The 67,485-nt window shown below is 35.6% G+C and overlaps 10 protein-coding genes and 1 non-coding gene across 19 annotated transcripts; 6 read left to right on the top strand and 5 right to left on the bottom strand.

The window, feature by feature from the left end:
- Nucleotides 1-9,354: 9,354 nt before the first annotated feature.
- Nucleotides 9,355-14,115, top strand: LOC110629487 (serine/threonine-protein kinase BLUS1). 2 transcript variants are annotated; one of them, XM_043949277.1, is made up of 16 exons: nucleotides 9,355-9,789; nucleotides 9,983-10,237; nucleotides 10,499-10,623; nucleotides 10,774-10,818; nucleotides 11,074-11,155; nucleotides 11,300-11,368; nucleotides 11,446-11,616; nucleotides 11,723-11,788; nucleotides 12,066-12,134; nucleotides 12,265-12,411; nucleotides 12,517-12,605; nucleotides 12,777-13,128; nucleotides 13,218-13,298; nucleotides 13,473-13,534; nucleotides 13,618-13,669; nucleotides 13,852-14,115. In XM_043949277.1, the coding sequence occupies exons 1-16, from the start codon at nucleotides 9,622-9,624 to the stop codon at nucleotides 13,888-13,890; spliced, it is 1,872 nt and encodes a 623-aa protein (XP_043805212.1). In that variant the 5' UTR covers nucleotides 9,355-9,621; the 3' UTR covers nucleotides 13,891-14,115. The 2 variants fall into 2 exon arrangements, with proteins under 2 accessions (XP_043805212.1, XP_021632166.1); XM_021776474.2 differs by having other exon boundaries at nucleotides 12,774-13,128.
- Nucleotides 14,116-14,254: 139 nt separating this feature from the next.
- On the bottom strand, nucleotides 14,255-16,900 carry LOC110629488 (probable inactive poly [ADP-ribose] polymerase SRO2). 2 transcript variants are annotated; one of them, XM_043949278.1, is made up of 6 exons: nucleotides 16,782-16,900; nucleotides 15,964-16,460; nucleotides 15,398-15,636; nucleotides 15,174-15,310; nucleotides 14,992-15,087; nucleotides 14,255-14,539 (listed from the first exon to the last, which is right to left on the bottom strand). In XM_043949278.1, the coding sequence occupies exons 2-6, from the start codon at nucleotides 16,305-16,307 to the stop codon at nucleotides 14,501-14,503; spliced, it is 855 nt and encodes a 284-aa protein (XP_043805213.1). In that variant the 5' UTR covers nucleotides 16,308-16,460; nucleotides 16,782-16,900; the 3' UTR covers nucleotides 14,255-14,500. The 2 variants fall into 2 exon arrangements, with proteins under 2 accessions (XP_043805213.1, XP_021632167.1); XM_021776475.2 differs by having other exon boundaries at nucleotides 16,659-16,885.
- Nucleotides 16,901-22,230: 5,330 nt separating this feature from the next.
- LOC122721633 lies at nucleotides 22,231-22,337 on the top strand. The gene has a single exon (XR_006348337.1). It is a non-coding gene; the product is annotated as a small nucleolar RNA R71 (small nucleolar RNA).
- Nucleotides 22,338-30,051: 7,714 nt separating this feature from the next.
- On the top strand, nucleotides 30,052-33,989 carry LOC110630215 (proline-rich receptor-like protein kinase PERK13). Its single transcript, XM_021777585.2, has 8 exons — nucleotides 30,052-31,512; nucleotides 31,685-32,113; nucleotides 32,214-32,297; nucleotides 32,377-32,447; nucleotides 32,562-32,638; nucleotides 32,861-33,008; nucleotides 33,103-33,264; nucleotides 33,356-33,989. The coding sequence occupies exons 1-8, from the start codon at nucleotides 30,633-30,635 to the stop codon at nucleotides 33,614-33,616; spliced, it is 2,112 nt and encodes a 703-aa protein (XP_021633277.1). The 5' UTR covers nucleotides 30,052-30,632; the 3' UTR covers nucleotides 33,617-33,989.
- An 80-nt stretch (nucleotides 33,990-34,069) lies between these two features.
- Nucleotides 34,070-34,789, bottom strand: LOC110630217. The gene has a single exon (XM_021777587.2). The coding sequence runs from the start codon at nucleotides 34,668-34,670 to the stop codon at nucleotides 34,230-34,232; it is 441 nt and encodes a 146-aa protein (XP_021633279.1). The 5' UTR covers nucleotides 34,671-34,789; the 3' UTR covers nucleotides 34,070-34,229.
- A 132-nt stretch (nucleotides 34,790-34,921) lies between these two features.
- LOC110630216 lies at nucleotides 34,922-36,447 on the top strand. 2 transcript variants are annotated; one of them, XM_043949259.1, is made up of 3 exons: nucleotides 34,922-35,356; nucleotides 35,561-35,727; nucleotides 35,838-36,281. In XM_043949259.1, exons 1-3 carry the CDS (start codon nucleotides 35,322-35,324, stop codon nucleotides 36,119-36,121), a joined length of 486 nt encoding a protein of 161 aa, XP_043805194.1. In that variant the 5' UTR covers nucleotides 34,922-35,321; the 3' UTR covers nucleotides 36,122-36,281. The 2 variants fall into 2 exon arrangements, with proteins under 2 accessions (XP_043805194.1, XP_043805195.1); XM_043949260.1 differs by lacking the exon at nucleotides 34,922-35,356 and adding an exon at nucleotides 36,288-36,447 and having other exon boundaries at nucleotides 35,366-35,727; nucleotides 35,838-35,938.
- On the top strand, nucleotides 36,432-37,179 carry LOC122721277 (glucan endo-1,3-beta-glucosidase, acidic-like). The gene is made up of 2 exons (XM_043949776.1): nucleotides 36,432-36,506; nucleotides 36,604-37,179. The coding sequence occupies exons 1-2, from the start codon at nucleotides 36,432-36,434 to the stop codon at nucleotides 37,177-37,179; spliced, it is 651 nt and encodes a 216-aa protein (XP_043805711.1).
- An 819-nt stretch (nucleotides 37,180-37,998) lies between these two features.
- LOC110629827 (pantothenate kinase 1) lies at nucleotides 37,999-44,418 on the bottom strand. 5 transcript variants are annotated; one of them, XM_021776979.2, is made up of 10 exons: nucleotides 44,147-44,418; nucleotides 43,621-43,944; nucleotides 42,706-42,752; nucleotides 42,143-42,259; nucleotides 40,855-40,974; nucleotides 40,652-40,746; nucleotides 40,470-40,563; nucleotides 40,203-40,334; nucleotides 39,014-39,126; nucleotides 37,999-38,556 (listed from the first exon to the last, which is right to left on the bottom strand). In XM_021776979.2, the coding sequence occupies exons 2-10, from the start codon at nucleotides 43,883-43,885 to the stop codon at nucleotides 38,334-38,336; spliced, it is 1,206 nt and encodes a 401-aa protein (XP_021632671.1). In that variant the 5' UTR covers nucleotides 43,886-43,944; nucleotides 44,147-44,418; the 3' UTR covers nucleotides 37,999-38,333. The 5 variants fall into 5 exon arrangements, with proteins under 5 accessions (XP_021632671.1, XP_043805191.1, XP_021632670.1 ...); XM_043949256.1 differs by having other exon boundaries at nucleotides 43,621-43,941; XM_021776978.2 differs by having other exon boundaries at nucleotides 43,621-43,830; nucleotides 44,147-44,417.
- A 4,944-nt stretch (nucleotides 44,419-49,362) lies between these two features.
- LOC110630529 (type 2 DNA topoisomerase 6 subunit B-like) lies at nucleotides 49,363-54,926 on the top strand. 2 transcript variants are annotated; one of them, XM_043949659.1, is made up of 12 exons: nucleotides 49,363-49,489; nucleotides 49,652-49,760; nucleotides 49,861-49,944; nucleotides 50,102-50,128; nucleotides 50,333-50,441; nucleotides 50,522-50,597; nucleotides 50,716-50,736; nucleotides 51,558-51,754; nucleotides 52,227-52,374; nucleotides 53,553-53,743; nucleotides 53,849-53,978; nucleotides 54,518-54,926. In XM_043949659.1, exons 1-12 carry the CDS (start codon nucleotides 49,454-49,456, stop codon nucleotides 54,827-54,829), a joined length of 1,440 nt encoding a protein of 479 aa, XP_043805594.1. In that variant the 5' UTR covers nucleotides 49,363-49,453; the 3' UTR covers nucleotides 54,830-54,926. The 2 variants fall into 2 exon arrangements, with proteins under 2 accessions (XP_043805594.1, XP_043805595.1); XM_043949660.1 differs by having other exon boundaries at nucleotides 49,364-49,489; nucleotides 53,855-53,978.
- Nucleotides 54,927-55,690: 764 nt separating this feature from the next.
- LOC110630179 (galactinol synthase 1) lies at nucleotides 55,691-57,790 on the bottom strand. Its single transcript, XM_021777534.2, has 4 exons — nucleotides 57,311-57,790; nucleotides 56,901-57,221; nucleotides 56,671-56,805; nucleotides 55,691-56,165 (listed from the first exon to the last, which is right to left on the bottom strand). Exons 1-4 carry the CDS (start codon nucleotides 57,644-57,646, stop codon nucleotides 55,941-55,943), a joined length of 1,017 nt encoding a protein of 338 aa, XP_021633226.1. The 5' UTR covers nucleotides 57,647-57,790; the 3' UTR covers nucleotides 55,691-55,940.
- A 5,516-nt stretch (nucleotides 57,791-63,306) lies between these two features.
- Nucleotides 63,307-67,010, bottom strand: LOC110630180 (ADP-ribosylation factor 2). Its single transcript, XM_021777535.2, has 7 exons — nucleotides 66,855-67,010; nucleotides 66,170-66,340; nucleotides 64,955-65,025; nucleotides 64,606-64,725; nucleotides 64,097-64,215; nucleotides 63,876-63,957; nucleotides 63,307-63,557 (listed from the first exon to the last, which is right to left on the bottom strand). Exons 2-7 carry the CDS (start codon nucleotides 66,315-66,317, stop codon nucleotides 63,552-63,554), a joined length of 546 nt encoding a protein of 181 aa, XP_021633227.1. The 5' UTR covers nucleotides 66,318-66,340; nucleotides 66,855-67,010; the 3' UTR covers nucleotides 63,307-63,551.
- Between the last annotated feature and the right edge of the window lie 475 nt (nucleotides 67,011-67,485).

Below are 67,485 nucleotides of genomic sequence, written 5' to 3'. Positions count from 1 at the left end.
TCTGTTTCGTGCCATTAGATTTTCCTCGGATTGCCCCTTTACTTCCTCAATATTTATTACATGAATAGTGAGGGAGTGGATCCCTGTATTTTATTTGTACTTGCATGGCCTCCTCTTAGGTGATTTTACTTTGCTTTTTTAGTTGTGAGTCCGGCTATCTGGTCCTCTTCGAAGTGACCTTTCGTCGGGTGGTGCCACTCAATCTGCGTGCTCCACTGGGACTGGGAGGTCGGCTTTTATCGTTTTCCTTCTGCTTGGGTTGTTCTTGCTAAATGTTTGTTCATGACTGACTGGCTCGAGCTAGGAACACGATCCTTTGCCCATATTTATCCTCCTGAATGTTGCATGTTGCGAGTCTATCCGAGATGGGAGATCGGTTCTTTGCTTTTTGCTTAGGCTTTTATACCTACAATCTGCAACGCTTCTTGTACCCCTGAGTATTGTCCGGACTCTTTACTGTTCGGACCTCTTTCTAGGCTAGCTAGTTCAGCGCCAGAGGTCAATTTGCGAGGTTGATGCTGTACCGAGCTCGCTTTTGGAGATTGGCCTGGGGCTGTGACGCTCTTGGCTATTGTGCCCCGAGCTCCTTCGGGAGGTCGGAATTTGATTTTTCATCGGTAACTTAGGATTTGTCTCCTTTGTTCTCCCGGGAGTTCTATGGGATCCCGGTCTTCTTTGTTTTCCCTGGAGTTCTAGGAGATCCCGGTCTTCATGCTCCGGGAGGTCTTTTAAGATCCTCACCGGCCGTTTTTATTTTGTTTTCCCGGGAGTTCTTTAGGGATCCCGGTCTTCTTTGTTTTCTCGGAAGTTCTAGGGGATCCCGGTCTTCATGCTCCGAGAGGTCTTTTAAGATCCTCACCGGCCGTTTTTGTTTTGTTTTCCCAGGAGTTCTTAGGGATCCCGGTCTTCTTTGTTTTTTCGGGAGTTCTAGGGGATCCCGGTCTTCATGCTCCAGGAGGTCTTTTAAGATCCTCACCGGCTGTTTTTGTTTTGTTTTCCCGGGAGTTCTTAGGGATCCCGGTCTTCTTTGTTTTTCCGGGAGTTCTAGGGGATCCCGGTTTTCATGCTCCGGGAGGTCTTTTAAGATCCTCATCGGCCGTTTTTATTTTGTTTTTCCGGGAGTTCTTAGGGATCCCGGTCTTCTTTGTTTTTCCGGGAGTTCTAGGGGATCCCGGTCTTCATGCTCCAGGAGGTCTTTTAAGATCCTCACCGGCCGTTTTTGTTTTGTTTTTCCGGGAGTTCTTAGGGATCTCGGTCTTCTACCTCTGAGGTTTCTCTGCTATAGGGTCTTCATATTCTGTTTTTCCTTTTGAAAAGTGACATTCATAATAGAAATAACATTATCATATAAAGAATGGTGTCATTTTATTCAGTTGTGTTTTTCAGAGTATAATATTTTTCTTTACAAATATTTTAAGGGAAATACCTCTTCAAGTGCTGGATATTCCAAGCATGGGGCTCAGGGTTTCCCTGCATATCCTCAATTCGGTATACTCCCGGCCTGACCACTTTTGTTATTCTGAATGGGCCCTCCCAGGTCGGTGCCAACTTATCCATTGCGGCTCTTTTTCCCGTGGCTTCCAAGTTTCTGAGGGCTAGGTCCCCTACCGTTAGACTTCTTTCCCTGATCTTTTGGTTGTAGTAACGGGCTGCCCGTTGTTGATAGGCGGCAGCTCGGACTTGAGCTTCCTCCCTAATTTCTTCGAGAGCGTCCAAGTTGCTTCTTAGTTTGTCGTCGTTACTGTTCTCGCTGACAAATTGGACTCGATGGGTGGGGATTTGCAGCTCGACTGGGACTACGGCTTCTGTGCCGTAAGCAAGTGCAAAGGGCGTTTCTTTTGTGGATGTTCTAGGGGTAGTTCGGAGTGCCCATAGGATACTGTTGAGCTCTTCTGCCCAGTTCACCTTTGCCCCATCCAGCCGTTTCTTTAATCCCTGGAGGATAGCTCTGTTGGTAACCTCTGTTTGACCATTAGTTTGAGGATGAGCTACGGAGGAGAATTTATGCCATATGCCCATGTTTGCCATAAATGCTCGGAAGGTGCTACAGTCAAACTGTCTGCTATTGTCTGAAATAAGTACTCTTGGTATGCCAAATCTGCAGATAATATTTCCCCATACAAAGTCTATCATCTTGCGAGCTGTGATCGTGGCTATTGCTTCCGCCTCCATCCATTTTGAGAAGTATTCTACAGCCACCACCACGAATTTCCTCTGCCCCGTGGTTTTGGAGAAGGGTCCTAGGATGTCTATTCCCCATTGTGAGAATGGCCATGGGAAGGATATGCTGGCTTGAGGAGTGGCTGGGACTCTGATGGCATTAGCAAATCTTTGGCATACGTCACACCTTCGGACGAACTCTTCTGCTTCCCTTTTAACAGTGGGCCAGTAGTACCCTTGCCTGAATATTTTGTTGGCTAATGTCCCTGCCCCTTCGTGAGCTCCACATATTCCCCTGTGTATCTCTTCCATCACCTTTGTAGCCTCCTCCGGGCTCACACACCGGAGCCACTGGCTGGACTTCCCTTTTCTGTACAAGGTCCCCCTTATTGCTTGATAGTTGGCGGTACGAGTTGCTATCTTTCTGGCCTCGTCGTTATCCTCGGGAAGCTTTTCCTTCTCCAGGTATTCTAGGTATGGGGTCATCCAAGTCGGGCTTTGTTCCACCTGCAGCACCGTGTTTGTTTTGCTAAAAGCAGGGGTATGGACATGTTGTATGTACACTTTATCGGGGAGCTGTTCTAGTTCTTCTTTGGACAACCGACTAAGCAGGTCTGCTTCCTCATTTTCTTCTCGTGGTATTCTTTGAAATTTGATGGTAACTCCCTGATCTATGAACTCAGCCTCTATTGCTTTTACTTTTGCCAGATAACTCTGCATGGTTGGATCCCTGGCCTAATATGCCCCAGTTATCTGATTGACCACCAGTTGTGAGTCGCTATTTACTTCGAGGTCGGTTGCCCCTACCTCCATTGCCACCATCATTCCGTTTATTAGGGCTTCATACTCCGCCACATTATTGGAGGCCTTGAATCCTAAGCGCAGAGCGTAGCAAACCTTAAATTCTCCAGGCCCCTTAAGCATTATTCCTGCACCGCTGCCTTCGGCGCCTGAAGCCCCGTCCACATATAACTTCCGGCTGAACTTTTGGAAGAGTTCTTCCTTTCTTTCCTTCCCCGATACTTCTGAAGATGATTCTCCTTGTTCCTTACTGAATGTGCACTCTGCTATGAAGTCGGCAAGGGCCTGAGATTTTATAGCTGTTCGAGGTCGGTACTCTAGGCAGTAAGGACTGATCTCAAGGGACCATGCTAGCATCCGACCTGAGGTCTCTGGTCTATGCAGAATCTTCTTCAATGGTTGATCTGTCATCACTACTCCTTGGTGGCTTTCTAGGTAAACCCTGAACTTCTGGACTGCCAGTAGTAGAGCATACGCTATCTTCTCAATATTCAAATATCTGACCTCGGCATCTTTAAGCACCTTGCTGACATAGAAAACAGGCTTCTGCTCTCCTTCCTCCACCCTTACCAATACGGCGCTAACTGCTTGTTTAGAGGCTGCCAGGTATATCAGAAGTTCCTCACCTTCTATGGGACTACTAAGCACGTGAGGCGAGCTGAGATAACTTTTGAGTTCTTTGAAGGCTTCTCGACAGTCTTCTGTCCATTCGAAGTTTGGCACTTTCCTTAACTTCCTGAAGAATGGTAAACACTTTTCTGCCGACTTTGACATGAATCGATTAAGTGCCACTACTCTCCCGGTCAGTTTCTGGACATCCCTTATGCAGGTCGGTTCTGGTATATTTAGTATGGCTTCTACCTTCTCCGGGTTGGGCTCGATGCCTTTCCCACTCACCATGTATCCCAGGAATTTTCCTCCTCTGATGAAGAAGGCGCACTTTACTGGATTCAGCTTCATTCTGTACTGATCTAACACTCTGAACACCTCCCTCAAATCTGTCACGTACTGTTGGAAAGTTAGACTCTTGACCACCATATCGTCCACATAAACTTCTACGTTTTTGCCGATCTATTCTTTGAAGATTTTTTTCATCAGTCTTTGGTAAGTTGCCCCAGCGTTTCTCAATCCGAAAGGCATGGCTCTATAGCAATAAGTCCCATCTTTTGTTATGAACGAGGTCTTTTCTTCATCCGACCTATCCATTGGGATTTGATGATAACCAGACATTGCGTCCAAAGACGACATATAATCAAAACCGGCCGTAGAATCGACCATTTTATTAATATCAGGGAGGGGATAACAATCTTTAGGGCAAGCCTGATTCAAGTCAGTGAAATCTATGCACATCCTATATTTGCCATTGGCTTTTTTGACTAGTACAGGATTAGCTAACCACTGCGGGTACATGACTTCCCTAATGAAGCCTGCCTCTTCTAACTTCTGTACTTCCTCCCTGGTAGCCTGTTGCTTTTCCTTTCCTACCACCCTCTTCTTCTGCTTCACTGGTTTGGCTTCGGGGAGGACATTCAGCTTATGTGTCATCACTTCGGGATCAATTCCGGGCATGTCAGAAGGCTTCCAGGCGAAGCTTGGTGCGTGACTTCGGATCAGAGTCATGACCTCGGTTTTCTGCTCTTTTGTGAGGCCGGTGTTGAGACTGAAGACTTTGTCTGTTTCCCCCTCTGATAATGGAAAAGTCTCCAGTTCTCCTACTGGCTCTGTCCTTGCCTCTGTTTTCTCGTCCCTGACCTCTAAGACTTCTGAATCCAGCCCTTTCTCTGTTATACTCGGCTCTGCCACTGTAGCCAGGTATACTGCCCTTGCTTCCTCTTGGCTTCCCTGAACTATCCCCGTCCCTGCTTCTGTTGGGAACTTCATCGCCAGATATCTGATACTGGTGACGGCCTCAAAGTCGAACAGCACAGGTCGCCCCAGGATCGCGTTGTAGCTCAGGGGGAGTTTAGCCACCAGGAACACCGCATAATGGGTGCGAGCCCTCGGAGGCTCTCCCAAAGTAAGGGCTAGCTTTATTTTCCCTTCCACCGTCACTGGTGTTCCTCCAATCCCTTTAATCGGGGCTTGATCCCGAACCAGTTGCTCTTCAGGAATTCCCATCTGCTGGAAGACTCGATAAGGCAACAGGTTCACCTTGCTTCTGTCATCCACCAAGATCTTCTTTACCCAGTAGTTGTGAATGACAGCTTCAATGACAAGGGCGTCGTCATGAGGCATCTGAACACCCTGAGCGTCCTCCGAGGAGAAAGTGATGGTTGCTGAAGAGTGTTCGATGATCTGCATGACCTCAACACTGCTGTTTTCTCCCTCTCGGTTTCTCTTTTTCCCCCTTCGGTTCATCCGACCTCCTGTGCCTCCTACGATCATATTGATGGTTCCACTGGACCCGTCATTCACAGCGTTAGCTCCTGCTCTTCTCGGCGTTGGGACTGCCGGATTGGGTTGAGGTCTCTGTCCTTCTGGTTTCTTTACAAAGTTCTTCAGGTGCCCTCTCTTTATCAACCTCTCGATTTCTGCAATCAACTGGAAACAGTTATTGGTGTTGTGACCATGAGTACGATGGAACTGACAGTATTTGTCAGGATTTCGCTGGTCGGCTTCCAATTTCAGGGGTTTGGGCCATTGTAAGAATTCTTTGTCTTGGACGGCTACGAGCACTTCGGCTCTAGAGGCATTAAGTGGGGTCGGCTTCTCCGGAACCCATGAAGGGAGTAGCCTCTGCTCTGAGGCCCGAGGGGGAAGAGGTCTTTGGTCCCTTCGGTCCCAGGGCTGTCTGTAAGGCTCAGACCTTTTGCCATGTTTCTTTTCATGCTTCTCTGGCCTCCTTTCCTCCGGGGCTTTCTCCTTGCCTGCCACTCCCTTGGCGAACCGACTTGTCACCAGAGCATCATCCTCTCTTATATACTTCTCAGCCCTCTTCATCAGCTCGGCCAGTGAGGTCGGAGGCTTCCTGCTTAATGAGCCGAAAAACTCGGCAGAGGTCGTCCCCTTCTGCATGGCCTCCACCGCCCTTCCCTCATCAAGCTCGGGAATCTGCAGGGCTTCCGTGTTGAAACGAGCTACATACTCTCTAAGCGATTCCTCCCGTCTCTGCCTTACTGTTTCCAGATAGCTCGTCTTCCTATCTGCTGGCACCCCGGCGATGAACCGGCTGATGAAACGAGTGGCCAGATCTCCAAAACTTCCAATGCTTCCAGTCTCCAGGCTGTTGAACCACGCTCGCGCTGGCCCCGAGAGCGTCGTTGGGAATACCTTACACATCAAGGCATCCGATAAAGTTTGCAATTCCATGAAGGTCTTGTAGTTCATGACGTGTTCCCTCGGGTTACCAGCTCCGTCATAGGCTGCCATTGATGGCATCATAAACTTCTTAGGGACAGTCTCCTGCTGCACCCACTTCGAGAAAGGCGAAGAAGTGGGCAGGAAGGTTTGGCTTTGATCCTTCTTTCCTAGCTCGGCCAAGAGCTGCTCTCTCAACTTCTGCAGCTTCTAGTCCACATCCTCATCTTCCGGCCTGGGCTTCTTCTCCAGGCGATATTCTTCCTCCTCTGCTTCACTTCTGGTCCACCTGGTTGTTCCGACGGAACAGTTGTCAGCCTCATCATTTTCTATCATCTCCCTCACCCACCTTCCATGGATTCGGGCCTCCGGCTCTTCCTCTTCTCCGGCTCTTCTCTCCCTTTCCCCGGCACCGCGGCTACTGGTTTGAAGGCGGTCGGGGATAGGTTGGGGCTCATTGGTTTGGGGTTCTTCTACCACTGGGAGTGTATTCATCGGGGTGCTGAGGCCCCTTTGTTGCATTATCTGCCCTAACCAGTGGGCGGTGTTCTGTAGTTGGAGGGCCATGGTTTGAAGGTCTTGGTTGGATAAGGTAGCGGTGGGAGCATTCCCTGCCAAACTTGGCGAGGGATTGAGAGGAATTGGTGTTTGGTTGTTTAGTGTTGTAGGGCTAGAAAAGGAGAACTGCTGCCCCTCTTGAGCAGAGCTCAGGTCATTTGGGATGTTAAGGTTGCTTTCATTGTGATTAGCCATCGTGGATCTCAGTGGGTTTGGTTAAGAGTGGAACTCCGGTGATGAAAAGATCTCCTTCGTTCCCACAGACGGCGCCAATTGATGATCTGAGATCCAGAGAAATAGGGTTTTTACAATGGGCTCTGTAAAACTTAGAAAAAGCTTAAACCTAGAGGCAAGCATTTATCCTTTTATAGGTTTCCTTTTGTCTGCTAGTGACGTGCCAACAGAACGAGTATCATTAGACCACTTGTCCCTGCTACGCTGATACGGACGTACGAGGGAATCAGATCTCTGCCCCATGCGCAACGGTCTCTGATTCTCTCTGTGCGCGGGTAGGCGGGTCTGCAAGGCGGGTGGATGAATCCTCCTTCGGGTTCCGGGCTGGACCGGAGAATAGGAATAAAGCAGGGCCCAAATGGGATCGGCCCGAGGTGTGGTGAAGACGAGGCCGGCCTGGTGGAGAAAGCCAGATGAAGCCCGATCGTGAGGCTGAGCGGACTGGACCCAATTGGCGCGAGTGGCTTGAGGGTCTCTAAGTAATGGGTTATTTTCTTGGATCTGGCCCTAGACTGAAATGAGGTGAACTTAGAAGTCATCAGAAGTAAATTTAGCAGGTAAAACAATAATTAAACAAGTTTTTATTATAAATGCAATTACTATTGGAAGTAAAAAAAATTTACATAAATATGTGGTGTATTTAATTTAATTTAATTTATTTATAATTAAAAATTTGATTGCTGATGTTGACTCCTTGATGCTTAATAACGGATAGAGGTAGAGACATCATGGGTGATTCAAAAACGACATACATGATAATTGACATCAATATCATATCTTATATGAAATTTTTAATTTTTTATTTATCGAGAAAAAAGAAATCAAGTTCTCGTTGACGTCGGTCATTGGTCTGATTTGGCTGTTACATTTAAGTGCCACCCAACGGGCGGAAATAAAAAAACTCTAAAATCTTACTTTTTTATGATTATAGTTTTTTTTTTTTTAAATTTTAAACAACGTAGTCATTCTTTTAATTTTATTATAATTATAATTAAATATTTAAATTATATCCCTTTTATATCTTGGTGTACTTTTTTCTCATAATGTTTTAATTCCAATTATAAATTAATGACCTTTCACAATTATATTACATTTATAATTCTAGATAAATTATAAATAAAAAATAATTGACTTCAAAAAAAAATAAAAAATAATTTTTTTAAAATGAAAATTAAAAATAAAAAAAAAATAAAATTTCAGATCTCTTATATTTATTTAAATTTAAAATTATTTGAAATTTAATTATATAATATTTAAATTTATTTTAATAAAATTCGATTCAATTATAATACTAAAAATATTTGACCCGTAGCCGCCACTCAACAAAAGGTAGATAGATAACAAGTTGCAGTCTGCTGTCGTTGCATGAACATGAAGTCTTGGTTTTCAAAGTCTGAATAATCCCAGTATGTATCATAAATGAAACATACTATAATTTGAAATTTCTGCTCATATTTATATATCCATATGCAATTACCTTTCATTCATGTGCTGGCAGCGGTTGGTGGGTGGCAATAAATTTTAGAATAAATTATTATAAGTTATATCCCTTATGTTTTATAATTTTTAATTTTTTAAATTATATCCCTTATGTTTTATAATTTTTTTTAAAAAAAAAGTCTAGAAGGCCTTACCATGGCTGGAAAGGTAAAGAGAGCAACTCCAAATTAAATAGAAAAGACTGCCACTTGATTCGGTCATTTCTTCGAACAGTTGGTGGACATGGATCTTTCAATATCTTAGCATTATTTATAGATAATTATTTTAAATACAAAAGAAAATTTGCATATTTGGGAATTCACTGATAAAGAATACATGTTAGACTGGCATTTAGATTAGAATCAACGTGTCTTCAAATCTCATAAGCTCAAAAATAATATATTGAGTGTGTAATCCATTCATTAATTATAGTTGGTAGCTTTTTTTTTTTTTTTAAAAATATTTAATTAAATATTGAATATTGTCAAATGAAATAAATATTTGTATAAGTAGCAGTTTGATGGTATGGCAGTTTTTAAGTAAGGTCTTATTAATTAAATAATTTTTATTTTTTTTGAAATGAAATTTAATATTGGAGGAGTAGAATCTGAAATGTTTCAGATTTACTAAGATATAACTATCAGACTAAATCTGTGAGTGCATTAATCAAATAAATTTTAAAATTAAGTTTCAATTTGATTTATTAAATTACTTAGCTAATTTTGAGCTTATCAACACAACTTTTTTAAATAATTAGTAAAGCTATTACTGAGATATTATTGTTTAGATGGACTAAGACAGGCTTGGACAAGGCCCTTCGGCTCGGCCCGGCCCGTGTATTAAATCAGTGTAATATTGGTGAGCTCGAAATGTTAAATCAGGCCTTATTGACAAAGACAAGGCAGCCTTTCTAAGAGCATCTTTCAAGGGCCATCTGTAGCGGAGTGAACTAAGCTGCATGTATTGATTTCATCACCTCCACTTCTAACTAAAACTCTCTTCTGGACCAGCATGAATTCAAGAATCAGTCTTTATTTCTGTTGGAGATCAGCAGGGAATCTTGATGATGTTCCAAAGCTGTAGGAAAAGAAAATGGAGTATCTGCCAACAAAAAGTTTTCCACTCAGTTCAGAAGATTACAAGCTGTACGAGGAAGTTGGTGAAGGTGTCAGTGCCACAGTGTACAGGGCTCTCTGTATTCCACGTAACGAAATTGTTGCTATAAAGGTTTTGGACTTGGAGAGGTGCAATAATGACTTGGTAATTTTGGGTTGATTCTTCATCTATCGTCTCTTGCTCTAGTAACATTTGTTCATTCGTTCTTGCTTTCTTTCTGTTGGTTTGTGTAAGTGGGGTTGCTTCAATTTCGTTCTAATTCCCAGTTTGATGAGTCCCCTAACCAGTGCAGCTTTTGAATTCTTTGTAATCAGATGAATGTAATAACCATTTGCAGGACAATATTCGCCGAGAAGTGCACACCATGAGTTTGATAAATCATCCAAATTTGTTGAGGGCACATTGCTCTTTCATTTCTGGTAGCAGTCTCTGGATTGTGATGCCATTCATGGCGGGTGGATCCTGTTTTCACATAATGAAGTCTGTTCGTCCAAATGGGTTTGAGCAGCCCGTTATTGCTACTGTGTTATGTGAAATATTAAAGGCTCTTGCTTATCTTCATGCCCAAGGACACATTCATAGGGATGTTAAGGTATCCCATTAAGTTTTAGCGGCTTTGGTCCCTAAATTTTCTGTTTTCCTTGGCTGAGTTTAAGGTTAAGATCAGTTCTTTTGTCTGTACTTCTAATTCTTTACTTTACATGCCCATATTCACTAGAGATTGTTGGTTCATGCGCATATGTGATGTTTGCAGAAAGCTGAGAAATTCAGAAAGTTTGTTTTCTTGGTGATTTTTTTTTCCTCCTTCTGTTTGATTTATACTTAACTACACATTTTAAACTGCTATCTGCAGGCTGGAAATATATTAATCGACTCTAAGGGTGCAGTTAAGTTGGGAGATTTTGGAGTTTCAGCTAGTATGTTTGACAGTGGAGATAGACAACGTTCAAGAAATACATTTGTTGGAACTCCATGCTGGTAATTTTCTTAGACCCTACATAACGTTCTTGCCATTTAATTTTTCAAATTTATTCATTGGTCGTTGATCTGTTCATTTCTGATTTTAATCTCTTGGTTGCTATTGACTACTTGTTTCTTGTATTGATCAAATTTTCACTCCTTTCGCAGGATGGCTCCTGAAGTGATGCAGCAATTGCATGGATATGACTTCAAGTGAGTGGACCATTCATTCACAATAGCACTCATTTTTAATTGTATATTTGGACTACTAACAACGAATATCTTTTTTGATTGGTAAAATAAAAAATTTTTGGGTTTTCCTCAGCCACAAGTGTTTTAAATCTTCTTCTTATGAGAAAAATAAAGTGGAATGCTGAGTTCCTAAGAATTGAAAGTTCTGAAAATGTTCGTTTTAGAAACAGTTTGCTCTTCAAGAATTTAAGCTTATCCTTTCGATCATATAAACAGAGCAGACATTTGGTCATTTGGAATTACAGCTCTAGAACTTGCTCATGGTCATGCTCCATTTTCCAAGTATCCACCAATGAAGGTAAATCTTTGCCTTTAACTGGTATTTGATGCACCAAAAATAGCAATTTGTGACCGATAAACCAGCAACTGAAACTTTTGATCACCCTTCTTATGATCCCTTTTAATATGCTTAATTTCAAAAATTTACTTTTTTCTTTTTCAGGTGTTGATGATGACTTTACAAAATGCACCACCTGGTCTTGACCATGAAAGGGACAAGAAGTTTTCAAAGGTATGCACAATTCACCTGCAACATCAGGGAATACAACAAATTCCATATGAAGTTCTGAAAGTGAATTTCCTTTGTAGTCATTTAAAGAGATAGTGGCTGCTTGCTTGGTCAAGGATCCAAAGAAGCGTCCCTCCTCAGAGAAGCTTTTGAAGCATCGTTTCTTTAAACATTCACGGTCAAATGAATTTTTGGCTCGGACAATTCTTGATGGCCTTTCTCCACTCGGCGATCGTTTTAGGATGCTGAAGGTCTAATGATCTAGTGATCTACCTCCTCAGTTTGGCTCAGTCTCCATGTCATTTAGGTAGTTGGCATCCATTTATCTTCATCTTCTGATGTGATTTCTTTGCTCAGGAGAAAGAGGCTGAATTCCTAGCACAAAACAAAGCTATATATGGGGACAAAGAAGTATTATCACAGGTGATGCTCTTTAATTCAGTTATAAAATTCTTAAAAACTTGGTGCTCCAATATGTTCAGCACTGTTGCTTTCCTGAGCTGACATCTACAAATGTCTCCACTGTCAATCATTGTGCACATAAATGTTGTTAGTTTTTGTTGTCCATGCTGCAGTTATATATAACTTGTAGTCTTGTGCCATGCTGTTCTCAGTTCATATCAACTAACAAAAAATATGTATATGTCACATAAAGAATAATCAGAACTTTGACATAATTTAAGCTCTTTTGACTTTGCAGAAAGAGTATATACGAGGAATCAGTGAATGGAATTTTGATCTGGAGGGTTTAAAAAAACAGGCTACTCATGTAAGTAGGTTCATGCCCTTGAATTGCATGCACCCTTTCTCGTCTTTTTTCTTTTAATCTAAGTTTCACACGTTATGTAAATAAATCAGATTATGTTCTAACTTTTGCAAGAACACTGCTTCACATGTAGATTCAGGATTGTGATGGCATTTCAAATGGTCTTCAAGATTTGAGCAGCAAGGAGGAGGGATCAGATAATTTGGCCGTACTTGGAGATAGGTTGTCAATGCAAATTACAAATAGTTCTAACTGTGAAAAAAGTACCCTCTTGCCAGAGGTAATGCACCATATTAACATTGAACTTAACTTGCTCTATGGTTTCAGCCTTCCGAGGCATGAGCTCTTATCTAGATGGTAACTTTCTACCTTCCATTGGTTTCAGGATGGCTCAAAAGAGATGAATAATGTTCAAATTGTTGAGAGTTCATTAGCTTCTTATCCTGTTCGTCCTCCAGAACTACAACCGCTCAAGTATGTCTAATTTTCTTTTACGACGGATTCACATAGTTGGATTTTTGTGCTTCATGTTGGATTTTTCAATGCTTAAAAGAAATTCTTTCAGTATGACACATAAATGATGTCCATCTTAAACAAGTATAGTGTGCAAGTATTCTTTATATATCAATTCCCTTGTGACAGCAGCCACTTTGATAGTCACCTAGATAACGTCAATGGACATAGTTCCAATCAGGAAGGAGCTAACCACTCCATTAGCAAAGATTCCATGGAGGTGTTATCATCAATCAGTGACAAAGGAACTAGAAGCTTTGGAAGCGATGATCTGAAGTTTTTTAGCTCTCTACCACTAGATGGGAATTCTGGAAGTTCATCCTTCAGTTGGTCTGTTCAATCAAAGAATGATGTTCCTCTAAATTCCAGTCCAATAGGATCAAATAACTCAAGTGTTGGAGGATCTATAAATTCTATGACAAGCTCATCTGTTTCAATATTATCCTCATTGCAGCGTATATTGGTGCAGAACACCATGCAAAGGGTGTGTACTGAGTTTTTCTTTTTTCCTGTTGGCCATGTTTGATGAACATCATGCTTTGTCTTTTCATCATTCTCAAATCTTTCTGGCAGGAGCAAACTTTAAGAGTGATTAGATATGTAGATAATCTAACAGAATTTATGAAGGCTACAAGCCACAACGAGTACATGCAGGTGTGATATATACTTCCAAGATCTGAACCTAATCCAAATTTTCAGTCTGCATGATGAAATTGCTTTATAAACTTACAGTGGAAGGTTGTTTAGAGGATATAAATATATTGAACTTCCATCAGTAACTGATTTATGGTTGAACTTTCACAATTCGTTGAACTTTCACAATTGCAGATGCTTTCTGCTTCTGTGAGGGAGAGAGAACTGCAATCTCAGATTATCAATATGCAACTAAGGTACATGAGATATTTCTATCTCATTCCATTAAAAGAATGTTAATGTTTTTTCTCACCTTGTTTACTATGCTTTTCTGTACCAGGATTAGACAACTTGTTGATGACTTGCAGGAACAAAAAAATAAAAATTCTGAGGTATGTAAACATCTTTCTGAGGTATGCTTTAAACATGTATTTCCCTTTGCTACTTTTATTTTGAGATTTCAAACCCTTGGAAAGGACAAGCAAACGTATCCATCAACAAATGGCAATATATCCTCACAGTTTTTGAAAGCCTTGGATCTCATTATAACAGGTTTCATTCTGATGTTACACAGCTGGAAGGACAATTAAACACTTTGCTCAACAAAGTCTAGATGCAGAAGAACATTTGCACCTCCAATGACCCATAGTAAAAAGAAAAATATCTGGAGAGATACAGTAACGTATTGGACCTGAATATGCTGGTCATTAGTCTGAATTGGTGAAATACTGGAATCTATAAAAATTATTCAACAGGCTCCAGAAGGAATTCCGGGGAGCCTATGAAAAATCCCTGCATGTATATCACATTTGTGAAAAGCTACAAAAAAATGTGGACCCAATTTAAGTTCCCACCATAATTTTTCCGACTTCAAGTTTGTCAATTTAAGTTCCCAGGCTCTGCAGACCTGAACTGATCACTTTGTGTCAAATCCATTCATTTGTGTCAGGAAAAAAAAAAAAAGAAACAAAGGGAACTTGAACCAAAATCTGATCAAACAATCTTGTAAATTGGTATAATTGCTGGAGAAGTGGTGTACAACTTCTTTGACTTTCTGGTTTAAGGTTGAAACTATGGAAAAAAGCCTAACTGATACAACAACTGTAATATCCAAATTTCTAAAAGAATGCCATCACTGTCAGCAGCATAACATTTCTTCTTGTTTTAGTTGCTGGTGCTGCTTCTAGATGTTGTCACAAAAGTTGCTGCAGATTGTAAGAATGTCAAATTTTGATGCCCCTGCTTGATGCTCTGACCACAAGCTGCATTAGAATTAGATGTTCAATCTTTTAGTTGATGTGCAGAACCAACCATAATACAATAACTTAATAAGTTCCTTGTGTTGTAGGGATTTCCTGTTCCATACAACAACAAAGTCAAACTGTTCTTTATGTATTTATTTTAATTGCAAGAACTTCTGTGAATACAAATTGTTTAGGCAGGAAACTATTGGAATATTTTCTTACTCACAGTTCTCCAACTACCAATCTTAACAGAGGTCCAGAATGAGACCCGGTTAAATAAATGAGTCCCACTTGAATTTTATATGGTTGGATCCACTTATTTGTGTTTGGAGTTGACAATGCAATAGACCTAGGTAAGATTTTTCTGCTCAAGATTTCAGCTGTGCCTTTTACATTTTACCCTTTTCATATTGCTACTGAAAATTTGGATGAGACCACTAAAATTAGAGAATTGATTCAGAAACTCATACCTTTCCTTTACAAGATTTAATTATATCGACCAACAGCTTGTCTCCAGTTATCTTCCTCACCCTTCGGATTAGTTGCAGTCTTGTAATTTTATTTTTCTGCAAATTGAAAATATTTGCAGAGATAAGCATATCTATACCCCAGAATGAAAAGATGGATATGATTATGATAAAATAAAACTTACTTTAAAGTCATCATGAGATTTGAAAATCAAAGTCATTTGAGAAGGATCCAGGAACTTGGACAATATAGACAACAAAGCAGGAAAGCTCATCCATGGCGAGTTGGGCCTTAAGGGCCTTGCTTGATTTCTATTTAAACCTGAACAACAATTCACAAACAGAGCAAGGTCAATCTTTGGTTGGAAGTAGAAATCAATGAAAGATTTCAAGTAATTAATTTGCTTACCATTGAAGGAAGGAGTCTTGATACTGATGATGTAATTAGGGAAGATATGAGAATTCATAAAAGCACTCCACACAGTGAATCTTCTAGGCTCTGCAATATTGTCAACACCAGAGTCGAAATCTGTCGAACTTGGTTGAAATTGCTTGGAGCCTGCAGGAATCGTTTCCATCTTTCCCAGTACCACGCGGCATAACAGTATATGCCTTAGACCATTTTCATCAGCAACTGATGATGCCACACTGTGAAATACAAAGAAGTAAAATTATCACCAATCTAATTTTCTTAATCCAAAATTTTCTCTGTTTGGTTGCCGAGAAACCATAGGAAAGTACACAGGACTTGCAATGTTTTCAACATCTGCACCCCAATTTGCTCTCAAATTGGAAATAAATGATTTGGGTTATTTGGGTAGAGATTATTGTATTTGTATCTCTTATTTCTAGACCAGGAAAATATTTAACTAACTGAGTTTCAGTTTCTTCCATTTTCCTACTGTTTCTTGGCAATCAAACAGTGCATCACCAGAACATATTCAACTTTTAGCATAACAAGAAACAATAACTTACCCATCGATGGAAAATTTTGCAGGAGAAAGAGAAACGCCAACCCCATGAGACTGACCATTAGCAGTTTCACCGCACTGACTAAATCCATGGGAAATGACTTGACAAATCTTCTCTTTGGAAGCACCAAACCAAGCAAACCGCAGATTAGCATTCCCAGCGCGCCTCGCTGCCACTGCTTGTGCAAAAATCCTGAAAGTAAGCCACCGAGCTTTCCCTGCTAAACCAGACACTGTATTCTTGTGTATGGCCACTATCTTAGTATCTTTTGCATGTGTTCCAATACCCTCAAGCAAAGTCTTCTTGATCAAGTCATGCTCAGGGCTTCCTTCTCCAATCTTCACCATTCCATTGCGAGTGAAATCCTCGAAACTATCATTATTATTATAATAACCCGAATCAGCCTCATCGTTTTCAGCGCCAGCATCCAAAATTTTGTCTTCGTCATTGTCAATTATCACAGAGCCTCGATCTTCAATATCAACTTGCACTTGCTCCCTCTGTATTAAGTAGAAATCACAAACCACACAAATCAAAAACAGAAAAGAATATAACCCCATTAACCAATTCACAAAAAACTTCAAAGAAAACATCCCAGATCCCACAAAGCCAACATAACAGCAATAACAACAAAAAAAAGAGTTCTAGCTGGTGGAAAAAGAAACAGGAAAAATCAAAGAACAAAGAAGAGAAGCTACCTGCAGGATAAGAGAGGAAGGATGGAAATAAGGATTGGTTAACATGATTATTTGGTGAAAAAAGAATTGTTAGTCTATACAAAAACAGAGAAGAAGAAGAAGAAGGAGGAGGAAACTACGTACAAGACATTGCAAAGAATGAAAAACCGTTCAATGGTGTTGTATTTATAGTTGGTTATTCTTTGGCGGTTGAATACTTTTCGTAAAGCAGTTTCTAATCCAAGTCCAAATCGGATTTGAACTATGAAGCTTTGGTATCGTCTCGAGCCTTTCTTGACTTTGTAGAATTTTGGTGCTTCGAAGAAGCAGGCAAAGTTACATAAATAACCCCAACTAACCAAAAGGACGAATTGGAGAGTTCTCTAACATGGAGGGCGTTTTGGGAATTTCGTGTACAATATTTATGATGAATTAATTAGTGATTAAAGAATTAGTCAGAAGGACGTGTGAAGACTGTGTTTGGCTTACTTGTTATGCAAGCTTCTGGATTAGCTTCTGGGTTGTATCCAGCGGAGGGCCACGCATTCTGTTTGAGAACTGAGAAGGGAAAGTTTTCTTTTTTGTGGTTGATTTGTCGGTTGATGCCGTCAAATTATACATATTTATTTATATAATTTTAGAATTACATCGGTTTAATTTAATTGATTTTTATTAATTTTATTATATTTTTAATTTTAATCTGCCATTTGATGTTACAGTATTGTTTATGATTAAAACAGTTTAAAAATAAGAGATATTTTAGAGAGAAATCTTAGATAATTTAAAAGGAGTTTGAAGAAATAGATAAAAATATAAAATAGTTTTGTGTTTTTATTTTTTCTTTGTATTTTTATATTATGTCTTGCTTTTTTTTAGATAATAGACTTTAAAGCTGAATAATTTAATATTAATTACAGAGTATATTTATATTTTCATGGTTTATTTCGCTTTATATTCTTCTTAGAAATTTAAATTTTATATGTTCTCCACCTGGATTATGAATTTTTTTTAAAAATATAAATACATGGACAGATTAAAAGACTCTTTCCTATTTTTTAATACATATTCGGCATAAATCGCAACAAACTCATTGAAAAAAATTTAGAAGATCTAAATGGAGAAATTTCTCTAAAATGTTTCTTTATTCTCTCTTTTTTTTTTAATTTATTAATATGATTATTTTAGAATAACTTTTAGATAATTTTTCATTAGAGTTATATTGTTAATTTTTTACATATATGGTGGAAATCACAGTACGAATGTACTAAGATTTGGACGATCAAAGGGGAAATTTATTTTTTTATTCTCTTATTCTTTTGATTTATTATTTACATTTATTTTAAAATAATTTTAAATAATTTTTCTATTGATAGCGGTTGTCGAAACCGTAAAAAATAATCTTATTATCAATCAACAAAATAATTTATAGATAGTGGCAATAGGATCGAATCACAGAGATTTGATACTAAAAATCTTCTTAATTATGACTTGAACAAGTAAATAACAAAAATAAAATAAAAAGAGGGGGTTTGTTTTGATGATAATGTATTGAAACCAAAGAGAAAGCAATAATTTAAAATGAGTAAATCAATGGGAGAAGGACTCTAGTTGAAGTATGGATTTTATTTCAGCTATTTAGAATTAATCATTGATTTTTTGATACTCCTATTTATTTCAATAAATTAGTTTAGGTTGTGAAAGACGCTTCTCACAACCAAATTTCTCCTTAGTTTTAATTTGACTAGGAAACGCTCGCTAATTAAACACTAGTTAACAAGTTGTCAAGGAACGTCCTTGGGGTTTTTTACTTTTCAACTGTTAACTACATTAAGACTTAGAGAAACCTAATTCTAACCTTGCCAACCGCGTGGTCAAGTTTAGATTATGTAACCAAGTGTGCTTGTGTTCAAATAATCTAAACAATTACGGATCTAAATTATTTAAACTAACAATTTATCACTTATGCAATTAAAAGCAACAGGCCTTAATTGATTCTAATAACAAAGCAATAATAGCATGAAAATCAAGTTGCATAAATATTGAAAAATAGGAGCTCAACAATGGAGTTTTAGATCTCCCAATTAATCACAAAACTGAAATTTTCCAACTTCAACTAGAAAAGAAGGAGTTTAGCCACTCATGGTGGACAAAAATACACAAAAAGAAAGAAGAAAAATAGAAGAAAAAGTTGCTGTGCTACTACTAAATTTCTGCAGTATTTCTGATGATGCTTGTTGGTTTTGGTGCTCTCCCTTTTATAGGTGAAGAGTCCTAATTCATTTAGGACTTGGAATCCTTCTTTGAATTGACTTCATGATAGTCTTTTAATTCCTCTTGCTTTTGTATTTTATAATGAATAAAATTCCTTTGGTGAATGATTTTCTTTGGTGTGGCTTTTGGAATTGTCATAGGATTGATCTTGTAGTGTTTGAAGTAGGATAGGACTTCAATGCTTTTGAAATTTGAATTTTTCCTTTTTTTCCCGCGCTGCTGTCCTTCTCTGCGGCAGTTTGATTTGGGCAATGATTTGCCCAAATCACTTGCCCAGATCATTTCTGCAAGTCAGTCCCAGTTTCTTGCTTCATGCGAGTGATTTGGCCAAATCACTTCGACCCAATCAATTTTTCAACTTTTTCTGCACTTTTTCTCCAACTTTCTATTTTCTTTTTTTTTCTGCAAAAACATCACAGAAACATAAATTAAGCTGAAAAAATGTGTAATTCAACAGTAATAAAGATAGTAAAAATGTGGCTAAATTATGTTTGATCAAATACCCCCACACCTAACCTTTTGCTTATCCTCAAGCAACAAATAACTTAGTCAATCAAACCTCTTTTTCTTTTGAGCCTAAGTACCACTTAATTAGCCCCCCCTTGACTCTCAAATTGAAGCACTACAGTGTAGAGTACATGCACTAAGGTTGTCCTCTCTTTTCTTGTTTCTTCCCACCCACCATGGCCAAGAAAAAGTTTTCTATTTGATCATGCTTATTCTTTCATTTTAGGCTTAATGCAACCTCTAAGAGTGACTTGCCTCTTTTTATTTTCATTCAGCAGCACTTTTTCTTATTCTTGCCTGAAAAAGTCACCAACCTTTTTACGCGAAGGTGCATATTGATGATACCCACCCCCGGTTACTCAGTTGGTCACTTGTTCAAGTGGCTACTAACTCTGTTCATAGTCTTTGACCATCGAAACAGGTTATGTTTTGTGCTTTTTGATTTTGCTGAGTTATTTTTTTTTCCTTTTTTTCTTTTCTTTTTCTTTTTTTCACAACAGTTTGGGCAAATAAACTCATAGAGAGTTACACTAACTTTTTATTGCATGTATATTTATTTTTCCCTTGACCATAGTAAGTGCAAAGATCCAATTTAAGAGAAAAACTCTCTAAGTGAAGGTAACATACTGTAAATGATTCAATTTAGGCTTAAAGGGTTGGAAAATTTAATAGGGTCATGAGATAAGAGACTCTTTTAACTTTGTCATTTATGCTGAGTAGAGCAAAGGCTAAAACAAAATTTGTATGTGTGCATGTGTGCAGAAGTGAATATGAGTGCCAAAAAGAAATGTGTGTGAGAGAAAAAAATTTTTGGTATATGTAAAAGGGTAGAAAATGCAAAAAGAAGAAAAAAGAAAAAAAATGATGCAAACAGTGCAAAAATATTCCCCAGTAACCCCACACCTAGTCTAAACATTGTCCTCAATGTAAAATATATAAAAAAGAATTAAGAGAGAAAGGGACTCCCTGGGGTGGTGATTTGGCCAAATCAGTGGCCAAATCAGGTGTGGTGGTGGTCTATAGGTATGAAGTATTGAACCAGCAGCTGCAACATGCTTTCCATGTATATGATTCGGGCCTCCATTCTGTCAAGGCGAGATTCTGTAGATTGATCAGCTATTGGAGGTTCCGCTGATTTGGACAGTGATTTGGGCAAATCACTTGGCCAAATCACCTCTATTGTAGTTAAGTTCTGCTGATTTTCCCATCGATTTGCGCAAATCACCTTTGCTGGGTTGCCTCCCAGTAGTGCCCTAGTTTAAAGTCGCGGGCTGGACTTTTCTGACTTGATCAAGGCTTAAGTAATGGGGGGAGGGAAAAGGGTCCCAACATAATTAAGTAAGAAGTGCAGCACGCCTTTCGTTTTGGTTATAACCCATCCTATTTCTTTCATATACTCATGAAGTAACATGATTAGCTTCTCCTCTTTCAAGTGAGGTGTGCCTCTAGCCCTTATGTTTGAATTTTTGAGGTGATTGGGCAGCACTTTGAACTCCAATTCATATTTCTCCATAAAAGGTGGCTGTAATCTGGTACTAAATTTGGGCAAATCAAATTCTGCTTGCACTGATAATTTGGGCAAATCAAAATCTGTCTGCGCTGCTGATTTGGGCAAATTGAATTCTGCCTGTACAAGTGATTTGGGCAAATCGCCTCTGGACCAGTCTGTGCAGCATGCTGTCTCTTCCATTTCTATTTCTTTCAAATTTTTCTTGTTCTCCTCATCCTCCTGGCCGGTGTCCCTTGGTATTTGTTTGACAGCATCAAGCAAAGGTATATTGATCTCCACTTTGCGAAAGGTTTCAAGTATTTCTTTTTCTTCTTTTTCCTTTTGAGATTTTGCAAACCTTTTCGGAAAGGGAGGTGGTACCTTGAATATTTCTTCTGGTTGTTGTTCTGTCTTCTTCTGCTTTGACTTGGATTCTGCCTTAACTGTTGATTTGGGCAAATCGAAGTCTGCCTTCTTTGGAGGTTTGGGCAAATAGTTCTTGCTGGGCAGTTCTGTCTGTCTGTCAATTTGGCCAGTGATTTGGACAAATTGACTTCTTGGATCACTTTCCGGCAGCATCTCTTCAACAGCCTGTTTGTGCATTTGGGCAGTTCTATACTCAGTTCTGTCATTTTGAAACTCTCTCCCACTTCTCAAAGTGATGGCACTAACATTTTGCTTTGGATTAATCTCTATTTGGGAAGGTAATTTCTTTTGTGACTCCAGTCTACCCACTGATGTGGCTACTTAGCTTATCTGTGGTTCCAAATTTTGCACAGAATTAGCAAGAGAATTAATAATATCTTCAAGAGCCATACCTTGCTTTTGATGGACTGTTGGTGCAGAATTCTTTTGCTGATAATTTTGGAATTGGTTTGCCCTAACATAACAGAAATTCGAGTGCTCTCTCCAATCTGGGTTGTAGGTGTTAGAGTATGGATTAAATCCCCCAAATGTATCGACTTGGTGCTCTTCCTCTTGAAGAGAAGGACACATGTTAGTTGGATGTCCTACTATGGCACATATCCCACATGGCCTTGATTGCTGAAGTGGGCTTGTTGGACCTGTCCTACAACAAGGCTACGAACAACAGATGTTAGATCAAAAATTTGGGAAGCTAAGAAAGATGTACTTACCTCATTTACTCTCCTTGGCAGCTGTCTTTGGTCTTCATATTGCTTTGAGATTGCTGCCATTATAGAAATTAGGTCCCTTATGGCTTGAGGTATTTTGTTTTCAATTAATCCTCCACACGCTGCATCAATCAACCTCCTTTCTAAAGGTAACAAACCTCCATAAAAGTATTTAATTAGGGACTTATCAGAGATGTCATGTTGAGGTCAGCTTGTGCACAATCGATTGAATCTTTCCCAATATTCATATAGCTCTTCATAATCCTTTTGTTTGATGCAACTAATCTCTCTTCTGATGCCAATAGCTTTTGAGGTTGGGAAGTATTTGCTCAAGAATGCTCTCACCATCCCAGCCCATGAAGTGATGGATCCGGGTGGTAACTAGAACAACCATTCTGTGGCAAAATCATCAAGAGAAAAGGGAAGAGCTATTAATTTAACATGCTCTTCGGAAATACCTTTGTAACGATCCGAAAATCGGACCGCTACCGGCGCTAGGATCCAGATCGGCTTAAGGCCGCCGGGACCCGTAGCAAGCCAAATATTCATCCTGTAAACCTGCTTAATCCCATACATGATCAACACATACATAAAAAAAATTTTAAACTTTTCTTTCATTCATTCACCAAACTCAACATGTGCATGCACTATACATAATCATAATCATCAACCCACACTGGAGTCCTCAACAATGCTCCAATGGGGTAACATACATACATTAAGTTTGGTTTTCAATAATCATCATTAAACATTTGAGATCATGTATTAAAAAGGGATTAACAACATACTATGGTCAAGCACAACTCCAAACTTCCATAAGCATTATAACATTACATTTCTATACTATACTTTTACATTACATCATATTCATGCCCACAGCTAGCTATTACATAAAACAAAACTCTACTCCTGCTGACCTCTTGGTCTACCCTGTACCTGCAAACCTGGGGGTTAAGGGAGAGGGGTGAGCTATAAAGCCCAGTGAGCAGAATAATTAAACATTCAATTTAAATTTCATGCTCTCATGAAATGCAACATATCACAAACAATTCACATCAAGGATGAACTTGTCACCAATAGCCCACTACTCATTCCAATAGTGCCAGGGGCGTAGACTGGGCCTCACTGGTCTTTCTCTTACATTACATTCATAACATAACATTCCAATATGCCAGGGGCGTAGAATGAGCCTCACTGGTCTTTCTCTTACATAGTGCCAGGGGCGTAGAATGGGCCTCACTGGTCTTCCATACCGTATCACATCATATCATAACGTAGTGCGGCTAAAGGATCATCCAACATTCATCCACATCAACAACATATTATGCAATGCAACATATTCGTGAATTCTAATGCAAGCACCCTAGTATATCTCATGGCATTCATGATGCGTGTATCATGCTCAGAATTTATTTATTTACTTTGAAACGAAATAAGGTATTCCACTCACCTCTGGCTGAAGCTCTAACAGACACAGAAGCAGCTGAACTCACTGCTGGGGTCCTCGGTTCCTCGGGTCCGAACCTACACAGGCGGACTCAAATGAGGAACCTAACATACATAAACATGACTCTAAAATACTCCCCGAAAACCCCCTAAAACACCTTGAAACAATCACATAAATCATGAAAAAGAGGGCTGAACAGGGCACTTTCGGCGGCAGGTTCGGCGGCCGAAAGGCCCTCCAGAGCCGAAAGTCATGCACCTTCGGCGGCACTTTCGGCGGCCGAAGGTTCCTCCAGAGACGAAACTCATGCATGTTCGGCGGCACTTTTGGCGGCCGAAACTCCCTTCCAGAGCCAAAAGTCCACTTTCGGGGGCAGGGTTCGGCAGCCGATACATGCTACCAAAGGCAGGTTCGGCGGCCGAAAGAGCCTTCGGCTGCCGAACCTGAGTTCTTCCTAAAAGGGCAGAAACTCAGCTCAACATGCATAAACGCCTCTCAACTCATTCAATCATGCATTTTCCTATTCTACAACATGCATACTCAAGCATGCAAGCTCCTAGGGGCTTCAAACTATCCTAAACCCCATCTACAACACATCAAACATGCATATCCAACATACATTGTTCATAAACGCACAGTAAACCCATAAACTCCACATAAACCTACACATGCATTTCTACCCCAAGAAACTTCATAAAACTTACTTAAAACATGAAAGGAACTATGGATCTACTCTTACCTCTTATAGAACGAGAGGAGAGACGATCCAACTCGGAGATGGGGAGAAATCTGCTCTGGTCTCCAAGTTTCCAAAACTTGTTCTTTTGTTCAAATATCTTCAAATCAACATAAAGCTTGTTAAAACATGAAAGATCGAAGGAAAAACATCTAAAATGAACCATGGGAGAGCAAGAACTCACCGTGACCGAAAATGGGGAGAAAACTCGCCCGTTTCGGCTATGGAGCTCTTATATAGGGGCTGGCAGACCACCTTTCGGCAGCCTAAAGTGCCTCCAAAACTCATGCAAGTTCGGCGGCCGAACCTTTGAAACTTTCGGAAGCCTAACTTGCCCCCCTAAACCATCCCACGTTCGGCGGCTGAACTTGAGGTTCGGCGGCCGAACCTGGGAATGTCTCCTTGGTCTTTTTCATTTAAAACTCAATTTCCTTTTTGTTTAAAACCATAAGATACATTAAAACGTTTTATAAAAACATGATTTTACCCTTCTAGAGGCTTCCGACATCCGAGATTCCACCGGACGGTAGGAATTCCGATACCGGAGTCTAGCCGGGTATTACATTCTTCCCCCCTTAAGAACATTCGTCCCCGAATGTTCACCAAACAAAAACATGGCATAGCATAAAACATAAACATTCATACAAAGCACATAAAACTTACCTTAGAAGAGATGGGGATATTGCCGAAGCATGGACTCCCGTGTCTCCCAGGTACACTCTTCGATGTTGTGGTGATTCCAAAGGACTTTCACCATCGGAATTTCCTTGTTCCTTAACTTTCTGATCTGGGTGTCTAGGATCCGTACTGGCTGCTCAACATAAGTGAGATCCTCTTGGATCTCCATATCAGGCTCACTAAGAACCTTACCCGGATCTGACACAAACTTTCTTAACATAGAAACATGGAAAACCGGATGGATTCTCTCCATTGAAGCAGATAAATCTAGCTTATACGATACATTCCCAATCTTTTGCAAGATCTCAAAGGGCCCAATGTACCGTGGAGCTAGCTTACCTTTCTTCCCAAACCGAATCACCCCTGTAACGACCCGAAAATTCGGACCGCTATCGGCGCTAGGATCCAGGTCGGCATAAGACCGCCGGGACCCGTAGCAAGCCTAACATTCATCTTGTAAACCTGTTTAATCCCATACATGATCAACAGCATACATAAAAATTTGAACTTTTATTTCCATTCATTCACCAAACTCAACCTGTACATGCACTACACATAACCATAATCATTAACCCACACTGGAGTCCTCAACAATGCTCCAATGGGGTAACATACATACATTAAGTTTGGTTTTCAATAATCATCAATAAACATTAAAATCATGTATTAGAAAGGGATTAACATAATACTATGGTCAAGCACAACTCTAAACCTTCATAAGCATTATTACATAACATTTCTATATCATACTTTTACATGACTGTACTCAACATAACATAACAACATTTATCATGTCCACACTAGCTATTACATGACCAAGACTTCATTACTCTTGCTGACCTCCTGGTCTACCCTGTACCTGCAAACCTGGGGGTTAAGGGAGAGGGGTGAGCTACTAGAGCCCAGTGAGCAGAATAATAGAACATAGCATTTAAAACATATGATATCATGGAATGCATCACAGTACAAACATTTCACATCAAGGATGAACTTGTCACCACTTAGCCCTCTATATAGTCTAATTATGCCAGGGGCGTAGTGCAGGCACACCTGGACTTCCATAGCATAACATACATATCCAATCATGCCGGGGGCGTAGTGCAGGCTCACCCGGACTTCCATAGTCTGTCATGTCATACCATATAAGGGCTAATGGATCATTCAACATTCATCCACAACAACAACATAATGTGCAATGCGACATATTCGTGAATTCTAATGCAAGCACCCTAATATATCTCATGGCATTCATGATGCGTGAGTCATGCTAAAACGTTCATTATTTACTTTGAAAACATAGAGAGTTATTCCATTCACCTCTGACTAGCTCTGACAAGACTCGAAAGCAGCTATCTCACTGCTGGGGTCCACGGTTCCTCGGGTCCGAACCTACACAGGTGGACTCAAATGAGGGACCTAACAAATATGAATATGACTCTAAAATATTCTCCAAAAATCTCCCCTAAAACACCTCAAAACATCTATAGAAAACATGCAAAGGAAGGCTGAACAGGGCACTTTCGGCGGCAGATTCGGCGGCCGAAAGTCCCTCCAGAGGCGAAAGTCATGCAGGTTCGGTGGCACCTTCGGCCGCCGAAAGTGCCCTCCAGAGACGAAAGTCCATTTTCGGGGGCAGGATTTGGCAGTCGAAAGGCTTGCCTCACAGACAGGTTCGGCGGCCGAAAATCCTTTCGGCTGCCGAACCTGGTTTCTCCCAAAGGGCAGAAACTCAGCTCTTCATTGCACACTTTCCTCCCAAACCTTCCAATCAAGCATCCAACTCTCTCAAAGCATGCATACACACATACAGCAACACCTAGGAGTCTCAAACTATCCTAAACCCCAACTACAACACATCAAACATGCATATCCAACACACATTGTCCATATAATCACATAAAACCTAACAAAACTCAACTAACCTAAACATGCATTTCTACCCCATGAATCAACTTAAAACTTACTTAAAACATAAAATGAGTTCAAGATCGGCTCTTACCTCTTGAAGATCGAGAGAGAGACGACCTAAACTTGGAGAACCAAGGAAAAGAGCTCCTGAGTCTTCCAAGCCTTAAAACTTGCTTAAATGCTCACAAATCTTCAAAACAAAGTGAAATCTCATGGAAATCATAAAAGATTTGTAGGAAGAGACTCAAAATAGGTGAGGGACGGCGGAGAACTCACCTTGGCTGAAAATGGAGAGAAAAGCTCGCCCATTCGGACAAGGGGACCCTTTTATAGGTGGCTGGCCAGGCCACTTTCGGGGGCCTAACATGCCTCCGCATGCATGCCATGTTCGGCGGCCGTACATGAGGTTCGGCGGCCGAACCTGGACTGCCCTCACTTATGCCTTCAGGGGCCTAAAGCACTCCCGAAGTGCATGCATGTTCGGCGGCCGAACTTGAGGTTCGGCGGCCGAACCTGAGTCTTCCTCTCAAGACTATTTTCATTCAAAACTTAATTTCTTTCTTAATTAAAACCATAAAATACATTAAAACATTTTATGAAAACATGGTTTTACCCTTCTAGGGGTTTCCGACATCCGAGATTCTACCGGACGGTAGGAATTCCGATATCGGAGTCTAGCCGGGTATTACAACCCCTTTCATTGGAGACACTTTGAGTAATACCAAATCCCCCTCCTGAAACTCTACTAGCCTTCTGCGGATGTCTGCATAACTCTTCTGCCTACTTGCAGCAGTCTTGATCCTTTCTCTGATGATGGGTACCACTCTGCTGGTGATCTCTACTAGCTCAAGCCCTGCCAAGGCCTTTTCTCCAACTTCTTCCTAGCAGACAGGTGACTTGCACTTCCTCCCATATAAAGCTTCATAGGGAGCCATCCCTATGCTAGCATGATGGCTGTTATTGTAGGCAAACTCCACCAAAGGTAGATGCTGCCTCCAAGAACCGCTAAAATCCAGCACACACATTCTGAGCATATCCTCTATTGTCTGGATGGTCCTCTCTGACTGTCCATCCGTCTGTAGATGGAAAGCAGTGCTAAAATCCAACCTGGTACCCATAGCATTCTGCAGACTCCGCCAAAACCTGGAGGTGAACTGGGGCCCTCTATCAGACACTATCGAAACAGGAACTCCATGCAGCCTGACAACCTCATCAACATACACCTACGCCAACTTGTCCACAGAGTAGTTACTCCTGACAGGAATGAAGTGAGCAAATTTGGTTAGTCTGTCCACAATCACCCATATGGAGTCTAATCTGTTGGACACTGCCGGTAACCCCACCACGAAGTCCATAGCTATGTTCTCCCATTTCCACTCTGGAATAGGTAGTGGGTTAAGCATTCCAGCCGGTTTCTGATGTTCCAGCTTCACCCTCTGACATATTTCGCAGGCTGACACAAACTGTGCCACTTCTCTCTTCATAGCTAGCCACCAATACACTCTCTTCAGATCTTGATACATTTTGGTAGCTCCAGGGTGAACATTGTATATGGCATTATGAGCTTCCCTCATAATGTCTCCCTTCAGACCCACTTCATCTGGTACACACAATCTATTCCCATAGCGGAGGATCCCCTTACTGTCAAATCTGAACTCTTCGTTCTTGCCTGACTGAACAGTCCTGGCAATCTTCACTTCTGGGTCCTCGTGCTGTTTCTGAGCCACCTGCTCCAGAAACACGGGCGCTACTCTCATCTGGACAATCAAAGCACCTGTACCAGACAACTCCAACTGTAGACCTTCATTAATGAGCTCGAAGAACTCCCTCACTACTGGCCTTCTCTCTGCTGAAATATGGGATAAACTGCCAAGTGATTTCCGGCTTAAGGCATCTGCCACAACATTTGCCTTACCCGGATGGTACTGGATCTTGCAATCATAGTCACTGAGCAGTTCTACCCATCTTCTCTGCCTCAAATTCAGCTCTCTCTGACTCAGATTATTTCTGCAAGTCAGTCTCAGTTTCCTGCTTCAGCTTCCTGTGAGTGATTTGGCCAAATCACTTCGACCCAATCAATTTTTCAGCTTTTTCTGCACTTTTTCTCCAACTTTCTATTTTCTTTCTTTTCTGTAAAAACATCACAAAAATATAAATTAAGCTAAAAAAATATGTAATTCAACAGTAATAAAGATAATAAAAATGTGGCTAAATTATGTTTGATCAGTTATTGTTAATTTTTTTTTAACATAAACTAAATTCTTTTGTTAGGCGATTTAATGTAGTTTAGATTATTAATTTTCTTTATTAATATATTATTTAATTTTTGAAATTAATGCTACGACATATTTGAATAATTTTAAATAAAATAATTACAGTATTTATGAAATTAATTAGAAATTTATCATTACCAAAAATAGATAGATAATTTTTAATTAATTAATTTGATTTTATTCACATTACAATTATTTGTTATAAATTTGGCAATTAAAATTGAATCGTTAATCAAATGAATTAATTGATCACATCCTTGCAAAATCAAGGTGCTCTAATAGTTAATATTAAGCAAAAAAATTACTTTTTCCTCCTTGGAATATACCATAATTAATAAATTCATCCTTTTATTTTTTAGACCCAATATTTCAGTCCTTCAAATTTAATTTCATCAAATTTTAGTCAAAATTAAATATTTTTTGTCAAAAATTCATTTGATGACAAAAAAAATAGCTGAAGTACTTTTTTAAAATTTAACACTTTAATTTTTAAAATTTAATTATGTAAATTTATAGATCTCTTTTTTAAAAAATTCAATCAATAAAATCTTTTTTACAAATCAAAGTAATAAATTGAAAATTTTAAATTCAGTCTCTTATAAATAAATAAGAATTTTAATAAATTTAAAATTTAAATTCAATAAATACAATATGTGGTTTCTCTAGCTATGAATTCTCCATTACCTTTGTTGAAAGGTTTTCCTTACTGTTTATGACTTATGGTGATTGGCTACAATTGAATTCACGATACAAAAATTATAATGCATTACATGCTACAATAAATAAAATATTTATATAAAAGTAATTATTTTTTTTATAAAAAATATCAATTGATTATATTATTTATGAGTAGATATATTTTGCATGTGGTAAATATTTTTTAATAATTTAAAACTTTAAGATAAAAAAAAAAATTGTACTATTTCTATGGTCGGAGTTCAGAATTTTGAATTTTAATCAATATTTAAAAGGTAATCAATATTTCATTTTCTGGTGGCTTCCCTTGCTTGCCTGCCCTGTCTCCTTCCATAACCATTGAATCCAAAGCAAGAAAACTGGAATCAGGTCGTTGGAGCCGCTTTTCAAACCCCGCGGTAACCCGAGATTCAAGGACGGAAAAGAAATGGAGGGAGTGACAGCGGAAATATCTGATAGAGAAACAGAGAGATTGACAGGTTGGGAGACCAAGATTACACTTTTACAACACAGCCAACCGAACCCATCATCTATTTTTGGTCTTAAAACAAAACAAATACTGCACAAAAAGAAAACAAAAAGATTCACAGAGAAATTTTTTGGGTTTGCAAATAGCTTTCCGCCGGAGGTGGCGGTGGTGTTGGTGTTCTTGGAGACTTTCATTCCATTTTTAATACCCTTTTCTTTCTTTGGTTGATTGGTTCAGGATTTTTGTTTTCTGGAGATTGGGTTTTGGTTGATCTTTGTCTTAATCTGTAGTGGAAATTTCCCAGAAAATTTTGTGGAGAACCAATTGAAAGAATTCCGAGAACAGAACCCACTGAGTTAAATAAAAGGGGTGGTGATAAGAAAGGATAATGTCGGACTCGGCGTCTTCGCCGAGTTCTTCTCAAGATCCTCCTCCGTCGGCGGCTACAAATTCTACGTCTACGCTTTCTTCCGAAACTTTTCCTCCACCTGAAGGTTCAACGGACTCGATATCAGGTTTATTCGACGAGGATGTAGTAGCGTCTCCACCTTCTGAATCTGACGAGGAAAGTTCACCGCCACCACCAACACCAGCATCACCTCCACCTGCAAGATCTCCTCCTCCTTCACCTCCACCATCATCACCACCGCCTTCCAGCTCTCCTCCTAATAGTCCACCCCCAACAATATCAAATTCTTCTGCAGTCTCACCACCACCAGAATCATCATCAACATCTCCATCTCCAAATTTGTCACCACCACCATCTTCCACTTCTCCTGCCGCAGAAAATAATCCGTCTCCCCCTCCTCCTGCTAATAAATCCTCAACAAAATTATCACCCGCTAGTGAATTTGTTCCACCACCACCTTCAACAAGAACAGTAGAATCTCCACCTTCGCCGACAGAATTTATATCTCCTCCTTCTCCAGTTTCCGATGCGGCATCTACAGCATCAAATTCAAATGCGACTTCATCATCAACTGCGACTTCATCATCAACTGCGTCCCCTCAGACAAATTCTACTAGTTCTAGTACTTCTAGGGGCTCATCATCTGGAAATTCATCCTCAACTTCTTCGAAGCAAGCATACACGACCAGCACCGATAGCACTGGGAATACAACAACTCATGTATTGCTTGGTGCATTCCTGGCGGGTGCGGTGCTCCTTGCAATATTTGCAATCATTTTTTTTGTGACGAAGAGGAAGAAAAGACATGATCATTATGCAGCCCATTACATACCCCCCAAAAATTTTGCTGTACAAACAGGTAAATTCTATGTTTATTTTGAGGCTCTTCAATGTTTATTTAGTACCCAATTCTGCCTTTTTTCGGTACAATTGGCTTCCATGTTTGAACTCCAGACCTCAGTGATATAGACGACTCCTGTTCCAATGACCCAATTCTGCTTTAATGTAGAGTTCTCTTCCATTTAATGCAGATGGATATTACTACGGACAGATTGGCCAGGCGAATTCCTATGGTTCGCAAATTTTACAATCTCCAGATAGCAGCTATGAGAGTCAGAACATCTCTGGAGAATCAGGTCTGATAAGTGGAACTAAGACCCATTTCAGTTATGAAGAGGTGATGGAAATGACAAATGGATTTTCTCGTCAAAATATCTTGGGTGAGGGTGGATTTGGATGTGTTTACAAGGGACAAGTTCGTGATGGAAAAACAGTGGCTGTCAAGCAGCTTAAGATAGGCAGTGGACAAGGCGACCGAGAATTTAAGGCTGAAGTTGAGATTATCAGTCGTGTTCATCATCGGCATTTGGTCTCATTAGTTGGCTACTGCATCTCTGATAACCAACGTCTGCTTCTTTATGAATATGTTCCAAATAAAACTCTTGAGCATCATTTGCATGGTAAGGTGATCATTCGTGCTTTGTTATTGTTTATTTCATTTGGCTTTCCATTTTTTCTTTTTGGTTCTTATGTTTGTGTGATGCTTATATGTGCTGACAGCAAAAGAAGCAGTGTTGGATTGGCCTAAAAGAGTAAAAATTGCCATAGGTGCTGCAAAGGGTTTGGCTTATTTACACGATGATTGTAAGTACTCACATTACGCCTCTTTAAACTTAAGTTCACAACGATGACTAATTTCTTCTCATTATGCGACCAATTGCAGGCAATCCGAAAATTATTCACAGAGACATTAAGTCAGCAAACATTTTGTTGGAAGATAACTTTGAAGCACAGGCAAGTGTCACTGCTTTCTTCCTCTTCCTCTTCCCCTGCTCCTCAATATGTGGTTTCTCTAGCTATGAATTCTCCATTCTTGGATTTTTATTTTAGAACTACTTTTAACTGCAGGTAGCAGATTTTGGACTTGCCAGACTAAATGATACGACTCAGACCCATGTATCAACTCGAGTCATGGGAACATTTGGGTAGGTTTTGATACTACACAACATCTGAGTTCATTCAGATTCAATATCTTCTTTTTTAGTATCACTTGTTTCCACATTCATACAACCTGCCAGAAAGTTTGTCATCTGTTTCCATGAAAGGTTGTCTTGAAATTCTATGTTCAATCCATTATAACTTAAACAAGAAAAAGTCAATGATACACTAGTTTCAAGGTTTTTATCACTGTTCAATTTGGCTTTCAGGTACCTGGCACCTGAATATGCATCAAGTGGAAAATTGACAGATAGGTCTGATGTGTATTCGTTTGGAGTTGTACTTCTAGAGCTTATAACTGGAAGGAAACCTGTCGATCAGACTCAGCCTCTGGGGGAAGAAAGTTTGGTTGAATGGGTATGAGAAAAAAAAAAAAAAAAAAAAAAAAAAACTTTATCCTTTTCAGGAACTTACATGTCCAGTTAATTACTAAAATTGATGGTTGTGGCAGGCTCGTCCACGCCTTCTTCAAGCAATTGACACCAGTGATCTCGCTGAATTAATTGATCCTAGGCTTGAAAAGCATTACGTGGAGAGTGAAGTGTTCAGGATGGTCGAGACAGCAGCCGCTTGTGTTCGCCACTCTGCTCCAAAGCGGCCACGGATGGTGCAGGTGACAATTCATTCTCTTTTATATCAAACTGAAACATAATCAAATCGAAAATTCACAAAAAATAAACTTTTTTGTCTATACGATTATGAAGGTGGTGAGAGCATTGGACAGTGATGAAATGTCTGATCTCACTAATGGTGTAAAATACGGCCAAAGCACAGCATATGATTCTGGTCTGTACAATGAAGAGATTATCAAATTCAGAAAGATAGCCTTGAGTAATGATAGCTCCGAGTTAGACACAGTGAGTGGAGAATACAGCTCAAGAGATGTATCCCGTGGACCACCAATTTCAAATTCCTCAACTGTAGATTTAGAAACTGAAGCTAGAGATGGCGTTGACAAGAGATGATGATGGTGATGGGGTAATAGAGACGCATGCATCAGATCTTCAGCATCAGAGAGGAGGCCATACTTGAAATTGAAAAATTAACTACATGGTTGCTCCTGATGATTATTTGATCAAACGAGGAATTAATGGAGTTTCAAGCTTGCAGACTTGAGTCTTACTCAAGATTCTATGTATTTATTAAATTCTTTTTGGTATCAGTGATCCCAGTAGCCATGGGGCTTGTTGATACTAGAGCAAGATGAATTCAATTTTTAATGCATAGCCATATACAAATATACTCAATTTCTAGTAAGAAACTTCTAACTTATGATGTAAAGTATGAAAAAAATTCAAAAAAGATTTAACTATATTAGTTACCCATTTTTTGCTTTAATTTATTATTATTTTCAGTCATATAATTTTTGCTGTTTCAGTTTTATCTTTTTAAATATCGTGTATCAAATTATCTGAAACTAACTAAAACTATGACCCACTCCTTCATATGATTTAGAAAGAAGAAAGAGTATATACAATAATTGTTCAAAGTCTGATCCAAAAGAAAAAAAAAAAAAAAGATTTTGATAGAAATGGCAACAGAGAAATTAATTAAAGCAACAAACATGAAGAAAATAATCTATGGGCCAGGCTTTAGATGACCACCATCAACAGTGAAAGTTTCAGCTTTCATATGACCATTTTCAGATGGTTTGTGTCCTCTACCATCTCCATTTCCACTTGGCCTACCTCCTGTTGGGAGTCCCTTTTCGAATCCAAACTCAAGGTCACCTTCTCTTCTCCTCTCCCTCTCCCTCTCCCTCTCCCTTCCTCTTTCCTTGGGACGAAAGTTGGGGTTTTGCTGACTCTGCTTACTGGGTTTACTGTTTTTGTTGCCTTGACTCTTATTGCAAAGCTTGCCAAGGCAACAAGCAACAGCTGATATAACACTAATTACAGCAAGTACTATAAAAACAGTCCCAAATGAACCATTTGAGTGAGCGTACGAACCCGGTGGCGGCTGCCCGGCAACAGTGTCGGGGTAAACGACAACAGGCTGTTGTTGCGGCTGCGTGGACATTATATTTTTCTTGTTTCTGCAGATGTTGTTCTTTGAGTGCAGACTAAGGGAGAGGCTATGGTGGATTGAGATCACAAGTAAGAAGAAGATGCCATGAAATGAGGGTATGTATAAATATATAGTTGGGTTGTTTTCAAAATGAATGTGTAATTCAGTGAAGGTAATAACTTTCTTTAATAAAGATATTCTTTGTTGGGCTCTTGCACTTTGCTTTGTTAAATTATTCATATGAGAATTAAAGGAATTTGTGAAGAACGAGAACACTTTATACTAATTTATGTGGATTCGAATTTTAATTAAAAGAAGAGAGTTTGAGATAAGGGGGATAGTCAAAAGAATGAGATGCATTTTTACTTTTATCTTACATCTATATTAATGTATTTTTAAAAAAATTACCATTTAATCTTTATAATAAAAAAAATTATTCAAAGTGAAGCAGCAAGTTGAGAAAGACAAAAAAAAAAATGGTTTGAATATTGGAGTTTGTGCAAGAAGAAATCTTGCATTGGTTTCCTCGACCACAAACTTATGTGGTAAAAGGGGTCACACTCCATGTTTAATTGTTGTCTTTATTCCTGACTTTTCCAAAGAAGGATTTGGGAAGAATGGCAGAGCTTGATATCGTTGCTTTTTGTTATTCTTTTGTTGGACATGATTGGGACAATAATGTACTTTGCAATAGATTGGTGGGTATACTTCTCTCTCTGGTTTTGCAAAGAGAGAATCTCTCGTCTTCTCTTTCCTTTTTTTTTTTTTTTTCATTCTCTGCACCTTTATCCACTCTTCTTATTATTAATGTGCGACTATTCTCTTTTTTTATTTTTATTCAAATCGAAGCTTAAGTTGGGACTTCCTTTTGGATTTGATTTCTCTGTTTTGTTTTTCTGCAGGTGTTTATTAGGTTTATTGCTCAGATTGACCTTTATTGCATGTCACTCGTCTTTTCCGGTCATGAAAGAGTCATTCATTTTCTTGATATCAAGTTTTCTTCTGAATCGCAGTACTAATTCCACTTTGTTGTGGGCGGGATATGTCAGCATCCTCTTCCTCAATCCAGGTGAAGACCGACTTTCGCTTTATGTAATTGGCTTTTGTGATTCTTGTCCTTAAGGAGTCTCCCTTGGAATATGATTTTGTGCTTTTTGTGTTATTTTCGGGCGAATGTAGAGATCACTACTGCTGCTTTCTTGGCCTCAAGTGGTAGTAGCATTACAAATGACTCTTTTCAACAAGTTAGGGTTTCTTGGATCCATGGACTAGACCTCAGTGTAGGTTTTAGGTTATGGCTTTCTGTTTACTTATTTTACTTTCTTGGGCCAAGAAACCTTTTATTAATGGACAAATATATATATATAGATTGTTGGGTACTCCAATGCCGTGTGAAATTGAGATTTGGGAACTCTCAAAAGAATACCCAATCTGAATATCTAACTCTCAGGCTTAGAGAGTGAGGTGCTTTCGGCCCTTTTCCAACAATCCTTTCGCTGGCTAAAACTTGGCGGATGGAATTAAAAATTTGATAAATTAAGTCTGGCTTTTGGAAAAGTTTAAAGTAATTTTACCTAAGATGCTGTTTTTTTAATGATTATTGAATAGTTTTATGATTTTTTGTTGCAGATGGGATTCTGATAGATTGGAGTGAGCTTGATTGTACATCTGTACTCATTGTTATTTTATTTTATTTTTCTTCAAATGATTAGAGCAGTGATTTAGTTTAACAATAGCAAGGTTCTTCTAAAATTTTGGTATAATAAATACATGATGGCTACCTCTCTTCAATGGCTACAATCCAATATCTTTGCTCAGATTCCTGCCACCCAAGTGAAGTACATTGCGGTTGGCAATGAAGTTTCTCTCAGAGATTCATTCTTCACTCCCTACGTAGTCCTTGCATTGTTGAATCTTTATCAAGCAGTACAGATTCTAAATCTAGGGGAAAATATTATCTTCACCTCAAGCTGCTTCTGTGCTCTCTAGTTCGTATCCTCCATCATCAGGAACTTTCGATCCTTATATTGAATCGGTTATAGTTCCTCTCTTGCAATTTCTATATAACAGTAGATCACCTTTCATGGTGAACGTGTATCCTTACATTAGCTACGTAAACAATTTGAAACATGTAGAACTAGACTACGCCTTGTTCAAAACAAGAAGTCCAATGCAGGATGGTGTATTAGAATACAGAAATCTTTTGGATGCAAGTGTTGATGCATTAGTGTATGCAATGGAGAGAGAAGGGTTTCCAGGAATAAAGGCGGTTGTGACAGAGACAGGTTGGCCGACGGCTGGTGGTGAAGCAGCAAGCGTGGAGAATGCATTGACGTATAATAAGGAGGTGGTGAGAAGGGTGGTAAATGATGTTGGAACCCCAAAAAGGCCAAAGGAAGAGATGGAAGTTTACTTGTTTAGTCTTTATGATGAGAATGGGAAGATGGGTGAGGATTATGAGAAGCATTTTGGCATTTTTGGGCTTGGTGGGAACAAGGTTTATGATCTCAGTTTCAGCTGAAAAGATTTTTCTTTAAGTTGTAGGTTTGTATTGTGGCAAATTATTTGTATACTACCTCAACACGTTGAGCAACTCTACAGAAATTTATAGATGTTTAAACGATTAAACTAATTATAAATCTTAAAAACCTCCGATTATTTTAAAAACCCTTCTCCCAAATGAAGGCTTAAGCAAAGAAAATATGTTATTTTGTTCGTAATTGTTTTTCTTAGAATGGATTATAATTAACATGAAATATGCATGCTAAAGCTGCTAGTGTGGTACCCAACATTCCTAGCAGATCTGGGAGAGATTTTAATGTGGTAGGGTTCCAGAGAATCTGAAACATCTCAAGACTTCTACAATGAACACAGACTGACAAATCTGATATTAAAGAGGTGGGCACAGCAAAGGATAAATGCAAAGAGGCATCATTGAAGGTTGTTCACTGCTGAATGATCTAATTAATTTGTTTGGTATTGCCACCACTGTTCTTTCTTTAATGTTGCATGTGCTAGGTGTAAGAAGATGGTTAAGCATTTAAGTTCCTTAAATAAGCTTGAGAATTAGCCATCCAAATACACAGTTGCTCGTGGTCCCAAATTGGATGGCAGCCACCATTCAACAGTTTTTTGCTTACAGCTTAAAGATTAGAATTAATTCACATGACCTTTTTGGTACAGCAAACCATTTGTCAAACCCAAACACATGGTCCCCTCATACATGGAACAAGAACAAAATCCTGTAAGAGGCAGCAATTTACCAAGTCTTTCAAGCACCAACTGTAATCCGAATTGATTTTTGTAGTCTAGTATTATTACCTACTGAACACTTGTCAGATAAAATTGGGAATAGCAGTAGAGAAGATCTCTAATGCTGTAAGAAATCGTATTAACTAAACAATTGAGATACAGTGTTTATTTGAATCTACAGAATATGGTTTTAGACTACAACAAAATCTAGATACATGTTACACAAGCAATCAGGTAAAGTAACAAGGTTTCATTTTGACTCCCCAGGAACCCTTTTACGCTTCTGCTGATACTTGATGGTATCAGTCCTACGATCTTTCTGATATAAATTATTAGTTCTGTGTGTTTCAACTGTGTATACAAATTTTACAACTTTCTCAAACCTGCCTAAGTATACAAGAGACAAGAGAGGCACTGCGAATGTCAAGCTGCATACACACTGCATTGTATACTTTCATTATCGTTAAAATCCCCACTTAGTGGGTTATAATTTGGATCTGCAGCATATGATGCACTGACAGGGAGTTGCGTTGATTGATTACACACCACGTTATCATTGCTATGCTTTGCATAGCTCACATACGCTCCTAGAGCTCCCAGAAATCCTTCATGCCGCAAAAACATGGCTTTTGCCTCTCCTTTGGACCTTTGGAAATTCAAAGGAAAAAGAAAACAGATAAAACTTACCTCAGATCAAAGCCACGAAAGTAGCTAGCAAAGAACATACATATATATGCATGTGTGAAAATGCAACAAACTCCCAGGTGAAACCTCATGATATTTCACTTTTCATTCACTATGGATGGTACTTGAATTCCATTTTACTTTCCAGTATGATTATTCTCAGCGCCTTTACTTCCTAAGTTGTTTTCTGTTAGCAGTTTTCATTTCTTAACCTTTAGTAGCAACTCCATCAACAATACTTGCAAAGGCTAGGCCTAGAATATGATAATACAAATAATGGGAAGTACTCTAAGATCCATCTGAACTTCTCTAAAGCTTGATATTGCTCTCTTCCAAAACATGCAAGGTAACTTACTCCTGAAGAACTATATTTTACAAATTTCAATGTCAGCACAAGGAATGCATTCCCAGAAAATTACCAGAAATGAACTGCAACAGAAATTGTGTCCATGGTATAAGGTTGACCCCGTATGAAAAATCCTCCAAAAAAAATTCTCTTGAGCCCGAACCGCAGTGCATTCAAGTAAGAGATCTAGAAGCACCAAAGCAGAGAGATAAAAGAAAGGCCAAGAGAAACAGTATTCACGAAGATATGAACCAAACTTTTCATTGACTGATGTTCAAGAGAAAGGTGATAACATATTAAGGAAGCACTTCATGAAGCAAAATTAGGCACAATAGCAAATCCTAATACCACAAAAAAAAAAAAAGATGCAGGAAAAGAAACATTGATGTCATCCCACTTGTTAGGATTTGCAGGACAACATATGTTTGAAAGAAATTCTAAAATATTTTCAGGACAACATATTTTTTTTTGGGTAATTTTGAGTATTTTATTTATTTAGGGTATTTTTTATATTTGAATTTGGTATAAATGCAAGGTTTTTTTTTACTGTACCTCTTTTGATGTTAGGTGGTACTCTTAATGATAAAACTTAAAATTGAAATTTAGAGTATTTTTGCATTTTCTATAAGTGTTTTCAAGTGTCCTTTCAAGGTCCTACAGCAAACATATAAAGTGACCAAGACTAGACACAAAAGAGGAATTGACCAATTGATTATTGCCTAAGCTGCTGTATCAACACAGCACAGTCAAACAAATCATTTGGAAGCAAAGTTTTGAATCCATTTAAGAGATAGAAAGGGAGTGAGAGGTATGGAGAAGAGGGAAGAGGAAGAGAGGGGACCTTAACATGGTGCATCTGAAACACAGGAAAGGAGATGTCATTGCAGTTTCAATTTGGCTTACACAACTGAACTATTCTATACATTCCTCTCAAGGTGATGTCCACACCATTAAAGAAATTGGAGCCAGTTTTTAAAAAATTTCCAACATTGTGCACAATGAAAAGGATTCAAGCAACAAAATAATTAGCCAAGAAGGTCTGCAACTTTTCCAATGAAACACATTATTCAGATGAAAAATAAGCAAAATGACTATGATATGCAACCAAATTCCAGTATACATGTTACTGTTAAGGCGAAATGGTTTTCTACTATCCTTATAGAATATTGATGTGAACTATCAATTTTCATTTTCCCAACAAAAGCTAAAATAACCATGCTTGAATCTATTGTACAGAAGAGACCTGTCCCACTGAAACTTACCTGTCCAATATTATTTGAAATCATCCTAAGAAGAGACCGGGCAACATCTTCAGGCTTGTAATCTTCAAGCTCTTTATTGTCAGAAACAGCCTTCCCAAAGCTGGAAGCAATAGTTGTTGATGAAAGGCCAATCTGTCATTAGAATAAATACATGATGCAGTTAAGAATTATAAGATGGAAAACAACAAGGAAAGCAGGAGATTTTTGTATCCTGTGTATGATGTACAAAAATATATGAATCAGAAACATCATCCCAAAAGTTAATACCTTGGAATAATCCATTCCACCGTAGATCTCCCCGACAAGCATATCTATCGCTCGGTTATTCCCCTGATGACTTAGCTCCAACAACTCATCAAAACTAAGACGAAAATTTTACGTCCCCAGTGAGAAACCACATACTGAGGGAATATTAAATTAGACAAAAGCAAGGAGAAGAACCAAATCACCTCTTGCACTTTGTTAATAACCTTCCCAAACCCCAAAAGGTGCCGCCTCCAACATTTGTTCCACTAACTCGCTCAAATTTACCATCTCCATCTACCTATATGACCAAAAGCCTGAATATCTATTAAAATATGAAAAGATTGAAAGTTTAGATATACAAAAAAAACCATTGAGAATGAAACTAATCTAATCTGGTCATGGTTACCTTGATCATGCTAACACCAGATCCTATATTCACAAGTAGATATGGGTAGAGATCACTTTGGTCAATCTGCACAAATTCCTTCTGGCCATCCATGAATGTATAAGCTTCACGATGTACTGCCTACTCAAAGAATAATCAAAATGCAGGTTAAACATTTCTAAAATTAAAGAAAAATACTGAAACTAATTTTTATAGAAAATTGACCATAAAAAAAATTAAGGTTTATTTGGTTAAGTGAGCATTTAGAATGTGGGCTTGCTTTACAATTCAAGCGGAGACTCCTTAAAAAAGGGGGGGGGGGGGGGGGGGTGGAAGAGAAAATATATTAACATCAAATTCAAACCCCCTTCATTTGAAAATCCTCATCTACCCAAATGAATAGTAACATATTAAAATGCTTTGATGGTGCCACATACATGTAGCACAGAACAAGCACATACACATAAAAATTTCTACTTTTGCTTGAAGAGAAGGCAAGGTGGGAACATAGTTATACACTCACAAGAATTTGAAGATCAACTTTAGCGTGTTAATTTATTAGAATCTTAATTAACTATCTTTTAGATGGATGAATTATGAAAGGGAAACAAGAATCAGAATCCTGGCCCCTTATTTAAGATGAATATGTGAACAAGAATATAAGAATATTACTAGCTTTCTCTCAAGGATAAGAACCTAGAACAAGATCCTAAAACATGCATCTCATAAGAGATATGGATTTGACAACTCTTATATTGAGAATAAACTACCTTATTAACTTTTAGTAAAACAAAGAATGGACTACCCTATCAAATAGTCACCTAATGTATAATATGACTTCAAAATTAGTTTTCCAATGCTTCAATAGCTTTTATGTAACTGCATGTATTAATGGCATTCAAAAATACCACATGTCTCTGACATAATAGTATATTGTTCAATTAACAATGCACAATGTGGAGTCAAATGCTTCCTGCATGTTGCCCAATTAATAAGTGGCAATATCCATAGTGCAGAAGTAAAATGTAAGCAAAAAAACTGTATTTCTTGTTTTTTCAGGGAAAATAAATGCAGAAGATATTCATAATCTATAAAATGTTGTCAACAAAAAAATTTGCAATACAAATGCTCAAGAGAAGTACACACATAATACATATATTGATGTGTATGTGTAATTGAAGTTCACAAGAAACAGGAGGAGGAAATAGACAGAGGACAGGAAACTCTTTCATACCAAGAGGACTTCAAAATTTTCAAAGAAAATATACAAACTTGCTTATACCAAATGTATGCGGGTTTCAGATCTCACCTTAAGCAAAAAATTTGCTCCTGCCACAAGACAATCCATTTCATCTTCCTTGTCAAGATCAATCCCAAGGTTTTCTTTGAAAAGTTCAGCAAATTTGTATGCCCCACCACCTGTGGCCTTTGCATAAACAGTAATTAATTAAAAGATTTGCACACATTACAACTACAAATTATACACCCAAAAATCTTTAGAACATAACATAACAGTGTCAGCTAAACAATTTCCCAAATTTCAAATTCATTTTACCCATACAACTCAAAAGGTTAAAGGTGCCTAACATTTTCTGAAATACTGTCACTAGTTTGGCATGATATTAGTTTGAATATGGCCTAGATTGAAGCAAGGAACATAAAGCTAAAGTGACCACTGAGAATTGAAGAAGGAAAACTAGGCTTATAGATAAAGCAAACATTACAACAAACAAAAGTTCAAAAATTACATTTCTTCATCCACAAATTTTTTTTTATATTATGGCAAGAAGGCCTAGCTTCTATTTAAGCCATGGCCTCTAGTCATTCAGCTTCTTCAAAATCACAGTTTGAGAACACCAAAATTACGCATACCTTAATAAATTTCCTGTCCTTGGAAGGATTTTCATGATGCTGGAAACCTGAATTCATCTTCATTTATAAGCAAAACAATAGCAGCAGCCATAATGTGCATATAAATGTGCATATGAAACTACTCTAATGAATAAATAATAATATCCACAAAATGATATCTGCCAAGTTATTGCAAGTAATTTTTTATTAACCACACACACACACACAGAGAGAGAGAGAGAGAGAGAGAGAGAGAGAGAGAGAGAGAGAGAGAGAGAGAAAAGTATTTACACATTGCCAATTCCTAAACCGCCCCAAAAATGTCACAAACTACATTGTTATGAAATTTTCTTTTATGATTTGAAAATCCACCATTGTTTGATAGCTCCAGGAATGCTGGTATTCCCTTGTGTTTAAAAAATAAAAAAAAAAAGGTTTGCAGAGATCTAAAAGCAGCAAGACCGAAGTGCTAGCTTACTAGGATGACTTTAAGAACTCATTTGCCAACTAAAAAAGCTAATCCCAACGTAAGCAGTAATGTTGATAATTATGGCATCCATAACCAACAGTATTCTCAGCTAGATCAGAAAATTAGATGTCTAGAACTCTGAAGCAGAGCCAATAAAAGCGCTGGGTTCCACAAAAATCAGCAAATTTGAGCTCATGAACAAACTTGAGCCCAACCAATGGATGTATAACAAACTTGAAAGATTAGTTGAGCCTTAGTCAAGATCAGATTCAGCTTCTTGAATTCCATAGGAACTCTACTGAGCTGAGGTAGAGTTACTCGCACCCCAAAAGAAAACTACGGAAAAAACATTATTGTAAAGCATAAAGCACCATTAATGGATCCACATATGTTGAAACTTTGACATCTGCTGGGAAATGCGATCCAGATTCACAATAAATAAAACCCCCAAAAGAAAAAATACATACCACCAAGGTGAAGTTCCTTGGAACTAATAAACTCCAAACAATCTTTGATTTTGCTTGTCTCAAACTTTGCAAAATGGAGCCTTCCTTGAAGAACAGGATGCTTGCAATTACCACTGAAAAGTCTAAGGGTATCATTTGCAGAGCTCTCCCCCTCACAATCAATACAATTATCTCTACTTGTTGAGAAATAAACCACCTTGATCAGAGATCCTGAAAGCAAGAATTTTGTTATTATAGTGAACACACCCCAACTAATAATAATCATTTAGCAAGAGTAGCATCCATTTTCACTTCACTTGAATGCTTCTCCTCATACTCCAGCTACTGAATTATAAAGAAAATGGGATCACATAAAAAATAATTTGAAAAAGAAAAACAAATAATTCATGACTGAGAATAAAGGAATGACAAGAAATTGAAGGAACCCAAGTTCCATGAAATAGAGAAATCTAGTCAAATAGTAAATTAAAGTGAATTAAACTTGAATTGAAGAAAAAATTATATATACATAAAGCTGCAAGATCACCTCCAATATCGAGGGCCAAATGAGAAATTTGAGCAGGGAATTGGGTGGGTTCTGAATTCCCATCATTTTCATTGCGTCTTAGATCCATTTTCCTCAACCTTTCTGTCAAGAAATTGAACTGGGTATTATGAATGTATCACAAAGAGTTGATATATATATCCAGAAACTGAAACAACCCTTCTTCCCTGTTTCCAGCGTCAAATCCATTACTGACCCGCCATGTAAATGGACGGTTCTTATCCGCAGAAGACATAATTTTTGTCAAAAAGACCATTGCGTGGATTCAATGCTGAATAAAAATAATCGATGAAAACGTGAGGGTTTTTTCCTTTCTTTTATTTTTTGTCGTGCTCTATAAAATTACTTTCTTTGATTTTTCATTGGTTTATCCTCGCATATTTAGGAAAAATAACTTATATTTTAAAAATATTTTTTGCAAATATTTTTTTATATATTTTTCAATAAAATAAGTTATTTTTTATTATTTTATTTTAATTTAAAAAATAAAATATATTAAAAATTTATATAAATATGTTCTAATGAAATTTTCAATTTTTTTAATAGAAAAAATCATTTTTTAAAAAATAATTTATTTTTTAATTAGAAAAATATTTTTATTAATTAATTTTCTATCCCAAACATCGTAAAAATGAAAATATACTTAACAGCAAAATAGGTATTTTTATTTTCTTAAAAGGATATTGTTAAAAAAAATTGAGTAGAGATTGGAGTGTGAATATTTAATAAAAAAATAAACTTATTTTTAAATTATATCATAGAATTAAAAATGTCAATTTTAATTTGTTTTATCTAAATTTATCTTGAAATTATTATTAATAGATTAATAAATTTTTTAAAAAATAATTTATACTTTTAAATTTTTATTAATAATAATTTTATTTAATTTTTAATATTTTTTTGAGAAAATATGACGTTGGAGCCAGTGGAACCCATGTTGGCTTTGATTTGATGTTTAACAAATAAAGATATGATGAAGATAATCCAATAAATAAATAAAAATAATATTAAAATTCCTTATTGTATAATTATATTATGTTTTAATTTATTTATAATTTATTAATAGCTAATTTATATTGTTTATTCAAAGTGCACATCAACAATTTAAATTAGTGGATATTTATTTATTTAATAATATGCCACCTCATACGTATTTCTATTAACATAATAATAAATTTAATATCTAAATATTGTTATTATTAATAAATTAATTTTTATATTTTTATAAATTTATTAAAATATTTTTATTTTTTTTCTCCTTCAACGTAATAATCTTTTCATTTATTTTTACCGTTAAAAATATAATAAATGACCAAATTACTCTCTCCATTTTCATTATCTTTCTTCTCCTCCTTCAATTCTTCTTCAATTTTTTTTTTTAAGGAGTAGAAGAAGAAGGCAATTCTTCTTTTTCTTCTTAGATTTTTTTCTTTTTTTTTTCTTTAAAAAGGTGGAGAAAAAGACAATTTTTTTTTTCTTCATTATCATCATCTTTTTCTCCTTTATCATTATCTTCTTCTCTTTCTTCTTATTTCTTTTTTTCTTATTTTTCTTGTTCTTCATCATCTTCTTTTTTATTTTCTTTTTTTTCTTGTTCTTCATCATCTTATTTCTCTTCTTTTTTTTTTTTTCTTCTTTTTCTTATTTTTCATCATCTTCTCTTTTTTTTTTTCAGAGGAGGACGAATAACTATTTCATTAACGAAGAGAAACAATAATGACATTTTAATAGATATGAAAAAATATAAAAATATTTTAATATATTTCTGAAAATGTAGAACTGACTTCTTGATAATGGCAATATTTATGGACTAAATAAAAAATTTTATTTTAGAATAAAATTAAATTTTAAAATTTTTTTTTATCTCTTATCTATTTTTAATGAAAAAGAAAACGGAAAGACTATTTATTGATGAAAAGAAAAGAAAATAACGTTTTAATAGATTTTTAAAAATATAGAGACTGATTTATTAATTATGATAATATTTAGAGACTAAATAGTATATCTCTCTTAATTTTTTAATTATTTTTCTTATAGTATTCCATACCCACATAAAGGGACAAAGAGATAATTTAATTATTCAAATATTTTTAACATTGTATTCATTTTTTTGCTAATTCAACATATTTAATACGTTTTATTCTCTAAATGATAATAACTTAATAGTTTCAAATTGTATATAAAAGGTGATAATCTGAGATCCAGAAAATAGGGTTTTACAAGGGGTTTGTAAGCTTAGTCCAAGATAATGATGCTCATCTCCTTTTATTCTTTTCTTTTATCTGCCAGTGACGTGTAACGACTTCATTGCCATTGGGCCACCTGTCTCTGCCATACGGATACGGACGTACGAAAATATCAGATATATGCTTTATACGTAACAGTTATTTAATTTCCCCTAATACGCGTGTGAGCAAGTCTGCTGGGTATGTAGGCCGGATATCTCTTCTCCTACGGGGCCCCATTATCGGGCATAATGTAAGGGGACTGGCTCAAGGGAGGTCCGACCTTGAGGACGGATAGTCAAGCTCCAATTCTCATGACCGAGTGATCCATGCCGGATTGTTGAAGAAGTATCTTGTTTTTTGGGTAAGTGCTGTTGTTATGGACCTGACCTGACCTTGTACCTTGTACCGGACTGAGGAAACCATCAGTCATCAAAAGGAAAAGGTTAAATGAATTTATTATTGGGTGATTTATTTTATAAAAAATAAATAAATATTTATAAAATTATGCATTAATTTGTTTTTTTAAAAATGAAAATTTATAAATTAAAAAAATAAATGATTTTATTTTAAATAATAAATTTAATAAAAAAATTGAATTAAATTATTATAAAATTTTTTATTCAATTTAAGGTATTTAATGTGTCTTATTCTCTAAAGGAGTTAAATTTGATTTTAGAAGTAAAGCTATTCACAATTTACAAAAATAAATTAATTTTTCTTTTTTTTTTCTTTATGAAAAGGATAAAAAGAACAAAGTGTGCATTTTACCAGTATTTTAAAATAAAATATCCATATTAAACTTTTTTTTCTCAATAATTCACCTACTATTTATTTTACATTTTTATTACTCACACTCCATAAAATTATAAACTTTTACCTCATGTTTGGAAAATTTTTTTAGAATAAGCCAAGATGAAAAAAACGAAAGATAAGAAGGTAAAATAAAAAGCAACAATTTTTTTTTTTATATATTTTCTAGGGTAGGGGTGAGCATTCGGTCGGTTCGGTTTAAAATCGAACCGAACTGAATAAACCGAGAATTAAAATTTTAGTGTTTATAAAAATCGAACCGAACCGATTTTGGTCAGAAATCGAACCGAACTGAACCGGTCTGATTCGGTTCGGTTTTATCGGTTTCGATTTTTAATAATTTTTTTATTTTTTACTCTTTATTTTTAATATTTTAAAATTTAATTAAAATATTTTAATTTTAATATAATTTAATTTCTCTATATTATTGAAAAAATATATTATTACCACTAATCGGTTCGATTTGATTTTTTTGATTTTTTCTGATCAAAATCGAATCGAACCGAAATAACTAAAATTTTTGAAATTAAAAATCGAATCAAATCGAAATGTATAAAAAACTGAATTAAATTTTCAAATCAATTCGGTTTGATCAATTTTTTCGGTTTCAACCCAATTCTGCTCACCCCTGTTCTAGGGAAAATAAAAGAAAAAGGTTTCTGTTTTGCTATTTGGTTTTACAATTAAAATAAGAGAATTATTTAGTCATTGAGTTTTGTCCCATGTTAGATGTTACAGTTTGATTCTTGTATTTTGAAAAATAGCCTATTTACTCCCTGCACTTTCAATACGTTAAAATACAAGGTCCATCTATCTATTTGAATTAAAGATTCTGTTCATAGTTAGAGAAAAGACAAAAATACCCTGTGAAGGTTAGAATTGGCAAATTCGTAGCTCTCTGCTCTCGTAGCTCCCACTTCACCCGATAATTATACAGTCTTAATATTTTAAAATATTTAAATATTAATTTTAATTTTATTTAAAATAAATCGATTCATTTAAATTTTATTATTTTAAAAAAAATTAAAATAAAAAAATAATAGATATTTTTACTTTTTACTGTATTAAATTTTAAAATTATTTGTCGGCTAATAAAAAGTATAAAATGAAAAATTATAACATCTTAATTTCTAATAATATTGTCGTGGTTAAGGCCAAAAAATTTTATATGAACATATTCTTAAAATAAGAAAAATAAAAAGAGAATTTCTAAAATTTATTAAAATACCAATTTAAAAAGAAAATTTTATTAAATTAGTATAAAAACACTCATTATTTAGTAGATAATAGAATATAAATAATTTATAAGAGAGTATTGTTGATATATCTGATTTATTCAATGATAAGATCAATATATATTGAGTAGTAAATTATAAATTTTTTATGCTTTTAATAGAAAATTACAATTTTTTATATTTTTTATTAGTTTAAAAATACATATAATATATAATTATTTTAAAATCTTTAATTTATTAATTAAAGTGAATTTTCTATTTAAATTTAAATATCATTCAATTAATGGATAAGATTTTATTTATTTTATTTTAAATTTAAATTTAAATTTAAATTTTATGAATTAAACAACAACCTTTTTTAATTAAATGAATTTTCTATAAAACGTCAAACCTTAAAGTTTGCATTTGTTGTAATTTTTTTAAATTCAATTATGATTATAAATTATTCAAAAATTTCAAATTTAAAATCTATAATCTATACTTTATATAAAATTACAATAATTATTTTTTTATCCTAAATAAAGTTAGGCTGTACTTTTTAAGAATAATTTTTTTTGTTTAATCAAATAAACATATAGTTTGAAATTTCTTTAATTTTTTGATTGATTATTAAAAAATAATATATTAAATAAAAATTATAAAAATATAAATAATTATGAATATTGCAATGAGTGGTAATATATATATATATATATATATATATATATATATATATATATATATATATATATATATTATATAAAGTAATAGAGTAATAAACTTTATTTATAATACCTACCGAAAAATCTAATTTCACAAAATTATCTCTAACTTTATTTTTTAATTTTGTTTAAAATTTCTTTAAAAGTTAAAATATTTTAGATAATTAATTCAAAACTAAAATATTTAAATAAAATGTTTATTCTTTTCCTAAAATTAATTCCAGCTTCAAATTGAATTCAACCAAACAAACACCAGTAGTAGGCTAATAGGCAGCACAGTTTGCCATAGCGCAGTTTTTCTCTGTAATTTCTTCAATGATTTCTTCTTCAGTTTCAAAGCTCTGTTTTCACGTCAGTTCAACATCACCATCACCATCAATCATTACACTCTCATTTCTTCTTCTTCTTCTTCTTTCCTCTTTGTTTTTTGTTTTTTTTTTTTTTTTTTTTTGTTTTGTTCTTTTTTCTTTTAATAAATCATTTTTTTGAGCCGAAATTTCGTGCAACTTGCAGTTAATTTCTTCTGCATTTCAAAGATGCCGTCTATCTGAAGATATTTGCAGACTATCTGTTATTCTCAAATCTTCTCCAGCTTCTGATGCTCCCATCATTCGGATTTCAAGTAAAATGACGTCCATCTGTTTCATCTTTTTTGTATTAATTTCAGTTTTACGAGCATGTCTCCAATTTTTTTGGATTAATTTTTTGTTTGTTACTTGCAGTTTCTGATACTGGTACAGGTTGCAGTTTGGAAGAGTTTCAGAACCTGAGGTACATCAGGGAAGACATTGCCGTGGAGAAGTGGGGTAAGTGGCCACATTTCTGAAACCTTTTTTTTCTAATTATTTTAAGAAAAAAAATGTAAATATCTTGTCTCATGGCGAAGAACACCAAATCATTTCAGTTTGTACCCGTTCATTTTAAATTTTAATTGATTGTTTGACGTTTACCCTTCTGGTGCAGATGGGTTGCTCTCTGTCACAACTACCAGTAAGTCCTCTTGTGATTGATTATTGTAATCAATCGTAAGAATGATGACATTGTAGTGATTAGAATCCTTAAGTTCTCATTGTATTTGATCATTATAATCAATCATAAGAAAGAATGATGACATTCTAGTTATTAGAATCCAAATTAGAGTGGTATGTTATTTAATTTCCGCTTTTTTCTTCTATTCTTTTCTGGGGATTGCAGGCTTTTGTGATAATGAGGTTCATCGTTATCTTTTAAATTTAAGAGAAACCATTTCTGGAAGAAGAATGACTCGGCTACCTTCAAATCCAAAGAATGGCGTAAAATTCAGGCATTTATATCCTTTATATATTGAAATTTTCACGTTTGAGTTTTCAGTATTCCATCTGAGACAATTGGTATTCTCTCCAGCGGAACTGAGATATGTCTGTCTGTTTCTGAGAGCATTGATGTTTTAATTGCGGACATCAATGATTTCTTTCGAAAGGTTTGTTGCTGTACTCTGAGGACTTTGTGTCTCGTGTTACTTGAATATCATAATATGGTCTGTATGCGTGTCTATAGATCCATATTTACATCGATTTTCTTCTTTGTTCCTTTTGCAGATTCTCATTTTAAAGATCCCCGTGAGTTAAACTTGCAACTCTAATGCTGTTTTTATTGACTGATTGGTGTTATTTGTCTTCTTTCTCAACGAGAGTTTGTTAATAGGTCCGAAGGCATGTTTCTTTTTGGGATTCTAAGTTCCCACTGGATATATATTTCCTTTTGGGTGGGGGGTGGTGGGTGGTGGGTGGGGTTTTGGGGGCGGAGGGGGAAGATTTGTCTAAATTTGCATCATGGAAATAATACGATGAAGCTACTGATAAGAAGTATTCATTTACTCAAGCAAGCTGGTTTTTTGGCGGCTTTGATCATTTATCTTCCACTCCCCTTAGTTTTATTATCCAAATATGCAGATAGCGGCTTTGGCATCCATTTGTTATTTATATTAAGTGATTATCTATGATAGTCTACATTTCGACTAAAATTCTTTCATTCTTTATGGCATTACTCCTTTTATCTGAACATCACTTGATGAAAGATTAGTCATAAAATTCGTTTGGAAAAATAAAATAGAAGAGAAACCCCCTGAATATTACATTGTTTGGACGTAATGCTTGCATAAAAGTCTGCAATGACAGAACTTCGAAATTCTGTGTATATACACAGAGGGTTATGGGGATGACTAACTAGAATATTTAACCTTATGTCACCCATTAAAGTGTTAATCATCAAAATTCAATGGCTAAATGTCACCCATATAAGTGTTAATCATCAAAATTCAATGGCTAAAGAGATGGTAAATATAGTAACTTATAATTTAGGGACATGCCAAAGTTTGCCAACTATTATGGTATTTTTTGGTGCTGCACCTCTGATCACCTTCCTTTTTTTTGCCCCCCAGAATGTTGCAATTGAACTGGTGGTTGGATGTGAGGATATCCCTGGATCACAATGTGAAAATATCTTTCTGGCAAATGACACCAATCCCTTACCTTTTTCAACTTCAAGCATTGAGCGTCTGAAATCAGGCCTTGAAGATTATATTTTAAAGCATGGACATAGATCAACACAAAATTGCAAGTCATGCTTCTCAACTTGGTAAGCTTGTCCATGCAAGCTTCCTGTTCATAACGGGACCTCACTGCATTCACAAAGAAGTCTGTGTGATGGTTCACATCTCAATTAATGAACATTAATGATTTTCTGATTCAGAATTAGAAGTTTTCTGATTCAATATTTGCATTGCATACAACTCTGCAAATGTGTGAGTCAATTCAATGACTTGAGATAGCATTACAAATACTATCACAGTTGATAAGGTATCAGCAGGACAACTTGCCAGGAATTGGTGAATTCCTGAAGAAGTTTTACCACTGCAGTAAAACTGTTGAATTCTGATTGAGATCAAAGACTTCTTTATTTATTAAATTGGATTGCTTTGTTTTGCTTTTAGTAAGGTTATTATCAACGTTAAACCTTCCTTTACAATTTATTTTGAGCGAAAATTGAACGCATTTTCATAAAGAAGTATGTTGGAATTGTTTCACTTTCTCTCTCAATTTCTTGTTAGGGACAATCTCAAGGTTGGGAGTGGAACCGCATGCACCCTAGAAAGCCATAAGAGTTCTAGATCTGGGCTGATGGTGGAAGTGGTAATTATATTAAGCGAGTTAGATCCAACTTGTCCTTTATTTAAGGAATGCTTCTCGACAACAGAGGTCTATTTCATTTATCCTCTCTTTTTTCCTGCTTCTTTATTATTTTCTTTTTCTATTTATAATGTTATCAGATTACTTTGCTAAGAAGTTTCAGTAAAAGGAAAGTTCCTTATTTAAAGAGAGAATTGGCAAAATTAAATTAATACTACATGTGGCTGCTAAGTACAGAAATTGAACATGACCGTGACCGTGACTATCTGTTAGGGTTTCGGATAGTGGATCTAGTTATGGGGCGAGTGGGTGGAGTTGAGGATTAATGGCTGATGGAGAGGTAGTGTTCTTCTTTTTTCGACCTATGATAACTATAACACAAGCACATTAAGAGAGAACTCGTAAATCTCTTGAGTTGAGTACTCAATAACTTTTGGCAAATTAATTATATCTCCTTTATTGACTCAACTGAACTGGGAAGAGGTAACCTCTTTATTTGAAGAAAGTTATTAGTATGATAAAACATAGAAAATCACCCTCCTACAATTAAGAATGCCATAAAGAATGAAAGAATTATTAACACTAACAGCATTATTAACACATAGGAGACAACATTTCTAGCAAGTGGGACATGGGCATATGGTGCTAGTTTTACTCAACTGCATTAGTGACTTGTTTGGCATGCATCCCCTTTTTCTTTCTACGAATAAATGTCTTGTAAATCTGGATAAGATTGCTAACACAATCATTTGTAGTTTTCATTCTTTTGGGCCTAACATTATTAACTGTTTTTAAGAGCACATGTGACTCTCAGGGTAGTGTGTACTCACAATGCGTGTTTGAGACTTCTAAGCATACTTTTATGGGTTGTTTAAAAATGTCTAATGATTGGATGTTATCAAAGCATTGACTGTTGGAACATCAAATTATATGTCTAGCGGGGCTACAACTCTACATTTTGTGTTCATCGAACTGAATTTGATGATCTAGATTCAATCAAGAAAACATCAAAACTAAAGCCAGGGGGCTTGAGGGAGATACCTCAAGTAATGTCAATTTTTTCTCCAAATTTTATTTTATGAAATGCTAGTAAATCTGAACACTGGTTTTTGGGAATTTGATAAATATTGAAACATTGCTAATTGCTTATTCATTTTTCCCCTCTTATGGTACATAAATGTTGTTTGATGTTTATAAAATTTGTTTCTTTTCTTCAATGCATTTTACGATGCTACATTCATTTCTAGGTATTATACTTCGAAGATTACAAACCTTGCCCAATTTCGGAATCAATCCTAAATGCATTGACAAGCATTGACTGGAAAATTTATGGTTTGGCTGGGGGGAACATTGTGGATCGAGAAGGTGACTTGCTAGGATGGGAGAACTTACCCCCTCATACTCGTTTAACTATGGTCCTCCACAGCTACCACAAGCAATATCCAATAATTTCAGTGAATTGTATGCTTCATTATCTTCACTTAAACCTTTCTCTTAGATTCTTCATTGCTGTTTTGCTACACTTTTCTTGACTTATTGCCAAGAACACAATACCCCCAGCAAGGCCTAGGACTCAAACAGATCGTTGTCTAATTAAAAGAGCAATTAAACATGCAATGGATGATTTGAAGGAGAAACATGCTGGAATTCTGCTAAGTGCAAATGCCCTCAAGGTACATCAATCTCTCTCTCTCTCTTATTCGTTGCGTTAATGAACAGTTATTGCAGAACAAGAAGGCATGTAATATGTTCCATTTTATTTGGCATTTATTTCCAAACTGCATAGTCATATTAATAATTTATATTTGAAAGTAATTTTCCGGAAAATACTTTCTATCAAAATAGTTTATTTTCTATTATTTGGCTTTAATTTTAAAAAATAAAATATACGACTAATAAGATTTCTAAGTGCAATTTTTTTTTTTTTGAAAAAAGAAGTTATTTTCTTTAATTGACCTTATTTTTTATTTAATAAAAAAATATTTTCCATTAATTAAAAATTTTTTAGTTCCCAAATGCTAAAACATGTGAAAAATATTTTCCACAGTGTAAAACAAACCGAGCATAAGTCTTCTATCTATTTTGTTGTCATTTGTGTCAATAAGTGGTATTCACAAATATTGTTTAGGCATTTCGAAAATGAGAATACCTCTTATCTAGTAATTTATGTCTCCACAATAGACTCCAAGTCTGAAACTGTTTTCAACCTCAGATTCGCAGTTACGCCCCTGACCTTGCAAGATCTATTGCGGGCCTCATCTTGTCATCTAACGATTCAGACTTCCAAGAAGAATGCTTTACTCTTCTTGGTTTGCAGTACAGAGAAATTGGAGGGGAAACCGTTGAAGAAAGTATAAAGGAGAAGATCATTTCTGTTATAGATATGAACGATAGAAAGTCCCAGACAAGCAAAGAAGTGGAAATGGCTCCTGCACCTCTTCTTTTTGAAGACGATCGCTGCTGGAATTCAATTTTTCAAGACGAGGAATGCGAAGGTGAGAATGAATTTAGTCTCTTGGATTAGCAATTATGTCATTTGCTTTGAATATTTTTATCAAGGACAGAGACACCTAACAATTAAAATTTCAATTAGCATATATTGAAGATTTTTCTGAGATCAGCACCATGAAACTGAAAGAGGCTAGTTATTGAGAAATTCTATGCAACTTAAAAATAAACAATATAGTCTGAAGTGAAAAGCTCCCAAGAAAAGGAAATTATTTTTTATATTTACTAGTAACAATAAGTGTCAAGACTTAATCCTCAATAATCAGTGTTACCTTATAATCATTGTATAATTACATCGAATAATTTTTCGTGAAAAATAGATTTGGTATCTTAGCCTTCAATACATGTATGTCATAAGGCAATTTGTGAATATGAATCTCGTAACATATATTTGAAACTAAGATATTGATTATAAATCAATGGGCTTTCAGATGGAATCTTTTTAGTTCTAGTATATGTACCAGTGATTAGAACGTTACCTTTACCCAGACGAGGTGGAACGTGTCAATTTTTTAAGACTCCCACTTGGATTGCTCTCTTTGGCAGCCTCTTCTTTCAAATCTGGAACGTTCTTTAAGTGGGCCACACCCTTTGAATCTATGATCACCAATAAGGATCCGTCATGTCATGGTTTCGACAAGATGGTCCCTCTCCAGCCATCCACATCAGCAATTTCACACACAAATTACCACATATGCACAATCACAAGTGCCTCTAAAACGTCTCAAACAAAAATTGTCAAAAACAAACAAACCTCTAAAAATATATAATTAAATATGCTTTATATTTGACTATTACTAAATATGAAAGCATCACCAATTTTTTAAATCATTTTGTGGTCCTCAAAATTCTACAATATACGAAGAAAATATCAGGATATGAAAGAAAATATACTTATTCCAAGCAAAAGTAATACATTCTTTTATTCACACTTTTTAAGTATTTTGTGTGAAGTTTGGTCAGGAAGAAGAAGAAGGAGGCCAAGTAGCTTTGAAAAGAAGGGAAAGAAAAAAGATACTAAAGGTATATATAACTATTTATATTATATATAAAATAAAGAAAGGGAAAGGGTAGTATTACAGCAAACTTTAAAATATTCTCTCAAGGACCAATTATATATAAACTTTTCAAGCAGCAGAGGGTGCAGGGATGTAGGAAATGGCAGGCTCAGGCATGGAAGCCATAATGGATGTCCTTGTCAAAGTTTCATCTTCTGCTACTGCTACTGAGTTTTCAGGCTTCAAATCAAGCGACTCGTCGTTGTATATCTCCCACCATTTTTTCACTAGCATCTTGATGTCCTCTCTGTCCATGTTAGCTTCCTTCCCAGTATACCTCCATGGCTTTGATCCCTGTATATATATATATATATATATTCATATTAATATGGAAGAATAAAGCCTCCTTACTAACTTAAAATGGATAAAAATTTACTATTTAAACTTTATAGTATAAAAAAATTTATTAATAAATTTATTGATATTGAAAATAAAAATTAAAAAATCTATTTAATCTTTATAGTATAAAAAAATTTATTAATAAATTTATTAATATTAAAAAATAAATTTTAAAAAATCTACTAATTAATTTTTTCGTTAATTTCAACCTTAAATACTTTATTATTTAATTTCTACGATATATAAAAATTTATTAATTTCTCGCTTAACTTTTATAAAAATATCTATTATTTAATTTTTCTGTCGTTAGATAGACTAATTAATAAAATTTTTAAAATTTTAGATACATATTAATATATTTTTTAAAATTAAGTCACTAATTAATGAAATTCTCTATGATTAAATAGTAATTTTCCAATCAACAAAGGCCTTGATTATTTAAGACTAATCTAATACTTACAGCAGCGCAGTAATGGGCCACCTTCACCTTTTCGACCTCCACGTTCTCTGGATGGCGCCATAACATGGCTAAAACCAGGTTGTAAACCAGCGGAAGTGGCTTGTAAGTCTTCTCGAAGAACATGTTCAAGAAATCCTGTCATGTTTGTTCCATCACAAAGAAATGAATACAGCTCTGTGGTTGACAGCAGCATTTAACAATTTCCCATGTACCCAGAAAAGATAACTTACTTGCTCTGCAAAGGGTGTCGGAGGGGTGATCTTGAGAGTGTGAAGAAGGTTGTCGTAGGTCAAACGGCTGGGCTCGAAGACAAACATTCCGGCGTTGAAGTACAAGGGAGGAGGAGAGCCCATGTCTGTAGGCCATGTGACTCTATCAGGGCACTGCTGGCAATAGCCGATGGAGTATTGAGCAGAATGGCTCCATGTTTTCTCGCAGAAGCAATCCATAACTGCGTAGAAGTAGCCATCTGGTGCGTCGAAAAGATGGTCTATGTTCTCGAACACTTGAATATCAGCATCCAAATACATCATTTTGCTGTACTCCTCGAACTGTAACATTGCATACAACACACTAGTTAAGTATAATTATTCTAATTAATCTCATTTTGGAGGAAAAATGGTTTGATGATGAGACTTACGTTCCATATCCTGAGCTTGGAATAGTTGATGACATAGTAAGCCATGGCAAATTGAATCTGGTGTTCAGGTGGATAAATAGGCTCAATCTCACGAACTATGCAGCCTTGAGACTTCAAGATTTGACGATGCTCGTCAGGAACATCAGACAAGATTGCAACAACAAGAGGGTATGCACTCTTCACCTTGCGTAAACCCTTAGCCAATCCAACCACCCCTTTGACATAATCACCATTACCAGCTAAAAATGTCACATAAGCCCTCTTGGAGTAGCCTGCGTTAATGGCGCAGACCTTGCCGGAACCTGAAAACACGTCCACAGGAACTTCAGGGGCCATGGCTATATCAATCAAGATTGGTTTTTGTGAGTAACCCAGTGGAGGATTTTGAGGCAGAAGCTTAGAGGAATTTTCTAGGAAAGTAAAAAAGCAGCAACACTCACGGATGCTAACTCTACTAACCTTCTATTCCTGAGTCCTTCAATGTTGCCCTTGGATTCCTTAAATAGAAGTAAAATGTGGAGTAAATTCACCCCAAATGAAGTGTAAATGAGACTCAAATGCAAGATTTCCATGTTGGTTTGGTCACTTTCAAGGTCTTGTAAAATTAAACTACATATAATTTTGATTCAAGTCTAGGGTGGTGAGTTTTCTTTCACTAATAAAAAAATGAATGAACACCACTTTTTTTTATGCAGCTACTATTCAACTAACCTTATCAACAAAATGGACGGTTGAGATTTAATGGGTATCATCATAGTCAATTCATAAGACCATTAAACTATATACATTTCATTCATTAATCTATAGTGCATAGAAAATTTAGCTTCCTGCAAGTCTATTTTACATTGCACCACACAGCATCCATAAATTCCATTGATTATGGGATTTGCTTTTCTTTTCCTTTGCTTTTGTAAAGGTAACCAAAACATATATAATGTTTCTATGCCTCGTACCCACAACCACCACCGTCTTAATTAATTGGGTAAAATTAATAATTATTTAATTTTTTGTATTTGTTTAACGAGATAAATTTATACTTTTTATTTAAATTTATGTAAAATTTAACATGAGGTAATTACGACTTTGCGTGTAAAAGATAGGTGATTAGAGGTCATCATTAGTAGGTTTGATTTAAAATCAAACCGAACTGAATAAATTAAAAATCGAAATTTTATTATTTATAAAAATCAAACTGAATCGATTTTAATCAGAAATCAAATCGAATCAAACCGATCTGATTTAGTTCGGTTTGATCAATTTTAATTTTTAATAAATTTTTTACTTTTTACACTTTATTTTTAATATTTTAAAATTTAATTAAAATATTTTAATTTTAATATAATTTAATTCCTCTATATTATTCAAAATAACATATTATTATCACTAATCGGTTCGGGTTCGGTTCGATTTTTTAATTTTTTCTGATCAAAACCGAACTGAACCGAAATAACCGAAATTTTTGAAATTAAAAACCGAACCGAACCGAACCGAATTGAATTTTGAAATTAATTCGCTTCGATCGATTTTTTCAGTTTAAACCGAATACTTCTCACTCCTAGGTGATACTGTAATAGGGTGGCGGTTATACGTTATTAGAGAATAAGGATAAGGAAAAAAAATGAATAAAGGAGAGAAACGCGACCTTCCAGACTAAGTTTACACACACTCTATAATCTTATTTTCTCTGGATTTTAGAAGGATAAAGAGATAGGTTTAAAATCCATTAGAACCCATCATGTAAGTCAATCCGTCAATATCATGTCCAACCCGCACCTACGACAAGTCAGGCTACTCGAAAGTCCGAACTTACTAGAAGAAAGTCTATCTCGCATGATATAGACTCAGCCATACTATGGATCTACCACCATACGCGTCGAAGAGAAATTAAATGGCTCCTAATATAAATGGACAGGTAAATACACCCGTACGTACGGCTCTAGAGACAGATGGTACTGTAGTATAGTTTCAGTTATGTATCACTAAATAATAAAAAAAAAAGAAAAATATAATCCATTCAAACTAAACTTACACACACTCTCTATAACGCTATTTTCTTTAAATATCAGAAAATTATTATTAATAAATTTATAATAAAAACAGCAATAATTAAAAATTGGAAAATCCTTATTCTCACTGTGGTTATCCATTCATTTAATAAGAATACTAATATGAATATATGATATTTTAAAATTGATTAGATGTATAAATCTGAGTAGAAAAATTCTCAAACATTAACATGGACCATTTAGCACTAAATATTCAAACACTTTCTTGAACTTGTGGATTATTATAAAAAATAAAATATGAGAAACTAAATTATTATAGTCTAATAATTTATTATAATAAAAAATTATTTTATTAATAAAATAAAAAATTAAATTATTTATTATTAAAATAATAAAAATTAAACTTGTGGGACTTTTGTTAAAAATTTCCATCAACTTGTATGCATCTCGATTTAAATTTCAAAAGAATTAATTATTTTAGTTTAATTTAATATTAAATAAAACTGACTGAATATTCACTTCAATTTCTCCTAATCTTGAAAATTTAGAGTCTATAATCGAAAAAATTTACTATACAATTATTATATATAATAATTTAGTCTATAATCGAAAAAATTTACTATACAATTATTATATATAATAATTTTCAATATGATTATATAGTAATTTTATTATAATTATTATTAATAATAAATATTATGTATATTTAATAATAATTATCTAATTATTATATATATAATAATTGCATTAATTAATTTCTCCTTATGGGATGTTCGCCATTCAACTTAGAACTCTTTGTACAATCTCATTTTACAGGAAAGATAAATGCTTTCTTTTTTTCTTTTTTTTTACATTTTTTAATACTTAAGACATTTTAAAAAATTAATTTATAAAAATATTTTTTATTTTAAAGTAAAAAATTAAATAATTCTATAGATTTTGAAAAATATTATTAATATTACTGGATTTTTTTATGCATAAATCTTGTCAACATCCTTTATTTTATAATATTGTAATAAAATAATGAAAATACTTTTTTTTAAGATGAAAATAAGTATTTTACGATATCAATGAGCCTCATACGTTCAAAGTTCTAATTAAGCTGAAGAGTAGAGTCTGACAAGGACATAAATAATTATTATTTTGAGTAAATAAAATAATAAAAAGGGGAAATTAAGCTAAAATCTTGAAGCTGCTGTCCAACAGGTATATTATAACTTGTCTGTTTGTCAACATTTACTGCCACGTAGAGGACTACTTGTAAGCCAACTCATGTGTTGGCCCATAAGTTTAAAAGAGTTTGATAATATTAAAACTCAATATTTATATATCTTGTTAAAAATTTAAATAATTACACAATTTAAAAAATTAATATATAAATTTAATTTAATAATTTAGATATCACAGTTAAAATTTTTTTATTTTTTTGTAAATTTTCAAATATAATATATTAAAAAATATAAAAAATAAAATAGTCTTAAAAAATTTAAGATAATATAGTATGATATATTCTACATAAATATATCATTAGATTTTAAATCTTAACATATTTAATTATTTTTAGTATTTAAAAGTTAAAAATAAAATATCTAAAAATTATTTAAAAATTAAAGAAAAGTTCAATAACAAAAAGGAAGAAGTCTCTGCAAACAATTATGAAAAATAATTAAGATAAATATTTTTAAAATTTAATGTAAAAAGTGAGTGAGATGATCCGCTAATATCAAGTTAAAAATTTTATTCTCATTTAATTTAAATAATTTATAAAAAAATATTTTTTTTTAATTTTAAAATTTCAATAGAACAAGAATTTAAAGCTTATTAATTTTAATTTATCTAAATTTTTCAAAAACTAAAATGAGACATCTTATTTTAAATATAATTTAAATTTAGGTATTTAATTTTTATTTAATTCTATTCTTAACTAATTATTTTCAGACAATAAGTAACGTTTTTTAATATTACAATAATTAACATTTTCAAAATTTATTATCATTAAATTATTCTTGTAATGGAAAAAATAAAATTTCAGTCATCTATTTAAAAGAAATTATCTTTTCATAAATTCTTAATGAAAGTATTATTTTTCTAAAAGTATTTGAAAAGCTTGTGTTTAAGTTTTTTTATTCAAGAATCTGTTTTTCATTGATAAATTTTTTCTCCCTAATAATAATCTGTTATAATTGTTGTGAGTTATTAGGAGTGTTTATTTATGAATCAAAATTTATATCAATTGTATGTTTACTTGATTTTTAAATACATATTGAAATATAGATAAAAGTTTGAAAAATGATTCAAATGTGTAAAGGTCTACAAACTCCTAGAAAATTTATTGCATGAAAGCTCGCGTTTGAAAATTTTGAAAAAATTTAAAAAATAATTTTCTTGGTAGAGATTTTACCAAACCACTATAAATCTCGTGTTTGATTTTCTTGTCTCTAATCTTTTGACATTTAGTCTTAAATGTTTATCTCCAATACATGTTTGAATGTTGAAATAAGAATGTATTGAAATTAATTTGTTAATTTTATTTTTGCTTCGCATTATCCATAATTAATCAGTGCGAAGCTGTGTTTGATAATTTTACAAAGTTTGTTTTCATGAAAATATTTTTAGCTATCTTTTTTAAACAAATACTTACTCACACTAAGAATTAGAGTCATAAATTTTCTTTAAATATTAAAACAAAAAGTGAAAATTGATAAAAGTTTCACCCCTCTTTGTGTACGTGTGAGGATCATCTCTGGAAGAGCAAGCACAAAAAGATTAAAAAAAAAATGGCAGTAGAAGCTTTATTAAAACAGGAATCTTGACTTTCAACTTTAATGGGTAAAGATCCAAGGTAGATCTTCTGACGGAGACACCCACCAGCCAGTAAACACCACCTTCGAAGCTTCTCAGCCGTGCAGACTTATGTTGTTTGTTGGTGGTGGTCCAATTAAGTTGTAAAGTTATGACCGCATCCCTTTATCCTTTCTTTGTGAGGCCTCTGCAATATTCTAACAGTCATAACTAGTTGATTACTTAACAATTTAAATTAATTATTTTTAACTATTTTGGGTCTAATAGAAAATAGATCGAAAATTACTTTAGACTAATTTTTACCCGGCTGTTGCATATTTAATCATCTTATCGCTAGAGAGAATTTTGTGCCGTGAGACTAGGCTTCAAAGAATATTGTTAGAAGTTGTAAACAAAAACCATGAAAGCAAGAAAAGGACAAAAATTTGTTGTGATATGAGGATATTTTAGCTAAAATTGTTTCTCCCAGGGACCAAAAACTTGTTAAGACAGGAAGGTCTTCTTCTCATGGGACCCCTAACCCATAGGAAATGGAGAAAGAAGAAAAGAAAGAGACCTGGGAATAGGTGATTGAGGGCTCTTTACATGTAATCCAGATGTGGCTCCCATTTCATTGGCAATCATCGATGAGAACAAGATAGGAGAGAAACAGGATCATCTCTACCATAGAGAAGCTCTTCCAGAATCCAGAGCCTTAAGACCTCTCAATGACAACTCCCAACTTCTGTGATTCCTGGACCTCTTCAAATATGCCCGCATGCAACTTGTCGACAAGCTGACATCCCATTCAGGCTTCATCACGCACAAGACCTTCACCTCTTCCCGGCACCATTGGCTGACAGGACTAGGCTTTTCCTTCACAAGTCTTTATTTCGCATAAGAGATTTCTCCCATGTTTGAAAACAATTTTCAAGAGTATATATTTAATTATTCCTAATATGCATACATATATATATAAACTGATCTGAGCTCCCCCAATAAGACCAATTTATAGAAACAGTATGTATGCATATATCTTATCTGTCAAACTATATAGCAACATGCATTTAAACACTATTTCAGACTAATGGAACGGACTTCCTCTTGCTCCCCGTCAATAAATATAAGCATCAACAAGTTAAAAAACATACCAAACTGTTGCAAGAACACCTAGTAGAAAAGTAATACAGAAAAGAATGGTGCACGAAATACATTCAAAGCATCCAACTCCAGATTAATGCTCGATAGTATATCCAGCTCATCTTCTAACAATATAAACCATAAACAGGTCCTAAATCCAAGGATCATCCCAAAAAGAAGAGGGATGTACACACAATCCAGTTCTCTCAAAAAAGAAAATGAAAATGAAAATTAAAAGAAAAAAACAAAAATCACTAGATAATATTCACCCTGCATCCAGAATTGCCTTTCCACAAAATGTCTCGTTGTTTCCTTTATGCCTGCAGGTAATGAGGACATAAGTACAATTTAAGACCTCAGAAGAGTATTCAAATGTGAAAACTGAAATTTAGTAAATAGTGAAACTCTATCTTTAACTTATGCTCAACCAAAGAATTTTATATAGAAGTGGAAAAACTATATATATGTTCCGACTCAGAAATTCACTAATGACTAACCATCAACTCTCTACAGCATGATCATTCTACAACACTCTTGACTTGAAAACATGAAAAAGTGGCAGTTCATCTAGATTGCACTCATCTCAAACGAAAAATACATAATATTTATTCAATGGTTGAGCCTATACATATGCTTACCTTGTTAGCAATATTATTCGAGAGCCAGTCCAAGCCCTCATAAAGTCCCTCACCAGAGGTTGCACAGGTGCTCTGGATGTACCTGAAGGGCCATATCTCATTTTTTAACCATCCATACAACCCAATTGATAAGAGAGGAAAAGAATCCGCAGCACAATAATAGAGGTCAAAATTGAAATTCTTAATTGACAAATAATAGGACAACAAAATATGAAGTTTACCAGTGACGCTGACGGAGGGAGTGTAGCCCTAGCTTGTCAGTGATTTCAGCAGCATTCATTGCATTGGGAAGATCCTGCTTATTAGCAAATACAAGCAATACTGCATCTCGCAGCTCATCCTGAAAACATTGATCAATCATAATCAGAGCTAAAATATCTCCAATAAGGTAGCCATCCCATTTTTTAGTGGAGGTTATTGACATACAGTTTGCTTTCATTAGTGGGGGTTTTCTTCCTTATGATGCTATCACTTTTGATCTCAATTGATTAAAGCTAAACATTGCTTTCAATGAAGGAGGAAAAGAGCTGGGTTATCAATAACCATAAACAGATGGGAAACTTTATTGTCTGTTTTAATTCTTGCATTGCTTTGAAAATTTTTTAGGCCTCTTAACACTTGGTCTCAATTTGATTAAAAAATATAGCAAATGGTCTCAATTTGATTAAGACAAATATAGCAATTGCATTAAAAATTAAAAAAATAAAATTAAGTGTTAGCATGAGTATACCTCATTCAACATTCTGTGCAACTCATCCCTTGCCTCCACAACACGGTCCCTGTCATTGCTGTCAACCACGAATATGAGACCCTGGGTGTTCTGGAAGTAGTGCCTCCACAAGGGACGAATCTGTATAACAAAATAGTATTCACTTTAAACAATAAAAAAGGTTAAAAAATTTCAGCACTAACCACTACATAATTATTTTGAAACAAAATTGCTCATTCCACAAGTGGTATAGGCGTATAGCCAAAAGGGAGACAAGGATTAAAGAAAACAAGTACTATCTCATTGAAATAGCAAAGCCAAAGACTTCACTGCTATCAATAGGAAGAACTATAAGTAAACAATCACATACCTTATCCTGACCACCAACATCCCACACAGTGAAACTGATGTTTTTGTATTCCACAGTCTCCACATTAAAACCTGCAGAAAAGAAATATTTCCTTACAAATTGCAATGCATGCTTAATTTTTACAAAAGAACGTGGGTGCATCAAAGGCCCAAAAACACCAAGTACTTTAATTTCCAAAGTTTATCATGATGAATCTGAAACCACAAATTCAACATCAGTTTCTCCTGTTATCCACGATTCATATGATGACATAACAAATTGCACGACCTTTATATTCAAAGATATACACCATGGACATAATTTTCTAATCATGGGAAAACTTCTGGTAAACCTACTAGTGCTCCAATTTTATGATTGCAAGACTAAAATTCTATCCCAATAAGAGAGAGAGAGAGAGAGAGAGAGAGAGAGAGAGAGAGAGAGAGAGACTCAAAGAAAAGCCATCTTTCTTCACAAATCTTGCTTCCTATAATTTTTTACCCATCTATTGAAAAAATCTAGCACATCAAAGTCTTTAAATTGTCAGTTAAAGCATCTCAACAGGTCATTTAGTTGAAGCAAAGAAGCATGATGTGTTAGAGATCATGTATCAGGACGTGCATGAACATAAATGTGCAAGTACAATATGCATTAGTTGTGTAAACAAGATGTGCATGTTGATATGATGTACCGGACATGTACATATTTGAAATGGTCATCTCCAAGGTTCGATTTGGATGGGAAAACATTTAAAATGAACGGATTCAGGCATGCCATTTTAGTTTCAATAGTATATTCTTCAGTGCAGAGTGTTGGGAGACTGCATGCATGAATACGGGCTTTAACTTGTTCGATTATGACTTGAACTATTAAAAAGATGTATGTAAGTTTGAATACGCTTTCTAATATTTAGTTTAAGCATTTTCTGCCTCCCTTTTATAAACTTGAACTTTAAATTACATATTGAACTCTCTGAGTTTCTAGATCCACAATCCAAATTCACACCTAAAGTTAAGACATCAAAATTAAAAGGCAGTTAATACAATAAGCAACTAGAATGATAATTCACCAACAAGCACAAGTTCAAAAAGAAAATAATTGTGAATCAACCAACCTAAGGAATAAATTGCTTTAAATGATTAATTTCATACAAGACTACAACAAAACCACAAATTATTGTACTTTTCTATTCTCAACGAGAAAAAGAAGGAAGGGACGATAACAGAAAGCACTCACCAATAGTTGGAATAGTAGTGACGATCTCTCCAAGCTTGAGCTTGTACAGGATTGTAGTCTTACCAGCAGCATCAAGACCCACCATCAGAATTCGCATTTCCTTCTTGGCAAAAAGCCGGCTGAAAAGCTTCGTGAATGTCAACCCCATTTCTGCTTCTCAGCTATTGATCCCTGATCACAATAACACGACATAAATCAGCCATAAATTTCACAACCTCAAATGTGCAAATGCATCCAATAGCAACTTCAAGCCAATGGCAGTTCCAGAAAACGATACGACGAATAAAAATCGAGAGAAGGAAAAAAAAGGGCGGGGGGGGGGGATAAAAGGCAGATCGAATAGATCTGAAGGCAAGACACTTATATATCAAAACCAAATGGGACGAGATCAACAATTGATCACAGAAAAAGACAAGACCGACGCTCTGTTTTAAGATTTATATTGCATGGTAAAGTACATAAACTACGGATCTAAATAAATCCCACTATACAAATCTCGGATGAGATGAAAAAACACAAACTGCAGGGAAAATTCAAAAACCACAAGCCAAACGGTGAAAGAAATCACCAAAAACTAAACAAAATCAACAGGAAGCGCGAATTTTGAAATACTTAATTATATAGACTTACTGAAACAAACTGAATCAAATTGGCTGAGATCGCTCATAAACCATGTCAAAATTACCTTTCTGGAGAGATTCGCAGAGGGATCTGAGGAAGAATCACAAGCGAGGGCGCTGGAGAGGTAGAGAAAGATGGAAGAAACTACAGAGAAGAAGCTTAACACCAACGCGTTACAGGCGGAGAGAGATTGGAAGGAGAGAGAGTGATATAAAGGGAATGGGTGTTGGATTTTGAAGTGACGGAAATGCCCTTTCGAATTTTAGTAAATTGTGTAAGGTAAATACTATAAAATCCAGTATTTTTTAAAAATAATTAATTTATTATTATTTCCAAACCACTTAAATGTTCTGAATATTTGAATGGGACTTTTCCGCGCATATACGGTTGGGGTAGTTGTCACCTCCGTATCATACTCTCTGTTCTTAGTTAATGAAAGTTTTGTGGAACCATTTTCGTCGTCACGTGATGCAATGTTTTTATCTGTCAGTTTTATTTTGCGACCAGCTTCATAAGATGATTCGTTACTTGATGGAGTCAACGAGATAGTGAATAAAAATTGCATCTGTGTTCATGGAAACAACTATATGAATCAAAGAAGGAGGGTGATTTAGAATTTTGAAACTTTTGTATGTTTTAATAAGGTTTTGCTTTGTGTTGGTTCATATCCGAGTTACATCTATCAGAGTATATTA

Source organism: Manihot esculenta, chromosome 13 (assembly GCF_001659605.2).
Source record: "Manihot esculenta cultivar AM560-2 chromosome 13, M.esculenta_v8, whole genome shotgun sequence".
Taxonomy (NCBI): Eukaryota; Viridiplantae; Streptophyta; class Magnoliopsida; order Malpighiales; family Euphorbiaceae; genus Manihot; species Manihot esculenta.
The sequence above is the reverse complement of the archived record's forward strand: the minus strand, read 5'-3'. Positions and strand labels throughout refer to the sequence as shown.

Excerpts from the sequence above, each read along its gene's own strand:
- LOC110629487 (XM_021776474.2), top strand. The coding sequence starts at position 9,622 with ATGGAGTATCTGCCAACAAAAAGTTTTCCACTCAGTTCAGAAGATTAC. Across the intron at positions 11,369-11,445 it reads GGGACAAGAAGTTTTCAAAG|TCATTTAAAGAGATAGTGGC; the intron begins GTATGCACAATT and ends TTTCCTTTGTAG. Across the intron at positions 12,135-12,264 it reads TAAAAAAACAGGCTACTCAT|ATTCAGGATTGTGATGGCAT; the intron begins GTAAGTAGGTTC and ends CTTCACATGTAG.
- LOC110629488 (XM_021776475.2), bottom strand. The coding sequence starts at position 16,703 with ATGTTAACCAATCCTTATTTCCATCCTTCCTCTCTTATCCTGCAG. Across the intron at positions 15,637-15,963 it reads GCAAAATTTTCCATCGATGG|TGTGGCATCATCAGTTGCTG; the intron begins GTAAGTTATTGT and ends TGTATTTCACAG. Across the intron at positions 15,311-15,397 it reads CAAGACTCCTTCCTTCAATG|GTTTAAATAGAAATCAAGCA; the intron begins GTAAGCAAATTA and ends ATTGTTGTTCAG.
- LOC110630215 (XM_021777585.2), top strand. The coding sequence starts at position 30,633 with ATGTCGGACTCGGCGTCTTCGCCGAGTTCTTCTCAAGATCCTCCTCCG. Across the intron at positions 32,114-32,213 it reads TCTTGAGCATCATTTGCATG|CAAAAGAAGCAGTGTTGGAT; the intron begins GTAAGGTGATCA and ends ATGTGCTGACAG. Across the intron at positions 32,298-32,376 it reads GGCTTATTTACACGATGATT|GCAATCCGAAAATTATTCAC; the intron begins GTAAGTACTCAC and ends GACCAATTGCAG.
- LOC110630217 (XM_021777587.2), bottom strand. The coding sequence starts at position 34,670 with ATGTCCACGCAGCCGCAACAACAGCCTGTTGTCGTTTACCCCGACACT.
- LOC110630216 (XM_043949259.1), top strand. The coding sequence starts at position 35,322 with ATGATTGGGACAATAATGTACTTTGCAATAGATTG. Across the intron at positions 35,357-35,560 it reads ATGTACTTTGCAATAGATTG|GTGTTTATTAGGTTTATTGC; the intron begins GTGGGTATACTT and ends GTTTTTCTGCAG. Across the intron at positions 35,728-35,837 it reads CATCCTCTTCCTCAATCCAG|AGATCACTACTGCTGCTTTC; the intron begins GTGAAGACCGAC and ends GGGCGAATGTAG.
- LOC122721277 (XM_043949776.1), top strand. The coding sequence starts at position 36,432 with ATGGCTACCTCTCTTCAATGGCTACAATCCAATATCTTTGCTCAGATT. Across the intron at positions 36,507-36,603 it reads CCCAAGTGAAGTACATTGCG|GGGAAAATATTATCTTCACC; the intron begins GTTGGCAATGAA and ends TTCTAAATCTAG.
- LOC110629827 (XM_021776978.2), bottom strand. The coding sequence starts at position 44,234 with ATGGATCTAAGACGCAATGAAAATGATGGGAATTCAGAACCCACCCAA. Across the intron at positions 42,753-43,620 it reads CAAGGAACTTCACCTTGGTG|GTTTCCAGCATCATGAAAAT; the intron begins GTATGTATTTTT and ends AGATGAATTCAG. Across the intron at positions 40,335-40,469 it reads GTGGAATGGATTATTCCAAG|ATTGGCCTTTCATCAACAAC; the intron begins GTATTAACTTTT and ends TTCTAATGACAG.
- LOC110630529 (XM_043949659.1), top strand. The coding sequence starts at position 49,454 with ATGATTTCTTCTTCAGTTTCAAAGCTCTGTTTTCAC. Across the intron at positions 50,442-50,521 it reads AAGAATGGCGTAAAATTCAG|CGGAACTGAGATATGTCTGT; the intron begins GCATTTATATCC and ends TATTCTCTCCAG. Across the intron at positions 51,755-52,226 it reads AAGTCATGCTTCTCAACTTG|GGACAATCTCAAGGTTGGGA; the intron begins GTAAGCTTGTCC and ends ATTTCTTGTTAG.
- LOC110630179 (XM_021777534.2), bottom strand. The coding sequence starts at position 57,646 with ATGGCCCCTGAAGTTCCTGTGGACGTGTTTTCAGGTTCCGGCAAGGTC. Across the intron at positions 57,222-57,310 it reads CCAAGCTCAGGATATGGAAC|TTCGAGGAGTACAGCAAAAT; the intron begins GTAAGTCTCATC and ends GCAATGTTACAG. Across the intron at positions 56,166-56,670 it reads TGGCCCATTACTGCGCTGCT|GGATCAAAGCCATGGAGGTA; the intron begins GTAAGTATTAGA and ends ATATATATACAG.
- LOC110630180 (XM_021777535.2), bottom strand. The coding sequence starts at position 66,317 with ATGGGGTTGACATTCACGAAGCTTTTCAGCCGGCTTTTTGCCAAGAAG. Across the intron at positions 64,726-64,954 it reads ATGTTGGTGGTCAGGATAAG|ATTCGTCCCTTGTGGAGGCA; the intron begins GTATGTGATTGT and ends TTTGTTATACAG. Across the intron at positions 63,958-64,096 it reads TCCCTCCGTCAGCGTCACTG|GTACATCCAGAGCACCTGTG; the intron begins GTAAACTTCATA and ends ATGGCCCTTCAG.